We start from the raw sequence: 72,089 nt of genomic DNA, 5'->3' as shown, positions 1-72,089 counted from the left end.
GACTCGGTCCAGTTCTCCGCAGCCTATTGGGGTCGTTATATGAATTGATTTGTGTGAAAGTCACATAAATCTTCTTAAGGCAAAAATGCGATTCCTCCAAAGCAATTGTGTGGGTTTTTTTTTTTTTTTTTTTTTTTTTTTTTTTTTTTTTTTTTAAGGAAGCAGCACACAAGCCTAAGTAGGAAAATGAGGATCTTGGGTCTGATGCTTTGTACTTTAAGGGATTAGGCTTGGTTCACTGCAGCTAAATGAGGTTGATTTCGAACCAAGTGGTGCATAGGGCATGAATCCTACAACACATACATACTAACATACAAAGAATATACACGTTGGATAATAGGGAACAGCAAATAAAAAAATAACAAGAAAAGGAAACAAAATAGGATGTTAGGGAACCTTAAAATAATGTAAAATGCTTTATTATTTTCTTAATTATGTAATACATTAAAGTCACTAGGATGTGTTACAAGGTCCAAATAAGTTCAAAAATCGTAGACTTAGATGGCTCTTCAGGCCTCCAATATTTGCAAAATTTGAATCCCTTTGAATCCAAATGTGTGTTCTTTAGTGGCTGTTATGAGGATCTCGGAAGGTGTTTTCCTTTCATTTTCTCTCTCTTTTTTGAATTCTCACAGAGTTTTCCCCCAAGTATTTTCACTCCAATGCCTGTGGCTAAATGCCCCTCACTGTTTGCTGCCTCCTCTTTTTATAGTGCCATCTTAGAGTTTTTGGAATACCATTGATTCCCTCTATTTGTTCCTCTGGGTACCAGAACCAATGTTTTGTCAGCAACATTGGTAGTTGGTTCCTTACTCATTCTTCATTATTTCCCTCTTTTGAGGTTCTCTCTTCAAAAGACCCCAGCTGACTTTCTTGTTCTGGGGGGTCCTAAAGGGTTGACCTTTGGTCTTTTCCTTTCCAAGGCTTCTAGACTTCACTTTTCAGAACCATCTTTTGGCTGCTTTTCCCCTTTGTCATTTTTCCCAAGTTGGCTGATTCCTTCTTGCCAGGTTGAAAGATCCTTAGTCACCCTCCTTCATGATTCTTCTTCCTGGGTTCCCTGAGGTACCAGACCTTTACTTATGAGTTGTTACTTCCCAAGCCTTCTAATCCCTTTCCTGCATCATTGGGTGGCTGGTAGGGACATATCTGTTCTTGTCCTTTGTGTTTCTTGGCATGCTCCCCTTGACCTGTCTTAATCCTATCCTGGTTTTGCTACATGTCCCGAGGATCCCAGGCGTCTAGGAATCCCCAGGTATCCTGGCTCAGTTCTTTTCCTGGGTTCCCAGCGATTTTTCTGACCTTTGAGAGCTAGGTTGGGCTTCTTTCTTCCCTTTGTTTCATGAGGTCTGAAGCTTGCCCATTCATGGATTTGGGCTCCTCCTTATGACCCTTAATGGGTTTAGACCTCTCCTCCCTTTTATTGAAAGCCCAAATATTTTATTTTCCTAGATTTCAATCCTTTGTGTTGTTTTGGACCTTGGTACAGCATTGTGATTTTTTAGACCTCAACAGCAATAAAATACCATTATAAGTGTTTTAGTGTCATAAAATGACCCTTTACTCTTACGAAATAAGTAAAATAATTATTCATAATATTCATAATGAGAAGGAGATTGAAATAGAATATTTGAGGCTTATCTTTTATTATGTGAACATTTAATAGAGTTCCATCACCTGAGCATGATGTCATGGTTCCCAGGGGTACTAGGCCTGTAATCCATGGAACCCAAAATGTTGATTCCTTGAACTATAAGATCTTTCTCCATACTTATTATGCAATGAAGTTTTGCCCTTTCCCTTTACCTCTATAGGTCCTGCATAAGAACACACTATACAATACACATATCTTTAAATAATTGTTAGTTTCTTAAATTAGGATATACATTTTAATACATATACATGATATACATATATGTAAATGAATTTCATAAGAATGAGTCAGCCACGAGGATCTTGGCCCCAATTCTCACAGACTTGTGTTTTTGTACAAGACTTGTGGGATTTGGAACTCAAGTCCAAGTAGCTTTGCTTGGGCATTGCCTTCTAAGATAGTTAGGTGAGGATTTTGTGGGAGAGAGTGATATCTGATATGTGCATGTTTTGGCATATGTTTATTTGGAGGCTAAGTGATATTTTGAATGATCTTAAGGATATAGGACGAATTCCTCCACCTTGGCTCTCTTACTTTGTTCATTTTTCTCTCTTTTGCTAGGCTATTAAAGCTTTAAGAGTTATCCTTTTGAACCTTTGAACTCTCTCTTTTTCCCTCCATCTGAATCCCTCTTTTTCTCCTCCCCTTCTGCTATGCCTTAGTGTTCCTTTTATAGTGGACATGGTCTAGTACCCCAGGCAAGGACGTCCCTAGTCTACTGGGTAAAACCATGTCTTCTGAAACTTGAAAATGTACATTGGGTAGAGATTTAGCTTAATTAGGCAATTATAACTCAAAAGAGGCATTTGGCTTTAGTTACAAATGGAAGATTCTTTCTTGGAAAGTCAAAAGAGTGGGTGGGCTGCTCAATGCAATGGATGACAACTTTAATTGAAAGTGACAATTGAGAGGAAATTGTGGAGAGGTGTCATGCATATGGGGGAATTGAGTTTTCCATTGGTTAATGCATTCCAAGCAAATATATGAATCAAGGGAAACTTTCGGGATCCTTCTTTCACCAGAAATCACTCCTCCACCGACCAAACCACTTCTCCCTTACTATCCACTCGAGATCCCACGGGCTTGGACTATGGGTTACAAAGATAATACTTGGTTTTGCTGGATTTTTAATGGCTTTTTGTTGGAAATCTGAACATACACCTTGGTTTTCCCATGTGTTAGCCAAGCTCCTCTTCTCAAGGCTTCAAAAGGACCGATCAAGGTCCTAGGGCCTTGATTTTGATTCTTCTTGCTGCATATCCTCTGGCCTGACCGAGATCCTTCTTCTTGCTGCATGTCCTCTAGCCTGACCAAGTCTGGGTCCTCTTCTTTTTTTTTTCTTTATTATTATTAATATTTCTTTCTTTTTCCTTCTTTTTGGGACTTTGGGCCTTCATGGTCCTTCTTAACTTCATGAGTTGGACCTTCTTTTGTTAAAGCCCATGGTCTTTCCTTTCTTTTCATGGAATGGGCTTTCTTATCAAATTTTGGTCCTCAACAATAGTTATATGTTTCTCTCCACTATGACTTATGCCCAACTTGTCTCATTTCAAGATTGGCAGTTTTGATCAAAGAATGAATGGATTTTCTTCTTCCATATCAGATCAAAGTAAGGTGGCTGAACAATAGATGCAATCGCCTAAGGCCCTAAATAAAAGTTGCAATTAATGCAATCGTCTAAGGTTCCAAATAAAAGAAGGCCCCACTTGAAAATATATATATATATATATATATATCTAGGTTGCTTCTGACATCAAACGACTCAAGGAGGTGAGTTCTCTCTTTTGTGTACATTGAATCAAAATAAAAATTATTTTTTGGGTAAGAGGAGAGTTGGGTTAGGGGTCAAGATAGTTGGGGTTTGATTTTAGTTCTACTAGTGATATATATATATATATATATATATATATATATATATATATATCTATATATTTAACCATTGAATTATTATTTAGTTTAGTTTTGAGAAATATTTTTGGGTATTTGTTTTTGCTACAACTTTAATTTTGCACATTTTCAAATGGATGTATGAAATATGGTCTAGCAAAATTAAAGAAATGGATGGTCAGTGATACAGGGGATATAGATAAAATCCCTATTTTACTTAATTAGATGTTACATTGGTTGAATTCTATGCTTTTAGGTCCTGATTGTGTTTGAATTGTAGTATTTTGTCTTTTGATAATTTTTTTTTGAGAAATAAAATTTTGATAATTGAATGTTTGTCTTTGTATAGGTATAATACACTTTAATAGTTTCTTAAAAATTTTAGCTTGAAACTGTCCTTTATCAGTTGGGTCATCACCTCTCATGATCATATATTGGTTTGTTGTAATTCTTATATATGATAAGCACAATATTGGTACACAAATTTTCAGCTTTTATTTTCAATAAAAAACATTCTTCTATATTTATAATAGTAATATTTTGTACATTTTTTTGTTAATTATAGGAGTATTCTTTAATTCATTGCATAGTGTGGCAATAGAATTCTCTCAAAACATAGATGTCAATGCAGATTTGAATCCTAGAGTTGGTATGGAATACGATACATCAGAAGATGCATGGGAATTTTGGCTAAAATACGGAAGGCAGAATTTGTTAGTACCACCTTCACTCTATCGTCGTCTCAAGTATCAAATCTTGTGAATACTGGTCAAGTAAAAAATAAATGTTTTCATACATGTTTATCAAATAAACTTATTTGTTTATATATATACACAGGGAAATGAAGTTAGGTTTAATTATGCACTAACTCCATGTGTTGAAAATACAAATGCTTGACGCAACACTTTTTTGGTATGTAAAAAAGTAATAAATGGTAAGTTCAATTATAGTGAAATTTTCTCATTTTTGTTTAAGTTTAAAATGTAACTTGATTTTTTTGATATTTTTTCAGGCTAATATTGATTTTGTAGTATGATGGACAACATTTTTTGATAGTTTGTTTGATAGTATATAGCACAGTGGATAGTATTTTTGGACAACTTTGCCTTGGACAGTTTCTTGGACAGCATATCTGACTATTTAAATGACCAATTGCACATGTAACAAATTTTTTGGATAATTTTATGTAACTAAAAAAGCTACTCAAACATGTTAAACATGTTAGACTGTACAAGTGCATGTTTGAGTAACCTCTAGTTAAACATTAATTATATATGCAAGTAATTAATATATTTGAATGCAATGGCATGTACCAAATCTTGTTCATTTTTAAAATGCATTGTCATGTACCAAATCTTGTTCATTTTTTGAATGCAAGTGATTAATATCTTTAGAGCAAGGATTTCCTGCAAACATAGTTGCAGGAAATGCTCCATACAAGGCAAGGTGTCAGTTAATGAGAGTGACAAGTGTCCTAAGTCACGTTGAAAACATTTCTTTACCTTTCTTCATTGTGGTGATCTTATTGTTTGAAGGTTATAAAGAGAGCTATTGTTCAATTTTAGTGAAGTTTCAAATTTAACATATGCTACCTCCTTTCTAGTTTGAATTAGGTAATAAGGAGAAAGACTTTGCAGAGTGTGTATTGTATTGTTGTATTGTCCAATTTTGTCGCTTGAGTGTTCTCATTCATTTATTAAAAAACCTTTATATGCCGTACTAACCAAGAGAATGGAATAAAATGTAATTATACTTTTCTAAATATTTTAATATCTATAACGATGCTTGTGGTTTATCTTTTGAAATGTTAGCAAGCCAACTATGGTAGTTTTGATTTCAAAAAAAAAATGATGGTAAGAGACTTTACCATCTTTAATTTGTATTTTTTTCCCTCATCAAATTTGGTAGACAACAAACCAATTTTAGTGACAAATGCAATCTTGCAATCTTTAAACTGAACCCATAAAAAAAAAAAAAAAAAAATCTAAAAGTGTACAAATTCTATTGAAATATAGCAAACCAAAAGAGTGATCACTAGGTACCAAAACCACAACAACAAGGGTTCTATTGAAATACACCGCGCACTTTTGGTGCAGTGGTCATTTTACAAGTATAAATACTTGTGGGATGAAGGGAGCAAGGGCTGGAATTTAAGTTTTCAAGAGGGAGCTTCACATATATATACACTTAGATTAGATTAGAATAGAAATTCTATTTTGTATTAAAAAAAAAGGTAGGGAAAAAGTGTATGTTTCAAGATCAAATGCTGTGATGATCTCAAGCGGCGCAACTGTTGGCAGCCCTTCCATTGCCATCACTACCAATTCAGAAAAAGAGCGTTGACTGCTCAATTGGATCCCAAAAAAACCTTGTTCCAAAATACTCATGAAGGCAGTCTTTACTCTTTAGCCTCTCTAATATTTCATTGTAAAGTGGAGTGCCACAAAATCAGTACTACTTATTTGGTATTGGCTTGACACATCTGCAAAAAATTGTGAAAGAAAACAAGATTAAACAAAATGAAGTTATTAAGCAAGGAATAAAGAATTTCTGTGGTACCTGTCAACAAAGACACCAAGGGGGGAAACTGTTTTTTAAACAAAAAGGCAGACTTATACAGACAACAATTTAAAATTTTAGAAGCAAGATATCTTTAACAAAAATAAATTCAACCAGATAAAGAACTAGAGTAAGAAGGACCGGAAACAAAAAAAGAAAAAAAAAAAATTACTTAACACTGGGTATAGACATTATAACCAACTAGAGAAATCCATCACAAAGATTCTGCAAGGTTCCTTAAAATAAAGTTGCAAGTTATTGTGAGTTCTCACAATGCATTATTTTCTATTGAATATCACTAGCAAATTTATTCAATGTTTTGCTCCGGTTCAAGATGCCAATGTTTCCCCTAGAAAAACTTATAAAACTCAAAATTTAACGTGAATGTACAAAAGCTTCAAAAGCTAAATTGCTTTTGTCAAAATTTGTAAATCATTTTCTCAGTATGCCCAAGTTCTTTGAGTAAGCCAATCAACTATAACAAAGATAATAAGTTGGATACCAAACTATTAGCTTAAGTTGGACACCAATAAAACAGCAGAACTTACAGTTATGTACCCATAACAAGAAATATGGGAGAGCTACAGAATTTATAGCTAGGTACAAAAATAATATCATTGTTTAGTCTATTTTTCTTTTGTAAATCATTTGCTCTGTATGACCAAGTTCTTTGAGTAAGCCAATCAACTATAACAAAGATAATAAGAAGAGAACCCAAGTTAACAAACTATTAGCTTATGTTGGACACCAATAAAACAGCAGAACTTATAGTTATGCACCCATAACAAGAAATATGGGAGAGCTACAAAATTTATAGCTAGGTACAAAAATAATATCATTGTTTAGTCTATTTTTCTTTTATCCCACAAAATACAGAACAAATTTAGCAACAAAAGATCTCACAAGAAAAAGAATCAATGTAACCAATGTTGAGAAAGTGGCATTAAAATTAGTCCCATGCATTTTTACCCAGACTTCAGAAAAAATATAATCGCTGTCATACATAGATATATGATATTTATGCACAACTAAATTTCAGAGAAGAATAATGGTTTTTGATAGCCATTGACAACCAAGGTAACTAGAATAAAGGGTTTGTGTGCTCCATGATCCATCACACCCTTTCAACCCCAACCTTCTTCACCTCAAATCTTTCAAAGCCAATAAGCCCCAAAATCAACACCCAAAGCACAGTAAGAGCATTCCCATCAAAGCTTTCAAAAGTAGCATCTTAAAAAGCCACTTTATCAATTTTAACACCTTATTTTACAATACACCCTACATCAAAAGTTCTATTTTTTTACCACTTCATTTAAAATAATATAAACAACTTATTAAAAAAAAAAAACTACCTCTACAAACATTAAAAGCAACGCCACTTATCTAAGGAATATAATAATATTTCTTGTTATAAGATTTGAGCTACAATAGACTGCTATCTATGGCAGTCTACTGTAGCTCATATGCCAAAATTTATAGAAATAGCATCTTTGTTGTAGGGTGTTTTTTGTGGAATGGAATGCTAATATTTGACTTTTTAACCTTTAAAAGTCTTATTGTGAATGCTCTAATGAGCTGTTATGCTTTTCAGTTGAGTTGTGGAAGTAATGCAAATTATTAAAAAAACATGTAACCGAAGTGACTACAAATTAAATCCAAAAAGACCTAAGATTAAAGAACCAATTTTATTAAATAAATTATAAATAACAAACTTCATGGCTAATGATTTGCATTTGTAGCAGTTTTTGGGGATGCCAGGACAATTGAAAATCTGAAAAGGTAAATTTTGTATAATTCAAAATTTGCTCATTTGTGCTACCCATTTAGTTTCTTCTATATCTAAGGAGTGACACTCGATATGAATCATTCAACACAATAAAAGCATTCCTTTTTAACAACACATCTGCAAAAAGTCTTTAAAGTCAATATTATATAATTACCTCCTCATGGAAATATATGCTGTCAAAATTTTTCTGTGAAAGCTTTTTAGTGTATTGAGCATTCATGTTTTGATCAAATAGCTCATGAAGGTTCAAACTTTCATCATTACGAACCTAATAATCCCATTGAATAGAAATTACAACGATTTAAGCATTTTTAAACAATTGACAAAAATGCAGGCAATATAAGACTTGATTTCAATTCTTAAGCTAAAAACCAAAAGCATAAAAAATAAGAGAAAATAGAATTAAATTCAGCACCAATAAATCAATCAACAAAATTATGACCATTATTTACGTTGCTTCCTTTCCTAGCAACCAAACAGAGTCTATTAAAAAAATTAATAAAAAAACAGAGATAAAAGAAAACCTATCGAGTGGTGATCTCCCTCTGAAACAAGCCCAAATCTCTGAACCAAATCGGCAAGGCTGGCTCATCACAACCACCACCTCTGATAGTGGTTTCTTCTCTCCTTTGACCAAAATCTCTTTCTCTGTCTCTCAATCTCATTTCCCTCCATAGATCAAACCTGAAAAGGCATCAACTTCTCTCTTTCCCAATTTTCTCCAAACCCTAACCCTTAATTTCTCTAATCTGGGTCTGAAAAGCATCAACGTCTCTCTACTCCCGATTCTTTCCAAACCCTAACCCTTACTCTCTCTCTAATCTGGGTCTAAAAAGGGTGCGAATGTTTGGGGATCGAGATCTCACATGGTGAGTTACTATTTTTTCTTTGTTTTTGTCGATAAGTCTGAGTTGGGTATGCTAGAAATGGAGACGATGGGTTGACATAGAGGCAGAGAGCGTGGAGGTTGAAAGAGTGGAGCATTAGGGAGAGTGAGGGACAGAACCTGGTTGAAGTAAGAGAGAGAGAGCGAAGAAAGAGTTTTAGTGAAATTCAAATTTTGGGAAGTTGAAGAAATGAAAACAGAAGTGAGACACGGATTGCCAACATGGACGGGTGAGGTGTTAAAATAATTAGCCACTGGATTAAATGGAAGGCTTGGATTTGTTCTATTGCACCCCATGCAATACCCTAGGTATTGCACGAGATCTCAATCCCTCATTGAGTAGTGAGCAAGTCACTAGGCCTGGATATTGCATGGGATCTCAATCCCTCACTGAGTAGTGAGCACGTCACTAGGCCTGCAGGCCTAGTCTAACACTTGGCTTCTTAAGTTTGAAAATAATTTAAACAAATAAAAAGAAAGCCAACTCATTCCCATTATCTCGTTTCCCAAGCAATCTAAGAATCTGTTAGCTTCTTCTGGTCTTTAAATAGCCTTCCTTCCCAACATATCTTCTTAATCTTTCATCTCCTACTCTTCTCATTTTTCGATCTCCACAGCACTCGTTGTCTTCCCCAGTTTCTCAAACCCACAACAAAACAACAAATTATCTCTCTTTCCCAGCTTCAGTCTTCTCAAACTCTACCTCTTTCTCTCCCTTCCTCACCCTTTCATATCTGAAGAATAGATCTAGCGAATAGGTTGTTGCTCTCCACGAAGACCTAAACTACATTTTGCCAGTTTTATTGTGAAATTTTCTGGGAAGAAGAAACCAGAAAACCCACAAGTTCACAGCAAAAATATAATTTCCGATTTTATAAGTTTAAAAACCTAATTTCAAAACCATGCATTACACCTTTTTAGGTTTTGATTCTCCCACAAGCCGCTTTGTAGCTTTTATTTATTTTTTATTTGAACCTTTTAAACCTTGTATTATCAGAGATGCTGCCTGTTAGAATTCATGCATGTAACAAGCTTCATCAATGGAGTGATCAGATCAGAGATGAAGAAGAGAGAGAGTTATCTGAATATGCATTGAATTCTCATTGATCAAATAAACAGACTCTGTTTCTTATATAGGAAACAGATTGGAGGGAAAGACTAAACACATAACCAACTAACAAACTAAGCTTATCAAAAAAAAAAAAAAAACCTAACAAACTAATAACCAATGAAATAAAGCCATCTGTCAACCACTCCTACCTAACTTTTCTATACAGTAAAACTCTACGTAGCCTAACTAACTAATACATAAACTATTTGTAGTTCATCTTCATGTACAAACTTTACACTACAGACTACAGTAATGAATTACAATCTAACATCTATTGTAACATCTAACAGTGCCCTATAAAAGGAGACATGTTCCTCCTTTTACCCATGCCACATCCTTGCTATACTTTTTTTATTTGAAACTTTTAAACCCCGTATTATCAGAGATGATGCCCTATAAAAGGAGACATGTTCCTCCTTTCACCCATGCTATACTCTTTCTTCATCGCATTATTTTCTTGGACTGGCAGGGAGCAGTATAGATGTAAGAAGAGACTGTCTTCTCGACGTTGCAACAACAATAAACTCTCACTTTAATACTGATTTGAATTGTTTTGATGTTAAAATGATATGGGCAAAACTTCGAGCACTTTGAGAAACTCGGAGACAGGCATTGACATATGTGGATTTTTGTTTGGTTGAAACTGGTAAAAATCATTTTAGATGAATACGGCTGGAAGAAATTAGTTAAGGTTAGTCTTATTTTCTTCTGTGTTAATGTTACTTCCAGAAATATTATTGCATTAGTAAGGAAAATGTATGTTTTCATTACAATAGCTCTTCTTTGGCAAATAGCTGTGGCAACAGTACCGTTATTTACAGACTGCTAAAATCCACTTGGAAAAAGGTCGTCTTTTTTTTTTTTTTTGTTTCCCTGTCTTCCTCTATTTTCCATTTATTTTATTCTTTTCTATTATGTGTTTTGGATTCTCACGTGGGTTTTGTATTTGTTTTCAGCTAGGCCAGAACATGATTGCAAAATAGAGGAAGACATGGAAACAAAATAAGAGAAGCAACGAACATATGACGGAAAGAAGACGATGAAAAAGTAGCATTAACAGAAGAAAATAAGACCAACTTTAACTAATTTTTCTCAGACATTTAGATTTTTCCTTTTTTCCAATCAACCAAGTAGAAATTCATATATAGAGGCGCGTGGACTTAGGTTTCCCAAAAGGGCTCGAAGTTTTGCCAATATCATTTTAACATCAAAACAATTTAGATCAGTATTAAAGTGAGAGTTTATACTTGTAACGTTAGAATTACTGTCTCTTTTTACATCTATACTGCTGTCCTACCAATTCCTGTAGAAAGATGCAGTCATTAAAAAATAGTCATAGGCGCCAATTTTTACTTGGGAGCATTCTATTGGTGTCTTTTTTCTCTTAGCAAGAGACTTCAACTATGAGAAAGATAACTACGTGGCAGGAACTTAGGGGCTGTTTGGTTTTCGTGTTTCCATCACTCATCACTTTATTTCCATCACTCATAACTCAAAAATGGTGGGATCCATGGAGAGAAAGCTTGTTTGGATTTGTTTTCAAGTTTTGTTTCTATCATTCAATTCTCTGATTTTTGAGTGATGAGATATGAAAACTGAAAACACTTAGGTATTTTCAAGTTATGGAAACAAAGTTATGATGATATTTTTGTAAATACACATACATTAAGGGACCCATGGCCAGACCTTTTACTCTTTCCAACACACGTTATCTTCTTTTCTTTTTTCTTTTTTTGTTTTTCATGCTGGGTCTGGGACACACATTTCTCTATTCTTTTCTTCTTCTTCTTCTTCTTTCCTTTCCTTTTCACGTTGGTTTCTGGGTTTGGTTGCAAAGGTTTTTTTTTTTTGGTTCTTAACCTAGGATCAGAGTCCATCTCCAACAACGAGTTGTTTTGGCGAGAGAATCATCGATCCGTGTAGTTAAGGATCATCTAGAGAGTCTTGCAACGACGGAGATGGATGACTAGACTTGCTAACGAGCTTCGAGTGGGACTTCTGGCGACTACTGTGCACTGAGTTGCAAGGAGCTTGAAGAGTGTGAGTGTGATTGTGTGAGAGATCAAAGATGGGTCTTGCTATTTCTAGATAGGTTTTTTTTTTTTTTTTTTTTTTTTTGATTTGGTGGTGTATCATAAATAAGTATGGATGGAGTTTTGAATTTGGGGTGATGAGCTGCTTTAGGTGGTGTTAAATGGTTGAGAGTTTTTGTTGTTTGTACTTCTTTGGTTGCACTTTGGCACTGTGACTATGGTGGTGGCAAAATGAAATAAGCAGTGAAGAAAATGGTGGGGAATGAGGGTGAGGCGGGTAGGCTAACAGAAGTCTTTGACCAATTGCTCAGGTATGGGTCCCACATAAAGTAAAAAATTTTGAGTGATGAGAAGCTAAAAATATGTGCCAAACGGGTGGGGTATAAGAAATTGAGGTATTTTAAGTGATGAGTGATGAGTGCTGAGTGACGAAAATTGAGTGAGGAGCGATGAGTGATAAAAAAAAAAAACCAAACAACCCTTTAGTTTTTGGGGGCATTCGGTTGTAAAATAATAGCCTACAGTTGTTACTTTAAAAAAAATATATATTTATCCTTTTCTTAGATGTTGTTTCTGAACTAAATCTGTGAATGCTCTAATTACTTGGTTCAAGAGAAAAAAGGGTAAAAAGACAAGCACCATGCAATTACTAGGTTGAACAAGTCCTCTCTTTTTTTTCTTTTTTCTTTTTTAATTTTTGGATTTGGGGATGACTTTATCCTCTATGTCGTATTTGACAGTGCTTGTCTTTTTACCCTTTTTTCTCTTGAACCAAGTAATTAAAGCATTCACAACCACAAATTCTATCCTATTCTATTTTACCATCTCAAAATCTACTTATTAATTATATAATACCATTTTACAATACACCCAGCATCCCAGCTTTTATTTTACCATATTACACATTAAAATAATATAAAAATATTTCTCACTTCTATCTCTGATCTCTATTTCTCTTACTCTCTCAACCACCCACCACCACCACCGTCTAGCTTCTCAATCACACCACTCACCTCCACTAAGCAACATAGTTACACCACCCACCCACCCACCTAGAATCCTAGTCTCGTCACCTAGCCAAAATCCATGGCAAAATCATAAATAAAAATTCATAGCAAAATCAAACTCGACCACCGATCTCGCCACCCAGCCAAAATCCATAGCAAAATTACCACCACCATGCCAACAAACCAAACTCCAAAATCCATAGCTGAACCCCAACAAACCACCAGATGAGAGAGAGAGAGAAAAAGGGTCATGCTTCATCGGTGGCCCCAGCTTATACTTCATCGGCGGTGGCCAAGCCACCAGGCCCACGCCACCACAATCCCCTGCCCTTGTTGCCACTGCACCACCTGACCCATGCCCACATCAGTCACAAATCCACCACTACTAGGGAAAAAAAAAACCGATGAGAGAGAGATAGAGAAACCCACAACAATCACTAGATGAGAGAGAGAGAGAGAGAGAGAGAGCAGATGGGGTTTTGGGTCTGAAGAGAGGAGAGAGCATATGAGAAAGAGAGAAGGAAGAGAGAGAAGAGAAGATAAATAATGAGAGAGAGGAGAGAGAAATTTCGGGGAATTAAAAAGTATGAGAGAGTGTATTAAAAAATTATATTTGTTTATACCATTCAACTACAGTACCATCATATATTTACGATGGGTACTGTAGAACTATGGCAAATTTTTTTACAGTTTTACATGTTTAGCATTCCGGCTGCTGAGCTACTTTGGCCTCAGATGCTAAATTTTTCTTACATTTGGCATATACCATACCAATTGTGAATGCTCTAAGATGATATTATGTGACATTTTGACACTTCAATTCTTTCAATCAGACTTGTTGATTCGGTAGAACGTATTAAATATTTATTGTTGTACAGTTACGATAAAAGAATCACATTTTTCAACTTTTTAACGGAGTAATTTTAGAATCGTATTTTTTGTCACCATATTTTTATGTGGTAAGTTATGAATGGGGAAATAAAAATGGTGGTTTCGTATGGGTCTATAACTCTACTATGTACTTTTTTTTGCTGAATAACTCTACTATGTACTTGTTGACAGAGAATGACAAAAATTATATTATGATAAGAGTTGTGATATCAATACTTCCCTTTAATGGTATTTGTGTGGAAATCTCTTATCTCTCTTTGATTTTTGGGGAAGAGGCCTGCTAATCGTGTTTCAGTCCATAATTAAATATTGTTTCTGAAATATCTTGCTAAGTACAGTATATTTTTTGTCGTTAATATATGTCCATTTTCTGAAATGACATTATATGGTGTTTGACAGTGCTTTTTATTTTTTGTCTTGTAATTTCCCTTAGAACAAGTAAAGATGATATTATGTTACATTTTGATACTCCAATTCGAAAGTTAATTTTGCAGATTGTGTTAAGTGGCATTTAAAAAAATTACATTTTTCATCTTTTTAAAATTATCTGTGTGTAGTGGTGGAAATTTTTCACTGTCCTTCATGCTTGTCACACCGTCCAAGAGATTTTACTTTGCAAGATTTGGGATTATAGTGCACTCTAAGTCCTGGTGGGCTAGATGTTGGGCTCGTATGGTACATGTATTTAAACAACAGTTTTCGATTTTGTTAGAAATACGTATGAGTGAAAAAGTGTGTAAAAATACGTGTAATGTTATTTAAAAACTGAAAACATGTGTTTAAACTCGCACACCAAACAAGGCCAAGTTGACCTTAAAAGCAAAAGCAAAAGCAAAGTGAAGCAACTCTTGCTTGCTAGTTTCCCCCGAGTCATATACGTGCTATCCTGTTTGAGTTTTCTTTTTGTTAGTCATTAAATAATTTAAATTAAAGACTATTTTTACAACAATCTCACCAGTCACCAAACAGTCGACATCATTTTTTGACGTATATTCTCCCAAAAAAAAAAAATTGATCACTTTTTGCCACAAATAATACGCTGTTACCATTTTTTTTTATTATAAAATTATTGTAAAATATGGACATAAAAAATTGATAAAATTATTGTAATAATAATTTTTTATATAATATTGTAAAAATTGCTAAACATATAACATCTAATAAATATAATAAACTATTATTAAAACTGATACAAATATATAATATATCATATAAATAACCAAATATAAGCAGGATTGGCTGAACAATAGATGAAATTGATGCAATTGTCTAAGGCCATCAAATAAAAGAAGGTTCCCATTTGAAAAAAAAAATTATATATATGTATAATATATTTATCTATATATTTTAATTACAAAAAAAAATATTTTAGTCCTTTTATTGGTCAATAAAGTGCATTAAAAAGGCCCACAGTATCTTAAAATGCAAAAGATAAATTGAAAAGGCCCCATAGTCAAATTTCAACTAACAAAATTAAATTTTAGGAGACAAATTCATTAACTCATTCTTGAAATTTGCTAAAATCAAAATTAATACTAGACAAATTCATTAATAATCCAACATAAATCTCTCATCTTTCAGATTCTTAAAAAAAAAAAAAACTTTATCATCTTTCTCTCTCTGCCTATCCATCAATATTCTTACATTTCTTTTCCTTGCCTTATTTTTGATCTTTTTATATAAGCTCAATCATTCATTTTAAGTTATATTTTTTAATCTAGTTGATTGATAAGACAACGACAACACTCTGGTTGTGCTCTTAAATTTAATATCAAGCCGCCCACACAAGAAAAATCTAGAGAAAATTTGCATTCAACATGTAAACCTAGCTACACTTTTACTACTGTTAATTTCTTGATCCTCATTTTTTCTGGAAAAAAAACAATGTCTTTAAAAATCAGTGCTTGGTTCTTTCTGCTCCAACAACATCTATAATGATAATGAAGTTAGGGGATGACAAAGGCGTCAAGGTAATTTTTTGACAATGCAATGTTTCAATGATGTTTCATTGCACACACACACACACAAAGAAGAAGAAGAAGAAGAAGAAGAAGAAAAAGAAGGAAGAGCCATAAGATAATTAGAATAACAGTAAAATGGTCATGGTAACATATTAAGCATGCAAGAATAGAACCAAAGGATAGAAACTTATATAGGACAAGGAAACAATGAAAAACACATTGACAATTCACAAGTGATACTTCAAATTAGAATGTAAAAGACATCAGGAAAGTTATTGAGGATGATTTGTATTCATTGATCTTTGAGAGAGAATAAAGTGATAAATGAGAAGATTTTGATTTAGTTATTATTGAAAATATGCAAAACTTATTAACGCTGAAACAACTATCCATTTTTCAATTACCTGAATTATATGACGAGAAATGATATGTCTACAATATTTTTACAACATTTTTACAACAAATTCTAAGTGGCAAGTTGTTACTAGTTGTTATTGTTGGGGCAAAAAATTAATCTTAGCATTTTTTTGAAATTTGAACCAATAACAACTAACCACCTGTGATTTGTTGTAAAAATATTGTAAACGTAGCATCTCTCTTATATGACAAAATAAGGTTTCAATCATGAGTAGACCTCTACTGGTGGGACAAACAGAATTACTAAAATTGTCTAAAAATCTTATAAGACTTAAAGGGGGTCATTTCAGGGCTAATTGGAAGCTAAGAAATTCTGGTATTAAGGGTTCAATGTAGCTATTGAGTATTGACACTAACCTACAAGGTCATTGACTCATTTACAATTTCCACCCTAACCCACAATTATTTTTGCAATATCAACACCTTAATTCAAGATTGTTGATGGCTATTTCGGAAGCCCAAGTGGAAGGGAGAGGTCCAGCAACACGGACAGAAAAGAGTTGGCAAACGGGTAGAAAACCCATTAAGCCCAAGCGATAGGAATAATGGATCACAGGCCCATGAGATGAACAAATGGGCCTTGAGGAGGTAAATGCTCTTAAAGGAGCCCGGAAAGAGAGAAAAAGCAAACCATGGGTAGTATATGATGTGGAAAAGTGAGAATTGGCCACGACAGGCCCGAAGTAATGAAAGCAAAGAAAGTAAGGGGTTGATGGCAAACCCATGAACCTCAAGGATGAGAGATAATGTAATTGGGTCAGGGAAGCCCAAAGAATTCAGTGAAAACCCATAGGAATGCAAAGTTAAGAAAATAGCCGAGGAAGCCCAAGGAAAGCAAACGGGCCCGGGACGCCCAAGCGAAAACAAATGGAACACAAGAGCCCACTAGTGATATAACAAAAGAACCAATGGCCGTGCTAGGCCATTAGGAGAAGAATAAATGGCAAGCCCAAAGAGGTCCAGTCAGATTGAGGCAAAACAACTTCGCAGTAGGAATGATAGAGTGGTATGGCAGGAGATGGTAGCAGGAAAAGGGGTAGGCTGAAGAAAAGCAAAGCCCACCATCAAGCAAGGCCCAGCCCTGAATAGGGCAAGCCATAAAGGAAAGGGAAACTAGAAAATAGTCAAAAATGGACGGCAGAATATGCAGGCCATCCACGGTAGACGCATGAGCAGCAGGCAGATTTTGGACATACATGGAAGAGAGGCACACGCAAGGCCCAGATCTCACCAGCCTGTACCCAACTAATACAGGACATGGTGAGGCCATGGGTCAGAGGTAAGAGGGCATGGTTTGGCAGTGGGGAGAGGGGAAAAACCTATTTTGAGGTTCTTGCTAGGGCTCTTTTGGGAGAAGTGTCTTGTTGGGATGACATACCACCCAAAGGAGCAAAACTGAGCTGGAACCACTAGGTGCATGCCATGAGGGATAGGGAGAGAGAAGGCACCCACACCATAGCAGGAAAGGGTGCCACGGCAGACAAACAAACAAAATAGTTTTCTTTTGTTTGGCGATGGGGAGTGGCACACAAACGGACTAGTGGTGGTCAGCAGGTACACCCATACTAGACAAAGGTGGTTAAAGGCTAAAATAGTAAAATCCGGTTATGGCAGGCACTATAAAGAGGCATTTGCCGTGTATAGGAAGGGGGGGGGGGACGGCAAGCACCACGGTATTAGAAATTTGAAAACTAGAAAATAGAAAACAAGTATTAAGAAAAAGAAGTAGAAAGAAAAAAGATAAGAAAGGGGAATATTAGAAGAAAAGAAAAGAAAAGATAGAGAGTTAGAACGGAAGGCATGCACCAATAGGTTGATTCCCTCTCTCCCTCTCAAAATCTTGTTATTTGCCAGAAACAAAGGGTGCTCTTGTGAACCAACCATTCAGGTCCACTTCCCTCAAAGTGATTAATTTCCACGGCAGGATCTCTCTGAGAGATTATTCACTTTGAGAAGAGGCGTTCTTCCCTCTCTAGTTTTGGTCCTACGGATCAGATTTAATTTGATTTATTTCCTCTCTCAATCAACTCATATACTACCCACTTCTTTCCCTTACTTTTCTTATAAAATAGTTGTTATTAAACTGTGATTATCTTTTCTTAAGTAGGGATTATCTGTTTACCTTAATAAAGATCTCAAAGTACTTTATTTTATCTTATTATTATCATATCTGCCTGCCGCAACCCATCTGAAACAGTTTTGCCCGTCATAAGTGTGCTCTTGGCAGATAAGGCATAGTTTGTGCACAAGCCGGACCAAATTAAGTTGCAGTTGGACTAGTCTAAACTCCCATACTCAAAATACTTGGGCCCAATACCGCAGGAGGCAGCCCAGCCCACTTTAACCAAAAAAGGCCCACTACAAAGATTAACTTGCAATGCCCACCCCGATATCTAATATCAGTATTAAAATGCAAAATTTAGTAATGGCCCACTTGGGTGAACATTACAAATTAATTTTGATACATTAGAGCACACTACCACATAAACCAGCCCACTAATTTGGTAAATTCAACACTAATTTTGACTGGTAAACTGATATCCAATCTGGGTATTGAATATATATTAATCACAAAAATTTATAGTTTAGGATGGACATTACAAATAATCCTATAGTTTATGGTGAATAGTTACAATAAACCCTAGTATCAAAAAGTAACTTTTTTCAACTCAAATTATGTTTTGCCTAAATATTCCAATCGATAGGGAAATTTAGCCACCAAAAAAAAAAAAAAAAAATGGTGATCTTCTTTTGGGTATAAGAAATAACTAATACATATCTTGGGCAAGATTAGAAAGTCAGCTCATTAAAGAAAAGAATAAAGTGTATGCCATTCAAAGAAAAAGAAAACAAAAACTAGTATTTGAGTTGATGAACTCACCGAGTGGAAAGGGCAAGTCCTGGATCGAGATTGAAGCGTGCATGGTGATAAGAAGTAGAGGAGTTTGAGGTTGTTTTTCATGACTTCTGTCTTTCTGTTTTCTGTTCTTGTCTTGTTCGATCTTCTTCTATGTTAGGGATGGACCCGCAGTGACTATCACAAAGGGGATTTTGGGGATTTTTCGATGATACAATGGCCAAGTACCGATGGAACCATCGATCCGACTAGTGGCTTCATTGCTTCAAAGAGACCTTCACTCCATGAGAGTTGGAACTTGGGACAACTTCACACACGAGAAAGAGGGAGTGTGTGTGTGTGTGTGTGTTAAGGGCTTTGGTTTCAAATGCTAAGTTTTAGTGTTCTGGTATGAGTTGGGGGTGCTATGACAATGGATTGAAGGAGAGGTAGAGAGCGGCAGTTGTGCAGGGGAGAGAGAGAGAAAAAAAAAAATTTATTTTATGAATGTTTACTCAGACTTAGGGTTGAAACAGTGGGCGAGCTGTGAAATTTTTTAAGGGTATAATAGTCTTTTTGTTATTTGGTGAGGTGTCAAAGATTTAAGCCATTAGATTAAATCTATGGTTGAGAATTAAGGTATTGCACAGGATATGAATCCTTCCACAACACTGCTGCGACTGTACAGTGACATTGCACAAAGTTTTAATGCAAACTGCACAAAGCTTGATACTTGATTGAATGATAGGACTTAGAGCATCCACCAAAATCGTGTATAATAGAAAAAGACACCACTTTTACACATTTTGCCTAAAAAATGCTCCACATCAGTGCTTCTAAAAATGTGTAAAGATGTGTATATTTATACACTTGCTACAGTAACCGTGTATATTTACACGGTTACTGTAGCTCGTCCATATATTATTTTATTAATTTCACGTTAGCACTGCAAAGATGCAATTGTTGATTATATAGTATTTTATAATCTAAAAAAGTGGAAAAATTGGCCCCCACCCACACAGGCCACACCCACTGTATACCCACTCAAATTAATATATATACCGGTATTATGCTTGTGTGATGCACGGTTTAATAAAAAAATTATATATAAATTTTAAAATATTTTTTTTTGATAATATAACCAAATATAATAACAAATAAAATAGTAAAAATATTTTTAAAAATTAAGTTACATGAAAAATGTATATTACATAAGTTTTTTTTTTTGAAAAAAAAGATATAAAATATTTTTAAAAATTATGGCAAGTTTTAAATTTCTAAAAGCTCTTAGTAGTAAAGTTATAATTTAATATTATATATACATATATGTACGTGTGTGTGGGCACTGAATACCCCTTACGTGATAGTATTTGAGCCTCCAATTAATTTTTATGTGGGCTATATCTTGATCCTAATAATGGGGCTCTCAGCTTAGCATGGTGTGTCCTCTCTGAGCCCTAATCTAAGACCCTTTTCTTGACTTCCCTCAGTTCCTAAGTGTTTCCCTCTATCTTTGCACTCTATCTCTCATTCCCTTAGTTTTTTCCTTCTTTTTCCAACCAAACCCCAACTCTCTACCTCTTCCACCTTTTATAGAGCCTTATTAGTGGGTTGATCATCATTATTTTCCTGTTACACACGTCCTCCCACATCCATGTAAATCCCCTGGAATCCTCACGATTTTAGAGGATTTCCTCATAACTTGTTCCATACGCCATCTAGTGTTCGGTGGCAAATTCCCTAAGGGCATTATCTAGCGTTCGGTTATCGACCTGAACCAACCTTGTTTTCTTGTCAGGTCACTCAGTTAGTGCCTACGCCAGGCCAAACACAGTCCCAGTTGAAGAGGCATTGCCGACCATTGTGTCCCAATCCTAGCGTGCCTCCCAGTGGGATGGTTCTAGCCCAATGATCCTGGGCTTCGATCATTCAAGCTACTCTGGGTCATTCAGGCCCAAACCCTTACAGATGGGCCGTTCAGGTCCCTTTAGGCCAATAACCCCACAATATGTGTGTGTGGCACTAAAAAATCTTTCCATTATACTTGCTAACATGTATAGTAGCAGAAGTGCTAATCATATATAAATTTCTTGTATATATGACCAAAAAAAAATTTCATAAATTACAAAAATGTAAGTATTTAGACTACAATGTAATATTTACTTATAAATTACTAGTCATAGCCATTTTAATGTTGCTATAAGTGAGGAAATAATCTGCTTAATTAATTAAGAACGCCAAATCAGAAAATGATATCAACAATCAAGATGAATTGTATCATCTAATTTTTTTTTTTTTAAAAATTCATATAATTTAAACAATAATTGAACTACATTAAGGGTCCGTTTGGTTGGGAGGATGGAAAAGTGAGAGGATAGAAAATAGAGGTGTTGGAGACATATTTTTATGTAATTGGCATATCTTTTGACAAAACGTACTTTACTTGTATTTGGGTAAATCTAAGTAGTTTCAAGATGATCATTACAAGTGGTTAAATTGAAGACATGAAGACTACTCAAGAACTGTTCAAGAAAAGTGCAATCTGCAGGTCTCGATTCCTGCTTGATCTGTCGAGATTCATTAAAGCTCGACAGATGGCTCGATCGATTGAGCTTACGGGTTTTCAGATTATAGCCAGCAATGTTTTTATTCTAAAAGGCTATTTTTTTATGGGTTTGTATAATCCTTATTGGACTAGGAAAACCCAAGGTTTGTGTAAACCTATTTGGAATAGGAGAGCCCATTAAGCTCCTATTTAAAGGAGGTGGGAAAAAGAAAAACCTAACCCCAGAGAGCTTTATAAGGTTTTCTTTTTGAAACCCTAGCCTCCTCCTACTGAAAAAAGAGTTCTTGCTGCGTTTCTTGTACGCCTTTAGGTTCTGTAACCAAGCAAAGTCTCTTGCACCAACATTGAAGATCTTATTGGTGTTTCTATGTGAAGCTGCTGCAAATCAACTACAACAATCAAAGGGTTGCTGTGGAGTTAGTCACGTACTGGGATTCGTGCAAAGGAGTAAGTCGCGTACTGGGATCCGCGCAATTGGTTAGTCACATATTTGGGAGCCGAGCATCGAAAGGAGAACTGTCACTACAGAATAAGTCCAATTGGGTATTGGGGTAAGGGTTCAACTATAGGTTGGTAAGGTACTTGGGATTCTTTTACTTGTAACCGCTTGTTGTGATAATAGTGGAGTTTTGGGAGTGGTGACCTAAAAATCACCTGGTAGGGTTTTTGCTGTTAAGTTTTCTCCATTTGTAAACAAATTACCGTGTTATTTATTTTCCGCTGCGTTATTAGTTTATTGATGATTTGTTTGTGCTATCACACGTTTGCATGATAAATTGATTAATTAATAACTTGGCTAATTAATTAATTAATTTCTATCACAAGGGGTCATTCAGTTTGTGGCCTATAAAGAGGGAGGATTAAAACGTGGGAGGATAGAAAAGTTTTTAGTTTTCCTCATTTGTGTTTGGTTAAGAGGGTGGAAAAGTAGAGGGATGGAAAATTTTTTGGTTTGATTGAAAATAAGATTTGTATAAATTTACCATCATGTCCCTCTTAAATAAAACAAAAAGTGATACATTATACTTTAAAAAAAAAAAAAAAAAAAATTTGTTTATAGATGAAAGTGGACATTTCAAAAAATAGCATAAGAAATCATTCAAAAGTGTTTTCTTAAAAAAATAATAAAAAAATTAAGAAAAAAAGAAGAAGGAAAAGAAGAAGAACCCACCACTTGACAAAACCAAAAAAAAAAAAAAAAAAAAAAAAAAAAAAACCAAAAAAAAAAGCCAACGTTACAAAGGAAAAGTCAAAAAAAAAAAAAAAAAAAAGAGAAGCCAAAAACGTTAATTAGAGGTGGGGGCAGTTTTGTCCAAATATTTTTCCCACTTTTCACTCCAATTTTCTCTCCAATTTGGAGAGATTTCATTTTGAAGGGGGAGGAGAGAAAACTTGTGGGCCCCACCACTTTTCTCTCCCCCTCCCCCTCTCAACCAAACAGTGGAATATGCCATTTTCTACACTATTTTCCCATCCTCCCTGTTTTCACTCCAACCAAACATACCCTAATAGAAACTCATAAAAAAAAAAAAAAAAAATGAAGATAGTTCTTCTCACATAAATCTCCTAATTTCATATGGTAGATGAGTTCCATCCTAAATAGATTAGTGATAAAATTTTGATTGAAATAAAAATTTCATAAATTATATATATATATATATATATATATATATATCTAAACCTTCTAGGGTACCACAATCAAAATAATTTCAAAAATAGATAAATAAAAGTGCATAAAGAGAAACAAAAATTGTATTGCAATGTAAATGTAAAAGTTTACATATAAATTACTTGTCTAGCCATTTTGATATTGCCATAAGTAAGGAAATAATCTATACAATCAATTAAGAATACCAAATCAAAAAATACATCAATAATTGAGATGAATTGCATTATGTAAAATATTTAAAAAATCATAGAATTTAAGTAATAATTGAACTATGTTAATAGAAAAATAGAACAAAAAAATAAAAAAAGATAGCTTTTCTCACCAAAAAAGCCAAATCCTTCCTTCTGAAGTTCTTCACTTAATTTTGGTTTTTTATTGATTGATTTTAGCATTTCTAAGTAGTAGAGTAGAGTAAACTAGAGAGTTTTAGTTCAACTCACATTGTTGTTGTTGTTGTTTTTTTTTTTTTTTTTTTTAATTTTTAATTTTTAATTTTTAATTTTTATCCAAAATAAAGCTAATAGGTGTAGTTATATAACCTGAAAAAAAAAATGATTAGATGAAGATGAAGATGAAGATTTTGGATTGTGATCAAATTATGAAGTAATAGATGAAGAAAAGAATTTAAATTGTAATTAAATTAAGATTTTTATCAACTTAGAAATTATAAGAGAAGAAGATAAGAAACAAAAAATTATATCTATTTTTTTTACACGTAGTAATTTGGTTTTGTTTTTTTTTTTTATTGATTGATTTTAGCATTCTTAAATAATTTTAGTTCAACTCAATTTCTCTTGGATTCAAACTTAATTTGTGGAAGTGTGAAAAATAATCACCTTAAATCAATCATATAAGAACTTAGAAATAATAGGAAAATAAAAATTATATATACTTTTAAAATCTAAAAATTTCAAAAATTTCTGCAATATAATGAAACCATTTGGCGCAACCACGGCATCTAAGCCCAATTTTTATTATATAGTATATGATATGCAAGCTTTTACTTTATCAATTATTATTAGTTATCACATTGTGGTGGGCCTTTTTGTAATGTTGGGCTAGGCTGCCTCCTGTCATACTGGGCCCAAGTGTTCTGGATTAGGGAGTTTGGACTGGTCCAATTGTAACACACCTTGGTCCGGCTTGTGCACAAACTATGCCTAGTTTGCCAGAGCTTTTGATCATATGCCTATGATAGGCGAAGCTGCTATGGGAAAATTATGGCAGGCAGATGTAATAAAGACAACAAAAGAAATGTGTTCATTATTTAGACAGAATAAACAAAGGGGAGTGACAAAAGACACCCCGTACACAAATAGCAGAAAATGAGTGGAGAAGAAATAGTAATGAGTTTGTTAAATCAAAGAGGGAAATATCAGTCTGCCATGCCAAATCATATTACAGGGCCGAAATCAAGAAGGGAACCATTTCCTCAATGCAAATACTCTCCCTCGAAAGAAATTAATTGCTTTGAGGGAACAGGGTTAAATGGCCTATGCCCCAAAGAGTCTTTTGCCTTTAGCAGAGAGTAGGGCTTTAAAGGGAGAGAGGGGATCAACCTATTAGTGTATGCCTGTCATTCTATACTCTCTGTTTTTTCATTCATTCTTTCTAATTCTTCCTTTCTTTTCTTTCCATTTTCTTTCTCAGTTTTTGCTTGTTTGTTGCGATTCTCTCCTAGAGGTTACTATTATTGTCTTCCCTCCTGCTGTGCATGGCAATGGTCCTTTATATAATGTCTGTCGTGATCAGATTTTACCATTTTAGCCTTTAACTACCTTTGTCTAGTCTGGGTGTACCTGCTGAACACCACTGGTTTGTTAGTTGCCCAGCCACCACCACTTACCTGTGCTAGCTGTGCCACCAGACAAAGAAGACTATTTTGTTTGTTTGTTTGCCGTGGCACTCTTACCTACTACGGTGTGAGTGCTCTCTCTCTTCCTATCCCTCATGGCATGCACCTAGTAGTTCCAACTCATTTTTGTTTCTTTTGGGCAGTATGTCATTCCAGTAGGACATTTCCCCCAAAAGATTTTGAGCAGGAACCCTAGAATAGGTTTTCCCCTCTCCCTACCGCCAGACCATGCCCTCTTACCTCTAACCTATGACTTACCACTTCCTGTATTGGCTGGGTACAGGCTGGTGGTGTCTAAGCCTTACATGTGCTCCACTTCTGTGTATGTCCAAAACTTGCTTGTTGCTCATGCGTTCGCCGTGGTTAGGAGGCTCGTCTGCACATTCTGCCATCCATCCTTGACTTCTTATGGTATGAGCTGTTTTCTGATTTCCCATCCTTTTATGGCTTGCTCCCTTTGGGGCTGGGCTTTGTTTGATTATAGGCTTTTCTTCATTTAGCCCATTCTTTTGCTCTTTTTCACATTCTTGCATTTCTATCGTACCATTCGGCTATTCCTGCTGTGATGTTATTTGCCCTAAGCCTGCTGGGCCTCTTTGAATCTACTGTTTATTCTTCTCTCAATGACTCAGTATGATTATTGGGCTTTTTACTACATTGCTCGCGGGCTCCTATGTCCCATTTATTTCCTCTTGAGTATCCTTGACCCATTTACTTTCCTTGGGCATTCTCGGGCCTTTCTAATTCTGCGTTCCCTTGGGCTTTTTCTAACTTCTTTGGGCTTCCCCATCCTAATTACTTTATCCTTCATCCTTGGGGCTCATGGACTTTCCATCAGCCCCTTACTTTCTTTACTTGCATTACTTCGGGCTTGTTGTAGCCCATTTTCACTTTTCTACATCGCATACTACCCATGGGTTTGCTATTTCTCTCTCTCCAGGCCCCTTTAGGCCCGTTTGTTTCCTCAAGGCCCATTTATTTATTTTATGGACCTATGATCCATTATTCCTACCGCTTGGGCTTAATGGCTTTTCTATCCAGTTACTAACTCTTTTCTGCGCATGTTGCTAGGCTTCTTCCTTCTACTGGGCTTCCTAAAATGAGCATAAACATTTAGCCCCCTAAGCATATGAAACGTTCCTACGGTTCATATGCGAATAAAAGATTTCCCTTTCCTTTTTGTCTTTTTTTCTTCGCTAGACACAAACACTTTCTTCATTTCCCTTTCTTCATCGTGTCCTCCCTTTCAAACACTTTCATCTGTTTATTCCGATCAACAGCTGCATCATGACACTAGCGAAAGGTCAAAGTTCTTCCTGCCGTAAGGGAAAAGAGATTGTCTTCGATCCTCCCGCCGCACACGATGTAGGCGAAGAGGCCGTGTATTTCGAATCGAACCATTCCGACGTGGAGGAAGTGCAGCGTGCTCGTGATAGTGAGTGCGCTCCTCTTATAGATCCTTGGTACGATATCCATGCCCATTTCCCAAAAGTTCCCGGTGATTACACGTCATTGCCGCCGGGCCGTGTGTGGCTTGCTTTTTGCCGTCGCAATACAGACATTTCTTGGGCCCCGTTGGCTTCCTCGATCCCTGACCTCGTCATCCGCCAAGGCACTGCACTTCCTATGCCTATTCACTTCGAATTTGGGTCGGGCATCGCTTTAGGTTAGAAGGAATGGGTAGATAGAGAGTTTTCCGACATGGGTTTTATGGGTTTGCTACAGCGGGCCGGTGTATTGAAGGCTATTGTTTCATCTCGCTGTTTTTCTAACCATAGGGACCTCTTCAACCTTTGCCATTTGGTCCGCCGGTGGTGTACCACCACTCACACTTTCTTTTTCTCTTGCGGTGAGATCACCGTGACTTTGGAAAATGTAGCAAATCAATTGCTTTTGTCCATCCTTGGTGATGTTGATCTTGACGCTTTATAGCTTTCCCTGGAAGAAGAGGTCGTGGAAGCCGAGTTGAAGAAGAGGATGAACGGCAATGCAAAGTTGTCATATTGGGTTAGTTCCTCCTCTAAGTTCTCCGTTGCTGCTCACTATGTGGCTTTCATTGCGCTCTGACTTTGTAAGTTTATCTCATCCCCACTATGCTGTGAAGCTTTTATATTTTCGATTAGCTATCAAGATATTTGTTAGGGTAAGCCTGCCATTGGCTCTCATGTCTTTGGGATACTTGTATGTTCAATTAGACATTCTGAAGAGCGATGAAAGTCAGGCAGGCTCTTGCCACATAGTCACTTCTTCTGTTCACAGTACTATTCTGCAGCACTTGTTGTATGAGCGTTGTGCCAGGCACTTGGCGAAGTGTAGGCCTATCTGTTTTGCCAAGGAGAATATCAGTCATGCCCCAGAATCATTACCGATTTCTATGGTAGATTTGAGTTTGAATTTCCGTTGGCTTTCCGTTGGGTTGGTTTAAAGCCAATTGATCATTCTGCTGTTGAGTTTTTTGATAAAGGAGTTGGGTTTTCTTGGAGAGCATACAGTAACTTCGGTACAGGTTACACATGTGCAGATTTTGTTATGGGTCCATTTGTTGACATTGTTGGGACCACCACCCCACTAACCAGTTTCGAGGAGAGAGGGATTACTTACTTGGTAGCCACTAATGCTGGGTGGTTGCCTTGTTTGGCTGACGAGGGCACTAGGTCTGTGCACTATCCTACCAACAGGGTGAGAAGACTACTCGGGCTAGATCAAGACATTCCTGATGATCTTTCTTCCCTCATGGAATCTCCCACTTCCATTCGACCATTCCTCTGGAGCAAGCGTTTCACTGCGGTTACCATTCCAAGCTTGTAGAGTGTGGGCATTTGTACTCCTGCTGCTATGCATGGATACTAGCAGGCTGTGATGACTTCATTTGAGCAGGAATTGGTGGGTAGGCATGGTTTTTCTCTTATTCCTCTTGACGGGCTTAGTGCGGTCATTTCAGCCAACCCTCGGCTGCTTCTTCCTTCTAAATATGTGTTGGCATATGCTAGGAAGCAGAGTCGATCTACCATTTTTGAGTGGGTTGAGGAGGATAGAAGGTGGCTATGGCACGCCGGTGACTATCTCGCGGGTTAGGAGAAGAAAGTAACGGTGATAAACATTCCTGTGCCAAGTAAGAAAGGTTCTACCAAGCCTAAGTCCGCCAAAAAGGGTGGTGATTCTTCTGAGGCTTGCTCGGACATTGTACCTTTTGAGAGTAGCCTCCCTCCCATAGGCAATATAGTTTTAAAGGGGTCTTCTCCTCCTTCTGCCCTCACTTGTTCTAGCATGCGCCCCACTACCAGCAAGTCTAAGTTCACCGCTTTGCGGCTATCTACGGACACTCCTCCTTCTAGTAGGACACGAGGCAGTAAGAGAAAAACCTCTCCTCCTCCTGTGTCCACCACAACTGAGCAGAGAGTATGTTATCTCAAACTTTACTTCTTTTTTCTTCTTTTTTTTAGAGCTTTCCTGTGGTTAACCCTCATACACTTGTTAACTCGTTTCTTCATCTTTGTCTTCTGCTTTCTTTTATTTTGCAATCTAAGCATAAGGAGGATGTATCTGCCACCCGTCCCATATTACTTGATGAGCCCGAGTTTGAGGTATATCTCCTTCCTTTCTTTTTACTTTTTCCTCTCTTTTGCACATATTTCCTTTGCCATATGCCATTAGTTGTCTCATCTCCCTTTCAGCATCATTACCAGTCATGGATTTCTTTGTTCCTCACCCCCCCCCCTTTTTCTCTCCTTTTTTATTTTATTTTTTTTTATTTTTTTTTTATTTTTTTTGTCTTCCAGGATGAGCCCAAGCCTATTTCCGTATATCACCCCATGGCTGAGGAGCTTTCTGCCCTTATGGGCATACCCATGGAAGGTTTCTTTGATGGGGCTAACGTGGTGTTTGAGGCTGTAACTCCTGCCCCTCCTGCTGTTGCACAGGGAGTTCTTGCTGAGGCTCCTATCCCTTCCACTAAGCCAGTACCCATAGGTGAGGGCACTTATATGGAAGGGATTAGTGGGATTGCTCCTATTCTTGCTGAGACACTTACTCCCCAAGAGGGAGTCATTCCTTCTGCTGTTGTTCAGACCGAGGTTGCTTCTCCTACCACACCTTTCGTTATCTCTACCAGTGATCCCTTCGTAGCTCTATCTCAGGTCGTGAAGAATGGTTCTTCTTTGGTGGTTTCCCCTTCTTCCATCCCAAGCTCTGCCACACGCGGACCTAACACAAACTTGTCTTCTGAGGGATCTAAGGATATTCTTGAGGATCCTGATGACGAGCCCACCATGAAGAAGAGGGTTTCTAATTCTGAGGAACAGGAAAGTGTTAAGCATGAGGCCGAATTCCTAGGTATGTGTCTCTTTATCTTGTTAAGTTTCCTCCTCCCTCCTTTTTTTTTTTTTTAAATCTCATTTTTATACATATCTATATATGTGTGTGTGTGTGTGTGTCACCCCTTTGCTGCGGTCTCCCTTCATTTTGCATGTCCATTCCTTTAATTGCAGAGACCTTTGAAGAGCCAAGAGTGGTAGCAGACACAAATATGCCTACAGCCACTCCTCCTGCCGCACCCGTAACACCTGTTTCTGCCACATTTTCAGCACCAGTTTCTATCATACCTACGGCGTCAATTTATGTCACTCCCATGGCGCTAGTTCCTGCCATCTCCACAGCCTCTATTCGTACGAGTTCTGGTGTGTTTCTTTCCCTCATCTCTTTCTTCACTTCTTCATTATGAGTTCATTCTTTTTAGCTCTTGGTTTCTCACATCATGCTTCATGACTTCTTAATAGGTCCACTCCCTACTGCCTTTTCTCAGTTTGAGGTGGGCAGCAGTTCTGCCATAGTTCCAGACCCTGTGAGTGAGGCTGCAACCTTCTTTGCTCGTTTTGATTAGCTTAAGGTTAATGACCTTGATCCTGCAGACTTATGGGGTTCTAGGCCTCCCTATGTAGACTTCCATGGCTTCCGAGTTCTCGAGGATTGTGCTTCTCATTTGGAAGCGGTCTACAGTAGCCGTGGTGACTTTATGCAAGGATTCCACCTTGGCTGTTCTGCCAAAGAGCACTTTTTAAAGCTTCTAGGGAGTGTGATGAATGATATTGAGCATAACTTTGTTGACAGTTTCCACCGAGAGGATCCTGTAATGAAGGGCTGCGATTCAGGAGCTTGTTAGCATAGGCTTCATTGTAGAGTTCATATTGGACCATCTTCGTGAGATTTCCCGAGCCTTCTTCGTGAGGAGGGTTCAGCCTGCTACTGATGCCATTGACACGCACATTGAGGTTTTGAGGAAGGAGATGGCTGACTTGGACGGTCGTCGTGAGCGTCTTCTTTCCAGCATTGGTGGATCCATCTATTTTGGAAATCAGCCCCTTATTTCTGGGCTTCGTTGATAATGATGTAGTTCCCCCCCCCCCCTTTTTTTGTCTTCCTTCTTATATTACCCCATCTAGTACACTTTATGTTTCCTATAGCACTTATTTGGCAAGTTCTGCTACAGTTTGGGTTTATAACATGCTACACTTTGTTATTGCTTTTGCTATTGCTATTGCTATGACATATAATCCTTTTATAGTACTTCGTACTTTTTCATTACATACTCATGAAAGCATGTTACAATCTTGTCATATGAAATAGTCACTTGAAGGGGAAAAAAAAATGGAAACATAAAACTTATTAAACAAAAAGGGATGACTACATAACCTCTTTATTTTTTTTATTTTTTATTTTTTAAGCATAATAACATTTCAGCCACTTCCCATTGATGGGATCCAGCAGGTCCTTGCCATCCATCTGGGCCAGACGATAATACCCACTTGGATGCGCCTCCCTTATCACAAGGGGTCCCTCTCATTTTGGTGCAAACTTAGATGGTCCTGCCATGCCTCACCTAACGTAGTCTGCTACCTTTAACAAAAGTTGCCCTTCTACAAACACTCTTTCTTTAGTTATTTGCCATAGGCTTTAGTCATCCTTTGTCTATATTTGCGGCTGCGCTCTTGGGCCTTTTCCCTTCTTTCATCAAGCCCTTCTAGGTCTTCATATCCTTTTGCCACAAAGACCTCCTTTTCTTTTTTCTTCTCCTGCATTTGCATAACTCTCAGGGACAGAGTCATTACTTCTATCGGGCTCATTACCTCTATCCCATAAATTAAGGAAAAAGGTGAAAACCCTGTGGCCGACTTTGGTGAGTTTCTATAGGCCCAAAAAGCGTTTGGCAGATGCATTGCCCATCCTTCTGTATACTCTTGGCTCATTTTGCTGATGATCTTTTTGAGGGTCTTGTTTGTCAACTCTACTTGCCCATTTCCTTGAGGGTAATAGGGCGATGAACGATGGTGCTTGACTTGGTAGAATTCCAGCATCTTCCTTACTTCACTGTTGACAAAGAGTGTGCCATTGTCACTAATAATCCTGTGGGATACTCCAAACCTCACAATTATGTTTTCTTTGATGAAGTTTGCTACTGCTCCTCCTGTGGCTTTACAAAGTGGCACTGCCTCTGTCCATTTGGTGAAATATTCTGTAGCCACTAGGATCCATATGTACCCACGCGATGGGGGGTTAACTGGTCTCACCAAATAAAGCCCCCAAGTGTGGAAGGGCCATGGGGTGACCATGCTGTATAAGTTCTGCGGATGAGTGTGAATTAAGTTGGCCTGTATTTAGCAGCTGTGGCATTTTTTTACAAATTCTGCCGTTTCTTTCTTCATGGTGGGCTAGTAGTAACCCATTTGTAGCAGGCATCTATACAGCTTTTTCTTCCCTTGGTGATCCCCACACTCTCTTGAGTGTACTTCTTTTATCATCCTTTTTGCTTCCTTGAGACCTAAACATCTTAATGGATCTCCATCATATCCTTTCTTGAAAAGGACTGCATTATGCAAAAAGTAACGTGTTGCCAACCTCTTAAACTTGTATCTTTCACTGTGTTTTTGTGGCAAGATACCTTCTGTTAAATATTGCGTGAATGGACTTCTCCAGTCTTCGCTGACGAACACAGCGTAACTTTCCTCTTTGTCTACTACAAGTTGGCAGGTCTCACATTGGGTTTGGACTTGGTCTGCGTCTTTACCCATACTTGGCCAATAGAAGCCTGCCCTTTGAAGTCTGCGGTAAAGGTTGACCTCTCCGCAGGATTTGCAAGTCTTGTCATGTACTTCCTTTAACTTTCTCTAGGCCTCCTCATGCCCTACGCATCTGGACAAGACCCCATTTGGCATCCTGCGGTACAATTCTCCTCTTACCAGGGCGTAGTCTTTTAGCACCTTTAGTTCTGCAGCGTCTTCTTCCTTCATTAAGGCCTCCCTTATGGGAATCCGCCAATCTCCTTCACATTGTTCTTCCTGGAACCTTTACTTCAACATTTCAATAATAGACTCTTTCCTCTTGTTGACTTCTATCTTGGTGCTATCCCTTTCGAAAATTATTTGTGAGCCTAATACAGCTAGTGCATCCGCAAACTGGTTTTTGTTCCTTGGATTATGCTCTATTTCAAAGGTTGAAAACTTTTCCTCTATCTTCTGGGCTATTACTTTGTACGAGACTAGGCTGGGTTCCTTCAAGGAGAAGCTCCCTTTAGTCTGGCAAACCACTAAGTTCGAATCACCCATTACTCTTAAATGCTTGATTCCCATTTCGAGGGCCATGGCTAGCCTGGTTAGATAGGCTTCATATTCTGCCGTGTTGTTCAAGCAAAGGAATTCTAATTTGAATGATAATGCCACAACCTTGTCTTCTTCATGATACAAAACTACTCACACTCCTCCTGATTGGGTGGTAGAAGACCCATCAAATTTCATTACCCATTGCTCTCTGGTTTCTTTTGCCATAGCTACTTCTCCTGGGACCTCATCATCTAGCGGGAATTCTTCTTCTCCTAAAAATTGTGCCAACAAATCTGCTATAGTTTGGCTCTTTACTGCCTTAGGCGTTCCCGCTTTTAGGTCATACAGTGACAATTGTAGTAACCACTAGGATATTCTGCCAAAGAGAATTGGTTGCCGCAACAAAGCCTTGATTGCGTGAGACTTAGTCATCAGCCACACCTCGTAAGCCAAGAAATAATGGCATAGCCTTTACGAAGCATACACAATACCTAGGCATGCCCTTTTTGCCCTTGGGTAACGAGTTTCTATATCTTTTAAAGCACGGCTGATGTAGTAATTTGGCTATTCAATGCTATCTCCATCCTCATGAGCAATCAATGCACTTATGGCACACTATTTGGTGGCTAGGTAGAGCAATAATGGCCTCTTGCGGATTGGGACTTGCACAGTAGGGAGGTTCATCATAATCTGTTGTAGCCTTTTGAAGGCCATCTGCTGTGATTCTCCCCACTCAAAACTTTTCCCCTTCTTGAGTAATTTTCTGAAAGCAGAAGTAATTGATGTCAATCCAAGGATGAATCTTTGGATATATGAGACCTTCCCCAAAAAAATCTTCAACTCCTTTATTGTGGCTAGAGGTTTCATAGTTGCTATGGTCGTAACTTTGGCTGGGTCCAGGTTTATTCCTTTGCTGTGAACTAGGAAACCTAAGAATTTCCAAGAGGATACTCCTAACGTGCACTTGAGGGGGTTCATCCTTAGTTTGAAAGTTCTACACCTCTCAAATACCTTCTTTAACACTTGGATGTGTTCTTCTCGCTTCTTTGATTTTACTATTATGTCATCCACATAGTCCTCTAGTTCCTGGTGCATCATGCCGTGAAATATAGCCGTCATTGCCCGTTGATAAGTTGTGCCTGCATTTTTCAACCCAAACGGCATCACTGTGTAGTAGAAGTTACCTATGGTTGTTCTGAAGGCAGTTTTCTCCGCATCCTTTGGCACCATTCAAATTTGATTGTAGCCATTAAATTCGTCCATGAATGAAAACATGGAGCTACCTGCCGCAGAATCTATCAGTAAATCCATGTTTGGTAGTGGGAATTCGTCTTTCAGGCAAGCCCTGTTGAGATTCCTGAAATCTACACAACACCTTATCTGCCAATTCTTCTTCTTTACTGGCACTATGTTGGACAACCAATGTGGGTGTTGAATGGGCTTAATGAATCCTGCGGCTAGCAATTTCTGTACCTCCTCGACTATTTGTCCTTCTATCTCTATGTGGAATATTCTGACAGGCTGGGCTACTGGCTTGGCCTCGGGATCCACATTCAATGTATGCACTACCAGCCCTAGATCTAACCCTGGCATTTCACTATAGCCCCATGCGAAGACATCTTTGTATTCCTTCAGCAACAGTATCAATTTTGACTTTTCCTTTTCTGACAACCTTGAACTGATTGAGATAGGCCTTGGTTCCTACAAGTCGAACCCAAGGTTAATTTCTTCCAACTTTTCTTCTGCCATAACCTGTACATCATTTTCTGCTACGACTTCTTCATTTTTCTCTTCATTACTTCCTTCCTTTGAGCTTTCTTGAGCCACGTAACATACCAGGCTCTTGTGTTGCCGCTCTTGTCTAGGGCCCGCTTGTACTTCACTCTTGGGCCCCACACACCTTCATAATTTGTATACAATCCTTCCATCAAGGTCCCGGACTCTAATACATTGTGGTGTGTCATCTGATTCTGCGGTGAGTGCTTCCTTCCTTTTCTTTTTTCGTGCTAGCAACTCCCTCAAATCAGGTTCCGAATCACGTTGGATGTCTTCCCATTTAGGTACGAAGGTGCCTCGTGGCTTTAATACCGAGCTTTCCCTAGATGGTGCCCATTGGTTGTAGAACATAGTTTCTACTAAATGAGCCTCCACCTGCTTAATGGCGAGGGATTTGTTTCTGTGCGTATCATTTTTCCATTCAACCTTCCTTTCACACACTAGTGATAGATGGATGGGCTTAATCGGTGTTTGTGCAACCATGGCCTCCCCAACAGCATATGATATAGACCTCTGTCTTTACCATGCGGAACCAAGCTAAGAAGCTATGGGGCCCACCTTCAACCACAATTGGATGTCGCCTGTGGTGTATTCGCCCTTTCCTCCGAACCCTGTGACTTCCATTGAGCAACCTTAAATCTTTCTTTCTGAAATTCCTGCCACTTGCAGAGTGTTTAATATAATGAGATTTATAAAAGCACCTGTATCCACTAAGGCTCTCTTGATGGAGATTTGATTTATGGATGCTGCTAAGTAGAGGGGCCTCTTGTGGTCTAGGTACCCCACCTCCATATCCTCATTACTAAAAGTGATTTTGCTCAACTCTTGTAAGAGGGCTCTGTCATCTACAACTTCTATTGATAAACATTCTATTCCTGCCCCGGAGTCAATGCTCACCAGGGCCTCTGTGGTTATCTTTCGCTCTTTCGCCGTAAGCCCCAATTGGTTAAACAAATTTTTGAATTTGGAGCTCTACTGTAAAGTGGTAATTGCTGCGGTAGGCAGGGATGGATTCTCCTCTTCGTCCTCCCCTGGATCTGCATAAATTACTACCTACACCCTTCCCTTTGTGGTTTGGGAGTGAGTTTCTTTGAACTTCCTACTGAGATAGTTCTAGAGTCCCTTCTTTGATCTTGCGGTGCACCAATCTACGGAGCGCCCAACATTCTACGATAGGATGTTGCACGTAATTGTGCAAACGACAGAAGTGTAGGTCCTTCCGCTCTTCTTCTATGGGCTCTCTAGAAACTTGATTAGGCTTAAAGACTCCGTCTGCTATCCATTTGTCCAGGAGTATGTCTAGCTCCTTTGGGGTACACGGTATTGGTAGGGGAGTATCTCATTCCCTTCCGTCAGTTTTCCTTCTCCATTCACCAATGGATACTGCCATAGCCTGTGAAGAGTTTCTTTTGTCGGAACTTGGCTTCATCGACTGGGCAGTCTTCTTGGCTTTTTACAACAACTGCGCAAACTGGGAGATTTTTAAGTTTTCCAAGACTGCCTTATACTCCCTGATCATATTTGTCATACACATTTCCACCAATGTTTTTTCTTCACAATGATTATAACAATCGAGTACTACGTTCCTGAACCTTTTAATATATTCCATCAAATCCTCACCATTTCTTTGCTTGGTTTCTTGTAGGGTTGCAAGCGTTACTGTTTCTTCTTCATGAAAGTATTTAGCGCAAAAAACATCCACCATGTCATCCCAAGTTGGGATTGATCCTGGCTTTAGGCCGATGTACCAGATGTACGCTCGGTCACATAATGATTTGGAAAACTCCTAAAGACATAAGTCCTCGTCTGCTGCATAAGGGCCAAAAGTGTCAATGACCTTGCTCACGTGCTCAACGGCACTTCCTTTCTTGTCATCGTACTGTTCAAAGTCCCGTGGTTCATATCTCTCGGGATACGGTTTGTTGAGTACCTTTAGTAGGTAAGGAGGTCTTCGTGCATAGAATCTTTTCTTAGGTGCTCTGGCCTTCTCTTGTTCTAGGAAGGCCGTTACTTCGGCCATAGTGATGAAACGTTGTTCGGTATGTTATGGAACACCTCCTGCTGGTGTCTCCTCTTTATCTGCTGCATGCTCTGGGTCATGCTGGCTCTTTTTCTCCTTTGTTTTGTCTATTTTCAACTGGCGGATTTCTTCCATCATTTGCTGCTGTGAGTGTTGCAGGAACTGCAACACCTCAATGAAGACGTTGGCATTGTCAATGGGTATTCTTGGCTGTGGTTGGGGTTCAACCCCTACTCTGTTAATGCCTTCTGTCTAGTTAGGCTGCTGTTGGTGAGGGGTTATTGGCCTAAACTCTACCTGTGAGGGCACAGCGCTCATGTTTCGCATTGTCCTGGATTTTGGGGGCATTTGTTTGCGAGGGTTTCTGTCCCTATTTGCTTCCAAACTCCCCAGTGAAGTCGGAAATTTAAATGTGGTGGGCCTTTTTGTAATGTTAGGCTAGGCTGCTTCCTGTCATACTGGACCCAAGTGTTCTGGATTAGGAAGTTGGGACTGGTCCAATTGTAACCCCATCTTGGTCCGGCTTGTGCACAAACTATGCCTAGTTTGCTAGAGCTTTTGATCATATGCCTAAGATAGGCGAAGCTGCTATGGGAAAATTATGGCAGGTAGATGTAATAAAGATAACAAAAAAAATGTGTTCACTATTTAGACAAAATAAACAAAGGGGAGCAACAAAAGGCGCCCCGTACACAAATAGCAGAAAATAAATGGAGAAGAAATAGTAATGAGTTGGTTAAATCAAAGAAGGAAATATTAGTCTACCGTGCCAAATCATATTACAAGGCTGAAACCAAGAAGGGAACTATTTCCTCAATGCAAATAATCTCCCTTGAAAGAAATTAATTGCTTTGAAGGAATGGGGCTAAATGGCCTATGCCCCGAAGAGTCTTTTGCCTTTAGCAGAGAGTAGGACTTCAGAGGGAAAGAGAGGATCAACCTATTAGTACATGCCTGTCATTCTATACTCTCTGTTTTTTTCATTTTTTCTTTGTAATTCTTCCTTTCTTTTCTTTTCGTTTTCTTTCTCAGTGTTTGATTATTTGTTGCGATTCTCTCCTAGAGGTTACTATTATTGTCTTCCTCCCTGTTGTGCACGGCAATGGTCCTTTATATAATGTCTACCGTGACCGAATTTTACCATTTTAGCCTTTAACTGCCTTTGTCTGGTCTGTGTGTACTTGCCGACCACCACTAGTTTATCAGTCACCCAGCTACCATCACTTACTTATGCTGGCTGAGCCACCAAACAAAGAAAACTATTTTGTCTGTTTGTTCGCTGTGGCACTCTTACCTGTTACGGTGTGAGTGCCCTTTCTCTTCCTATCCCTCATTGCATGCACCTAGTGGTTCCAACTCATCCTTCTTTTGAGCGGTATGTCATCCCAGCAAGACATTTCCCCTAAAAGAGCCTGAGCAAAAACCCCAAAATAGGTTTTCCCCTCTCCCCATCGCCAGAACATGCCCTCTTACCTCTGACCCATGATCCACCACTTCTTGTATTGGCTGGGTACAGACTGGTGATGTCTGAGCTTTACGCGTGCTCTACTTCTATGTATGTCCAAAACTTGCTTATTGCTCATGCGTTCACCGTAGTCAAGAGGCTCGTTTGCACATTCTGCCGTCCATCCTTGACTTCTTATGGCTTGAGCTGTTTTCTGATTTCCCATCCTTTTATGGCTTGCTCCCTTTGGGGCTGGGCTTTGTTTGATTTTGGGCTTTTCTTCATTTAGCCCATTCTTTTGCTCTTTTCTACAGTCTTGCATTTCCTGTTGTACGATTCTGTTATTCCTGCTATGATGTTATTTGACCCAAGCTTGTTGGGCCTCTTTGGGTTTGCTACTTATTCTTCTCTCAATGACTCAGTATGATCATTGGGCTTTTTACTACATTGCTCGCGAACTCCTATGTCCCATTTATTTTCTCCTGAGCATCCTTGGCTCATTTACTTTTTTTGGGCATCCTCAACCCTTTCTAATTCTGCATTTCCATTGGTTTTTACTAACTTCTTTAAGCTTCTCTGGTCCAATCACTTTATCCTTCATCTTTGGGGCTCATGGACTTTTCTTCAGCCTCTTACTTTCTTTACTTTCATTACTTCAAGCTTGCTATAACTCATTCTCACTTTTCTACATCGCATACTGCCCATGGATTTGCTACTTCTCTCTCTCCAAACTCCTTTAGACCCGTTTGCTTCCTCAAGACCCATTTGTTTATTTTATGGACCTATAATCCATTATTCCTCCCGCTTGGACTTAATGGCCTTTCTATCCAATTACTAACTTTTTTTTGCTCATGCTGCTGGGCTTCTTCCTTCTACTGGGCTTCCCAAAATGAACATCAACACACATCAATTAATAATTTGATGTATATTATATCAACTCATTTGTATTATAATGATACTGATTTATTGAATCATGTATAAAAAATAAAAAATAAATTTTAAATAAAAAATTTAATAAATATTATTAAATAAATATTTAAATATATAAAAAAAAAAAAAATACCCCACTTAAAATTTTTGCCTAATTCCCCAAAGTTGTTGAGTCGGCCTATATGCAGCTTTGACATTTGTCAAACACCATGATATAATCAACACAAATATATGTTGGTAGTTCCATGCCTTCTTTCTGATATCACCACTAATCTTTTGCCACAAACTTTATAAGATATCCTTATATTCCGCAAGAAAATAGTACTAATTAACCGATAGACCAGCAGGCAGACCATAATTATATAGCAACATAAAAGATGCAAACTAAAAACAAAAATGAAACATCATGATTGAATTAACATTTCTAGTTTTGCTGAAAATACTATTGCCCCTCAAATTTAAAAGAGAAATTGTGGAGCATCAAACAGTTCACTATTTCTTCTTTCAACGACTGACTTGGCCTATTTGTCTTCATCCAGAATCAAGATCATGAGGCGCTCAAGACCAGGCCTTTCAGTGCTGGCATTTGATTTTCCAAAAGCTCCCTCTTGGTCAAAATTCTATCAGATGAACAGTCTTCTTCCTAATCAACACAGACACAACAAAATAAACAAATGATTGATTTGAGATCAAAACCTAAAATAAATGTGAGGATTTCTAAGTTTAGCAAAAGAGAATCGTTACAAGTGCATATATTCTCATAAAATAAACATAGTTATCATGTCAGCCAACTTATTTTGCAAAAAATTTACTTATCATGACCCCTTTAGGCCCTAACAGAGGAGATAAATTTTAAAACATGACCAAGAGAATATTTAAGAGTTTTGCTCAAGCTTGAACTTTTATGGGCTAGTTGTAAAAATGACATATATGCCAAATAAAGAATCTGATAAGTGAAATGCACATTTACTTACACCACCAGTTGCAGCAGATATTAGTGCTAAAAGTGTCACTGTTGCAGTTTGGTAATCAGTTAAGATCTTGTATGCTGAATCATCTAGTTTATCCTGAAAAATAGATACACAATTATGGAAAATAAAATGTAGGGGGAAAGACATTTATAGAATAAATAGCACCAAACACTTCAAGTAAGGCAATCGTATTATAACCATCAGTTAGACATCAGTTAGGTTCAGTTCATTTAACCAACTTGGGCTGTCAGTGGGCAAAGTTCGATGCAGGTCTTACAGGATTCAAATTCTAACCTGATTTTCATTTTTGACATGTAATAAGTTATTCAAATTCTGCCAATGAGCTCTACCTCAACTAGCACCTCTGCCCTTTATAAGTTCTAGTAGAGTGTAGGTCAAGGATTCAAGACCCATTGGTTGCACTCGTAACTTACCAATCAGGAAAAAAATAATTCTAATTCTAATTACATGAATACAAGTCTGACTCCGAATCCAACAGATTCCAAATAAGTAGTCCAAATCCAAATATTAAAATGATTAAATCCAGATCACCTACATGATGGCCACTCCTCACAGTTGTTAATTGAACCAAGTTCCAACATCACATACATGTTCAGCTCAAACAAAAATGTAGACTACTAAATCATTGGTCCACCCTCCAACCCCCTTCCCTTCTCTTCCTTCTTCATTTGGTAGGTAAATACAATTCATGTGGGACGATTGAACCATTTGGTCCAAACCATTGGGATTATTGGCAATAACTATATGACCATGAGATGAAACAAAACATTTCCCTAATAACATGTCTCAAGAGGTAATAACAAATAATAAGCTGACTGACCCAACAAGTTCTGTTTTGAATGTATCTGAATTCCATATCCAAAGTAAATGTTACAAAGTTTGATCCAGGAAGCTGGAGTACTGAGACCCAAAGACCAGAAGTAAGCATGCCAACTGAATCCACACAACCTTTAAGAATCAAAGACCTATCATTTTCTGTATTTTAATCACCACCTTTTACAACCATAGATTAGCTCCCAAAAATAAAACACTCAACAAAGAAAAAAGAGAGAAGATTTTATGAATTTATCTACAGTTTTGGTGTATGACATGTCAAGATTGGAGATTATGTATAACTGAAAGTGCTAATCACATTCACTGTTGACTTCTTTTTTTCTTTTTCATTTTTGATGGGACATTTTATTGTTATCTTAATATAAGTATTTTGCATCTGTCTTTGCCAACAATCTATATGCAGTCCCTCCTTACTCCAGCTATTTCAGGATGTAGGAATTAGTTCATTTCAACCATCATAAGCAAAACCAAGCACTAAAATTTTTTACTGCTGCCTTACAATAGACATCCCACACTCCAGAAATACCATGTGTAAGCCAGCTGCCATCCCTTGAGGTCATTCATGTCTGAATTAACAGATAAGGTGCCCACTAATGGTGACTCTATCAGTGCATCTTTTTCTTCCTTTAACTTTAAAAGAAAGGATAAAAGTCATGTCATAATACATGAAGTAAACCTGAATTAAGAGAAAGTCTCCCCTCCCTTTCACTAAATCCTAGGGGGCCCTGACAAGAAGTAAGTACTTGTTATCCTATCATTAATGATTAAGCTTCTCAAAACATATTTGCACTGCCTTGATGTTATTTCTCTTCAAGGCTCCACAAAGTTAGTCATTATACGCTCAAAATCTTGCAGCACATTGTTTGAAAAACATATTCTCTTGGATAAATACAGATATACCTTCAATCGAGAAACAGCAACTGAAATGGCCCTTCCTGGGGCTTGAAGAGCTTTATGGTGAACCTATTCACAAAAAAAATCACCTTATAACAAAGAACAATGAACACTTTTCAAGCATGTATAATAAAACATATCAATATAAATTAACTGACCTGTATATACAGTAAGGAGACAACTTTTGCCAGAAGAGAAACTGGATCAGTTTCAGCAGAAACTTGAGACGTCAAATCCTGAACATGACATAATGATAAATAAATAAAAAGCACATGAGAAATAAGATCTTGAGACCATCGATCCATTCTAACTTCGTACCAACCAATTTATTAATGCCCAACTGGACAACACAATTTGCTGCTGTCTCAAATATTATTTGTCAGATTTCAAGGGAAAAAAATAAACAAAAGGAAAAGTCACACACGCGAGAACTTTTTTTTTTTTGGGTGGGGGGGAGGGGATGTGCAGGGCATGCTTTAGCTGATTCTTCCCTAATATTCTCAATGTTATGAACATAGTTTTAGTCTTTTATATTCATAACATGAGCAAGCTGAAATTGTCGTGAATTTACCATTGGGTCAATTGTCATCAACTTTCAAATCAGGAAAAGAACACCATGATTGAAGCGGCAGAGAGAATACAAGATGATATTGATTAGATTGCAAACCAACCCATTTATTAACAAAATGATTTTGACACTTACTTATAAAACTGAAAGAAGGATCACCTTGCGATATGAATGCAGAAGTGTTCTCTCCAATTTCTTGTCAAGCTTCTTCAAGAGTAACCCACTGGAACAATGAAGCTCAAAATGAAAATGGTAAATTTCATGTCAACATACATACTTCATATAGCTCAAATGGAAACCATAATCACACTAATATAAGAGACAAATAATTACCTCTCTTCCACTATCTCTCTAAACGCATCCATGAATGTTTCTACCCGCTGTCACATCAAATATTCAAATCTTAAAGTCATTGCTGTATATTCATAACAAATAAACAAAGTAATACACAAATGAAGAACATTTCAAAATTATCAACTGCTGAGGAATTGCAATCAAACAAACCAGAGTTCCTCTAAAAACAAAACCTCTCTAAATTTTCAAGTATTTCGTTCTTTGAAGTACATAGAAGAATATGATAGTTACAATGGGGAGGGGGGGATTTGAACCCTAAACATCTCCGCTGAAACACCTAGAGGTCCCAATTGAGTTATAAGGTTCTTGGCAAAAAATACAAAGAAAAGTTCAGGGGTAAAAACACAAACAAAGGAGTATAAAGTCAAGTAGTCTACTTCACAATATACATACTATGACAAGGCAGTGCAAGTAATTACTTTACTCCGGTAGAAAAGGAAAAAATAATATTAAAAAGCAACATGCTGTTTCATAACTTTTAATTATACATAATATATATATATATATATATTTGATAAGTAAGAAAGATGTATATTCAAAGAAATACTTTATGCAAAGAAGCACAAAGCATATTGAAGATTACCAAAAAAAAAAAAAAAAAAAACTAAATACAAAGAAAAAGAGAGCTAAGGAACAAAGGGAGAAGTTCACTAGATGCGAGTCCCCAAGCCCTAGACCAATCAAAAAGGGAACTAGAAAAAAGAGCAAGCAACTGGTCATCAGATCTATCTAAGTCCTCAAAAGTCCGCCGGTTGCGTTCCCTCCAAATGCACCACATCAAACACCACGGAGCTAAATTCCAAATGTTAGATGAATGCTTCTCCAACCAATTCCATCAACCAAAAAGGAAATCTGTAAACGATCTTGAGAGAACCCACGAAACCCCAAAAGTGTTAAAGACAAAACTCCACAAACGATAAGTCTTCCTACAATGTAGCAACAAATGATCCACTATCTTCCCACGACGACACATGACGCACCAATCAACAAAATAAAAACCCCTACCCTGCAAATTATCACCCGTGAGAATCCTATCCCATGCAACTGTCCAAACAAAGAAAGAGACACTGGGGTGCCTTCACCTTCCAAATACCTTTCTAGGGAAAAATAATGGAAAAAGAATCACACAACTTATGATAAAATGAGCAGATATTCAAATCCCCATTCTTCGTCAACTTCCATCTCATACTGTCACCATCATCTGTTGAAGGTAAATTGGCTGCCAAGAACCAAAAAGAATCATCCACCAATTCTACCTCCCAATCATTAGGACCCCGATTAAAGCGAACATTCCAATCTCTCCTATCCCCCACTCCTTGCCTTATCAGAGAAGAGTCAATAGAAGCCTCTCTGTTAGTAGCAATATTGTATAAGACTAGAAAAGCCAAACGAAGAGGAAGATCCCCACACCACCGATCTATCCAAAATTTCACTCTACTCTCCACCCCTAATCTTAAATTGGATGTTTTTGCTAAAAGCTTCCCAACCCATCTGGATACTTCTCCACAAGCCACACCCGTGAACACCTCTTCCCAGCTTTGAAGTCCCCCCCCCCCCCCCCCCCCCCCAAAAAAAAATCTTCCCCAAATTTAGAAGCTACAACCCTCCTCCAAAGCCGAGTCTCCTCAACCCCGAAACGCCAAAGCCATTTCCTAGTAAGGCTTTATTGAAGGTGGTCAATTTCCTAATTCCTAAACCACCATTGGCAATAGGCATACAGACCTTGTCCCATCCCAACAAATGTATCTTGGAATCACTCCACAAGATATCCCTTTGCAACTTCTCAATTTTGTTAGCCACATGAGTAGGAATGGTGAAAAGAGATCAAAAATAAGTAGGGAGGCTAGATAATGTACTCTTAAGCAAAGTCAGTTTATCACCTTTCGACAAATACAACTTCTTCCACCCGGTTAACTTCCTTTCAATATTTTCCAAAATAGGATTCCATATAGAGGGGGACTTATGAGATGCCCCTAATGACATACCAAGATAAGTCATTGGCAAAGACCTAACCCTACAGCCCAAAATCTCTGCCAAAGCATGCATATTATGTACCTCCCCTATAGGAACCATTTCACTCTTATAGACACATTAAACTTCAAGCCTATCACAGTCTGAAAACAAAGTAGTAACAAAAAAACATGAAGGAGTTGCTCCACATCTGCGTCACAAAAAAGAATAGTATCATCCGCAAACAGTAGGTGTGAAACACATTCCCCTCCACCCCTCCTACCATTAGCCCTAAAATCACAAAGTAAACTTGCCCTCTCCATTCTCTTCAGCATCCTACTAAACACTTCCATCATAACCAAAAATAACATGGGAGACAACAGATCCCCTTGTCTCAAACCCTTTGAACTACCAAAAAAATCAGAAGGAGATCCATTAACCAACACAGAAAATTGAACTGTGGAGAAATAGGTACGAATTCATCTACACCATTTCTCTCCAAATCCCATTCTCTTCAACAAATATAACAGAGCCTCCCAATTCATATGGTCATATGCTTTCTCAATATCAAGTTTACAAATCACCTCCAAAATCTTACTCTTCACCTGACTGTCAACACACTTATTGGCTATAAGAACAGAATCAAGGATTTGTCTGTCTCCCACAAAACTATTCTGTGATTCAGATATCAACTGATCTAACACCACTTTCAACTGATTTGCCAAAACCTTAGCCAAAATCTTATAAATGCTCCCCACCAAGCTAATAGATCTGAAATCTTGAATATTAGAAGCATCATTCTTCTTAGGGATTAAGGCGATAAAAGTAGCATTGAGAGATTTTTCAAATTTACAGTGTTGAAAGAACTCTTCAAAGACCGCTAGGACATCTCTTTTCATAACTCTCCAGCAATGGTGGAAAAAGGCCATAGAGAAGCCATCCGGACCTAAAGCCTTATCCCCTTCCAGTTCCTAGACAACTGATAGAATCTCCTCCTTCTCAAACCTCCTTTCCAACCAACCCATCTCCAACCCCCCAATTTGATCAAATTCCAAACCTTTCACAAAAGGCCTCCACTCTTGTCTCTTGATACAAAATTTTGTAAAATTGAACAACTTGAGTAGCCACTTCTACACCCTCCTCATAGATCACCCCATCCACTTCCAAAAGACTCAGATGGTTATACCTTCTACGGGAGTTAGCCACCTTGTGAAAGAACTTGGTATTATTATCGCCCTCCTTTATACACAACATCCTCGATTTCTATCTCCATGAGATCTCCTCCAAAGAAATGAGATACTCCGCTTGAGACCTCACAGTATTTCTCTCATGGGTCTCTGCCTCAAAGAGTCCAAGATCCCCTTCCTTGGCATCTAATGAATCTAAAACCCCCAATAATTCTTTCCTCTGACGACCAACATTGCCGAACTCTACGGTTTAGCTAAATAATGTCTTCTCTCAAAGCCTTTAACTTTTTAGCAAACACATAACTAGGTGTACCCGAGAAAGAATGGCGATTCCACCACGAGGAAACTCTATCAACAAAACCATCCGTCTTCAACCACATGTTCTCAAACCGAAAAGGACTCTTCCCCCTTGCCATACCCCCTGCGTCTAAAAGAATTGGGAAATGGTCTAAAACAGGTCATGGTAAAATCCGCTCTATCACATCCGAAAAATGTTCCTTCCAATCATGCGAAACTAGGGCTCTATCTATCCTAGACATGGAAGGTCGATCAGTGTCACTAGACCAAGTATATCTCACTCCCTCTAAAGGCAAACCAACCAAGTGAAGATCCTTAATGAACTCTGAAAATTTTTCCATAGCCAGAGTAAGACGAGAACCACCCCTCCGTTCACTTGGGAAACAAACAATGTTGAAATCCCCAATGCAACACTGAGGAATATTCCAATATTGCTAAATACCAACCAATTCATCCCACATATGTCCCCTTACACTCTTATCATTTGGGCCATAACCCCTAAACATGCCCAAATAAAACCATCCTCCACACCTTGCCACTTAACTGACACCAAAGAATGTACCCACCAAAACTTCCAACTTTTCTAAAACTCTCCCATCCCACAAAATCAATACTCCACCAGTTGTTTGATCAGCATTCAAAGCCACCCAATCCACATACGGATAGCTCCATAAACTGCTAACCATCTGTCTATCCATACCAGCAAGCTTTGTTTCCTGAAGGCAAACTACATCACACTTCCACTCACGTAACAAACTTCTCACTACCAGATGTTTCTGAGAGTCGTTCAATCCTCTAACATTCCAAGAAATGATTTTCAACTTCATAAAGACTATTGCAACCCCAATACTATTTCTTCTACACCACCAAATTACCTCCCATCATAATAAACCGAGGAAAGTAAATTCCTCAACTCTCTTTGCCCTTTACCTATAGAAGTGGCTACTTTTTGGGTAATAGATGATTTCTTCTGCAACAAGTTGTCTTTCTCCGTCTCCCTTTCCAACCTTTGAAGATAAGCAATACATTACTTCTCATGGCGACTTAAGGGAGCACAACCAATTTACTAAACCCTGGGATTCTATGCTTCAACCACTTTGAAATATCTAGTGTGCTACCAAGACCCACTACCTCAGTATCATTGTGCACTTCTGCTGACAAAGCCAACCTTGGAGTATCATTGTGCACTTCCGCTAACAAAGCCAATCCCGGAGGAACGATCGTAAGTAGGGGATCACAATCTCAAAAACTCTCCTCCTCACCCAAACCCAGCTCTGAGACAGCCGCTTCCTCCTCCATTGAAACACACATCCCAGATAGGCCACAATCTGTCATCGATGGAATCAACACCAGATTGGGCTGATCGAACCCAAAACCATCTATCGGCTTTGTAATTCCGTCATTTACCCCCTGTATCAAACTCATGCAGCTTTTATTTCCAGCTACAACCCCACCATTGACTCCCAAGTCCACAAACCCAGCATGCAAAAGTTTTCGAAGGAGATTGGCCAAGAAAAGACCCTTAGAGATATGCAAAATTTCCTTTCAGGCGATCCCAGAGCCACTGCAGACCCATCAGACCTGAGCCCATCAGATAATCTACAGTTCACTTCTGTCGGATCCTCCCTCTATCGAACCAGCACCTCTGCTGTGGCCATCGAGTGAACTGGTGAAGCTGGGGAGATCGCCGTTGTTGCCGAAGAGAAGGCCAGTGGGATCGGGCTGCCCTTAGAAGAGTTCTCACCCACTTCATAAGTACTTGGGGCTGAGAAGCATGGATTGGATGGCTGGGTCGGGCCTGGGATCAAAGGGTTAGGCATCTGAATAAAGCCCAAGGGCTGGGTCACTGTGGATTTTGGGCCTAAGCCCACATTGGGCTTAATATTATTTATTTTCTAACTCACCCGTGAAACCCATTTGAAACACTTAGGTCCCACCTTTATTAAAATCCCATGAAATCCTCCTCTTTCCATTCTCACCCACCTCCATAGTCAAACCCTTACCTATCCAACATGCATTCCTAAAATGACTCCCAATGCCATAATCAGATTCTTTAGAATTTGAATTGAACCTTAATGGAGATCTTTCTTTATTTCCCACCGGCAATGTCTCTCCTAAATTAATATCAACATTAATGCTTCGAGATTTCACTGATCCTCCACCTGCTGCTATCGAGCATGGCTTGTCCATCAGAACACCACTCACCGCCACCTTTGCCTGTTCTAAATCTGTCACCACCATTCTCTCCTCCCCTAACCATGTCTTCCCCTTGTCTGAAATACTCAATTGCTCCAGATGCTTTCTATCCTTAACTTGTATGTGACGGCCTTGCACCGTTTCAGCAAAAGATCTAGAGATTTGAATCTCTGAATTGCACCTGTGTGGCTGAGCAACAAATTTCGAGGAACCTGAATTACCAACAGCATATTGGTTCAGATCCAGCATCTTTCTTAATTCAAGTCTTAAAGTCCTCCAACCATTTTTTGCTCTGCCTTCAGGGATAAGGATTGACCTTTCAAAACCACCAACTTTAAGTTCAGTTAGTAATAAAAAATGGCCAAAAGAGTTGGCACTTTGTTGGAGAGTGTAAGCAACATCACCATCCCTGAATGTGAAGAACTGCTTGGAATCAATCCCAATGACGTATTCAATATTCTTCATCAGCCATTGTGCAGCGCTCTTACCCATAAAAACTGATTTCATAAAAAATTTTCCCCGCTCAAAAATCCGCAACGAAAAATAACATCCCCCTTCTTCTATTACCAATTGAAAAAATTTGGCTTCAATGAAAAAACTACGGGAACCACCCATAGCTGATCGAAACAGAAGAAAAGAACAAAATATCTAGCTAATTTGAGGTAGCTGGGCCTCCTAGGGAGAGGGGAGCTCTTAGTGGCACCGTCAACAAGAACTTGGTTCTTTTTACAAACTTATGAGGAGCTTTTGCTCATAAAGTACACGAGAAGAATAAGGAACAGCCACAAAAGATGTAAAACAAAAAAAAATTGAAATAGTCTGATGCTTACCTAGTGACATAAATGAACATAGAAGGGGCAAAAAATTTATAACACCAGAAAATTTTGTAGAAATGAAAACATAACTTGATACACTCGTTTTGATACACACACACATATATGGGACCAATATAGATTTATGGTTGAAAACAAAATACATGTTGAGAAAGGGAATGTAACTGTCTATAGTAAAATTAAATTCAAAATAAATACCAAACCTTTATTTGTATGATAATAAATTCCAAGAATGAAAACAATATATTCTGAAAAACAAGAACAGACCTTTCCTTCCAAAGCATCAACTACCGCAAGAGCCTTATTCAACAGAGATCCTGGAAAACTCTTCGCCTACAAAAGCAAAAAGGAGTATATTAAATATTTGGCAACCATATAGATATTCTTCCTGAATGAAGAACTTGAACAAAGATCCATGTTATAAAATAACTTAAAGGGTAAATTACAACTTACCCACTTGTAGTTTGGCCGAAATTTAAGTTGCCTACCTGTGGTTTGAAATTTGACATTTTACTCACTTGAGGTTTAGCTCAGTTAGAATTTCATAACCCACTTCTGTTAAAAACAGGGTTAAATATGTAATTTTACTTCATTTTTATGCCTCTCTTCTCCAAAAACATAAAAATACAAAATAAAATAAAATAAAAAACAATCTAGCGAAACACTTATATCATAAAATTTTAAACTACAAGTAGGCAACTTAAATTTTTTAAACCATAGGTGGGTAAAGTGTCAAATTTCAAACCATAGGTAGACAACTTAAATTTCAGCCAAACCACAGGTGGGTAAGTTGTAATTTGCCCTAACTTAAAATACTGATTATTCATTATAGGCACTATTCATCCGATAGTGGATTACTCATACAATTGCAGTTCTTTCTCCAGGACTGAGTGAAACAGATTCGGAATTCTGGGCTTCCTCAACTTCGATTCCATTCTTCAATTTGTTGTGGATGTCCTATGTTGTAAAAAATCATCATATTAAATCAACTGTCAAATTCATTTATTGTGGCCTACTAGACCATAACAAAGGAAAACTATAAACCAACAGTAAAACAATCAACAAGTGCTACCAAGTTATGTAAGAGCGTATCCAAAATGGAAGCAGCAGCTGTTCTTAATAAATGCCGGTGCAAAATAACCTGCAAATTATAGTTTAGTCCTCTCATACCAATTTCATCACCAAAGGTAACATCTTAAAAATTTTCATCATTAAGGAAACTTACTGTAGTTGATTGATCATCTTCAAACAAATCTAAAGCCCTTTCATACAGCTGCATGCTTAAGAAAGACTGCCAGAAAAAATAAATATAATAAGACAGTTGGCATTAAGAAGTATTCAAAATTCCCAAGTTTATTTAACATGTTAAACACATCTTACATATCCAAGAGGTTATGTAAAAAATAAAAAATAAAACTTAAAAAGTAGCTCTATTTTTTAATAAGCAACCCGTACCCCCCCCCCCCCAAAAAAAAAAATGAAAAAAACTAGACAGCAGACACAGAATGTACTTATACATAAATTATAATTGCACTAACCTCATCAAGTTTCCTTTGTAAATTATCAAGCAAGCGTTTTATTCTATCTGCATTTTCTGTAAATACTGCCTTCCTTCTGGCCTTCAATGAATTGATTAGCATAGGTCTCAAATGGTTTGCTAAAGGTCTAAGGATTGTTTCGGGATCATCTACACCTACCAAGTTAGAAAGTTGCATCTGTCAAAATTAGAATGAAATGGATGCCAAATTATCTCAATAATTTGAATTAACAGAACTAAAGTCAGAATCAACAGACCCTGTTCTTCAAAATCAGGAACTAGCATCAGAATCTTCTGCATTACCCATTCTTCAGAAGGAATGCTGAGATTGTCATCTTTTGCTCTAACTGATTCTTTCTTAGCACCTGTTCTTGAGTCTGACACTTGTAAGGAAGACGTATCCTTGCCTTTCCTCTGGTTTTTCTTGGATTTTGTTGGGACATACTCCTGGTTATCAGAAACACTTTCAGGTGCACCCGCATTCCCAGCAGATTTTCCCTTTCTCTTTTTTGGTCCTTTCTCAACAGCCTGTTTACTATTACCAGTCTCACTACCAGTGTCAAATGACTCAATTGACCTGTTTGAATCATGTCCAACTTTAGCTGCGTTGACAAATTGTGAATCATCAGACAGTATAATACCAGAAGACCCTGAAACACTAACGTGTTCCAACTCTTTCTCCATTCGATCATACACAACCTAAACAACAAAGAGACAAAATTGCAAACATCAGAATTTCATGAGAGAAAAACTAATATCAATAAATGTAAACATTCTTCAACAATTACTAAATATCCTAGGTTCTTGTCTTTCAAAATTTAAAAGCACAAAAAGAGAAGAAATCTGTTTGAAGTTATTTATCAATCAAATGGATTGAGCTACAGGGTTTTATTTAAGAATACAGCTGATGAGGCAAGAAATTGGATCATCTTTTTCATGCCAAAATCTCAGCTAACATATAAATTTACATCAAAACAAGTGTAGGGTGTCCGAGAACTGAGAAGAGAAAGAGACGGGGCACCATGCACTAACTCATTTATAAAAATGCGTATGACCCGAGGAGCTGGTCAACCCAAGAAGAGAATGGAGAAAAGACATAGCATCTTATGAGCACCCGACTGGGACGAATGAAGCTGTAAGAGAGGATCCGTGTGGTGGGAGGAAGCTTCTTGAAAGGTTATACCCTCCACCCCTACATTGAATGCTCTATAACAACCTTATCAGCTGCATTAATGAGGAAATGACCCCTAAATAGTGTTTTCACAGCTAGCAACCCCTTCTGCCACCTTCATCAGGGCCCTGACGGGACACGTATCCAGGGAAGAGCTATGGGGCATACAAGTGGAGGGCTAGGATATCAAGGAGGATATATAAGAGGAATGAAGTTCTAGAATGGAAGGGGGAGGAATTTTTAGAAAGAGAAAGTAAGAAGCAGAAAAGTGAACAGTGTATTGCTTAATAAAAACCAGAGTCTATCTTATTTAAGAACCCTTCCTCAGAAGTGACCGAGGAGAACTTTTTTTCATCAACTACTTGATTCATTCTTCCTTATTTGGGCACCACTTTCATAACCTTAAACTTAGCACACAGCTATACTGTAAATGTCTTCCCACCTCTACAAACAAACACTCTATTGTTTGGGCTTGGGTTGAAGTACAGGGCACTACTATTCTAAGTGGGCTTGGGCTGCCTAATCTGTAGCTCCTACAACAGGGATGCAAAATACTGAAAAAATTTCTTGGCTTCTTATTTCTTGTTTTATTACAAATGATAGCAGCTGAGATAACAATATCATTTATCTAGAATGCCATGTTAACTGAAGCTACTGAACCAACTAGCCATCTTTGCTGTATACACACTGCTAAACTTTTTCAAAAGCATAAATACACATATATAATTGAAATGAGGTTCATAACATAACAACTCAGTGACTATATTTCAAGGGCCATACCTTGACAAAGCCATTGCTAAATACATAAGACTCCCCAAAAACGAGTGCTTTATTAGACTGCCAGGAAACAAGAAACAGATGGTTGTATGAGTCAATAAAGCAAATGTGAAATCAATAAGCTTTCATGCTGCTATCAGAAAGTCACCTTGAGAGCCAGTTGAACAGATGGGCAGAGGGACATAATTTTAAAAGCGTCCTGGGGTCCAAATGATGCAGGTAATACAGAAAGAGAATCAATCCTGTATTGGTTCATCAATCATACCAGTCAAGAAAGAAGCAAATTTTGTCTTAACATAATAAACTCAATTGGAAAGTGTCTCAAAATATATTTACAAGGAAGTGTCTCACTGAGTTTATCTAACAAGTTCATGTAGCTTATTTAATTCCAAACATAAATAAACAAACTAAGAAAAATCTCATCTTTGTATGATGAATAAATAAGTGATAGCTTGGAATACCATGCTGCCCAATGCAGTGATATACGCACATCCTTGGCCAATAAGAGTGGTGTACGTGTCAGTGTTTGAATAAATTTACTAATTGCTCAAAATTAGAGCCGTAAACAAGCCAAGTCAATCCAAGCAATAAAAGTTAAAGATTTTTATTTAATTTTATTTTGAATAAGAGTCGAGCTCAAGCTCATCACAATACTAGATTACAATTACCTGGGAAGCACGAACATGGAAAAATTGCAAACGTACTAGTGTCAGACACGTATCTGACACAGACACAAGCGTGTCAAGTACACAAACTGTTCTATTTTGATGTTAAATGTTGTTTATTTGAACTCTTTTTATGAGTGTTTAGATTATTTGAACTCTTTTGTTTGTACTTTAGACAATATTTTATTGTCTTTAAATTAATTTTAGATATATTTCCAAACTTTTTATTGTTGTTACATACTTTTTAAATCCAAAATAAACATAACTTATTTGAAATATAAAATAAATATATCTAAAAATAAATATTGATTAATTAATTAATTGTTGTATCCTCGATGTATTGTATCCTAGTTTTTCAAGAAGCTTGGTTCATTTTCTTGTTGAACACAATCAAGCTTGTTCACAAGGAGCTACTTGGTTACTTTTTTTTTTTTTTATATGTAATAAACACATTGACTAAAAATTTTTAACCCTTCACAAATCTATGCAAATAATTAATCACTAAATCATAAATGAAATTACATTATTTGAGATAATTAGATAATATGATTTTGATTATGAACTTATGAAAATTATATTTTCCAACCATCTTGTTAAAAAATTTATATATATATATATATATATATATATATATCTTTTTACAATAAATGGACTATTTAAGTTGTCAATAAATTAAATGTTAAAAAAATATTGTCATAAATTACAAAAAGGAATAGTGTGTATTTTTTGTTGATAATTTGATATCTTTTGAACTTATTAACAAAGTTACACAATCCAATCTTACGTCTATATAAGCATATTTTTACACATGTATACATAAAAACATCTAATATTGCATCTACTTAAATCAAGCATCATACTCACGAGCTTGTTCACGAACACATTATTATGTTTGAGTTTGGCTTGTTTAATAATTGAGCCTAAACTTAGGCTTGAGCTTGGCTCATTTGCTAAATTAATGAACATAAACTAGTTTTTTTTTTTAGCGGAGTGCAAGCTATTCATAAATAGCTTGATTTATTTATAGCCCTAATTAAAAAGCTAACAATGGAAACAGGGAGGAAAAGAATAAGGATTGAAAGATAACATCTAAGTCATGCCCTTACCAACTACCACCCTCAAGAGCATCCTCAGTAGCAGCATCCAGCATCTCAATCATTGAGGGGTGAACAAACACAGAGACTAAAGGCACACCTTCAGGATATCTGGACTAAATTGGAGTGCATAGCCATGGTTTGATTAGATAAAATCCAGAGAAGAATAAAAAACAAGAATAAAAAAAAAATATTTACTTCACAGAAATCCTATGACCTCCACAAACATAGAATTGGAATGAAATCCACAAATTACCTGCAAGAACTGAACGGGCTGGGAAATTCCAAGTTTATGCAGATTTTCATAGCTGATAAAAGAATTCTGCAGTGATACGGGAGAAACAAAGAATAGAAAATTGAAAAACTTTCAGAAATTCTCTGAAAAATGAAACAAAGCTTAAATGAATATAAAATGTTCCAAACCCAGATGGAATTCAGTCACTTAAAAAAGTGGAACCTAGCTTTGAAGTAATTAGTAATCTATATGAACATAGAATTTCACAAAATCACATAATATTGTGACATTGAATTTGTGCTCAGCTTAGGTTAGCGATCACTCTAATACAACATAGATTACACATGCAAGGGGAAAATCGACCTAGTCACAATTTAGGTTGCAACAAGGGAAAAGGTTTATGGAAAATTATGAGACTTGAAATAAGGAAAAAAAAAAGGATTTGAACATGCATTTTGATATACAAATCGCATTAGGTACACATGATACATTAAATATCCAAAGTAGTAAATTATGGATAGGTGAAAGAAGAGGACTCCATACCTGTGAAAAGAAAGAATCTACACACTCCTTTTGAGCAATGGCAAAGACCTGTTGCACAAGTCTCCATAATGTGAAACCACAACTGTTTAAATTTTACAACAGCTAAAAGGGCTTTGATTATTGAAAGAGAAAGGGGGGAGCTTTAAGGATACCACATACATGTCACCCCCACTTCTCTTTGAAAAGTCTCTATCTCTATCCCTCAAGGGGAAGAGGGGGAGAGAGAGAGAGAGAGAGAGCAATCAAAATAATAAGCACAAATTTTCTTGCATATACATAAGGGGGTAAACCTTTTTTTTTTTGGGATAAGTAATAAGAAGTATATTAATCATGAAGAAAAAACGAAAATAGCAAAGAACAAGGTGTTCATGATGGTGAACACATAAAGCAGCAAACAAAAACAACTTAAGGGGCACTTCTAAGGGAAGTAAGAAACTCCAGAGTAGAAGAACAGTTTGTGGAGCCCCAGCACCTAGCCCAATCGAAAAGAGTACTTTGGCTGGGAGCATGTAATTGATCAAGTGATTTCTCTATAGCCTCAAAAGAGCGCTGGTTTCTTTCCATCCAAACAACCCACATCAAACAGCCAGGAACCATATTCCAATGGCAGATTTCATATTTCTATAATGGTTTTGAGCATAACCAGAATTAGATAGTACTTAGTTCTTAGATCCTTGTATTATTGGACAAATGTTGTAAGCAGTGTCCATTTAATTCTTTCTCAGATTGTAACATCTAGGAGAAGTCATTGTATACCCTATTCTCCTAGTTTATTTTAAGAAATATTTATTGCTAATCCACAGAAAAATATTAAATAAATATATATATATATATATATATTTATTTATTTACGTGACTTTGTAAGAAAACAGTTGATAACTGCTTCTCCTCCCCCCCCCCCCTTCTCTCCTCCTCTAATTTAGGTAACATGGGAGGATTTTGGAGGCCCAAATTGAATAAGAAACCTCAAATAGTCTACCAGAAATAGTTTTAACAGCTATCAAAACTCAGCATTCCCAAAAGATAAATCTAAACAAATTTTTCCAGATAAAATGTCTAGATTATCTTACGTACATTAGGTGTCCAATGAACTCCTGCACGTAGTGATCCCAAAACCTTGCCTTCCTTCACAATCCCATTAAATAGGGATTGGAAAAATGAACCGTCAATGGCCACACCACTGGCTCCATCCATTTCATGCAGTTGTTGTTGCAGTGAGCTCCACAACGCAGACAAATTAGTTGGGACTGTAATACCCCTTGCAGAGCCACGAACCATGGCGCTAACACGAGCAACATATGCAGGCGTATACAACTGCCCACCTTCAAGCCTACCTTTCACCTAAAATCCAAATACATGTTCAATCCAACATAGTTAATTTTTTCTTTCTTTCTTTACACATTCTAAAATCACATGAAATTTAGCAAAAACAAGTTTACCAAAGTCCCAAGGCGTGGCTCCAACACAGAGGTGACCATTTCTGAACCAACATTTAACTGTGTGGCAATCTCTGCCAAAGCAATTTGGCTACATTCTTGAAGCCTATCGTTGATTTCTTCAGCCATAGAGTCCCAATAAGATTGTGATATTATCTCTCCTTGAAATAACATAAGCCCCGGATCATCAGAAACAACATATTGAGCTTGACTCTCAACATAATACAAATCAACACCCGTAGTGTCCGCAAGATCAATCAGAGAAACACGCCCTAATTTCTTGATCTCCACCACCATTTCATGCCTCAGTTGCTCCTATTTGTACCATACCATACTATCATCAAATTTCAACAAAAGAAATCACATGCACATAAATATTAACAACCCTCATCCTCATACATTATCAGAGAGGAATTCAAAGTTTCAAACCCTAATGCTCTGTTTGGTAACTGAGAATATGTAAGAAACAAAATAATAACAATCAAATATCGAATCAGTTCGTATCCCTTATCAGACTACAGCTATTAAATGAACCGGTTTCACAGCCTAAAATTAATTGATTATAGGTTTTCCTCTGTTGCATAGAGCCATATGTATATATGTATATCATAAAACAAAAAAATGAGTTGTTTTATTTTCATTTCTGTAATTTTCTCGGGAAACAAACAGAAGGTAAGAGAAAATTGAGAGGGAGAGAGAGAGGTACAGGAGTGATGTATTCTTTGCCAGAGACGGTGTGGAGAAGATCGAAATCGATGATGTGGAGCTCGTGAAGTTTTTGGACCAATTCGACGACGTTTCGCTCCGATAATCGGATGCTCGATTTCGCTAGCTGTGCGCTCTCGAACTGTCTCTGCAATTCCAGCAATTCGTCATCCATTTTTTTTTTTTTTTTTGGCTATGATCACTCTCACCCCGCGATCACACAGAGACTCGAGAGAGAGATTTATTTAATTATAATTATTGTTTTTCCTTATATAACGGTGTGGACGTTTCGGCCCAGATAAGAGAGTGAGAGGAATCTAATGGGCTTCGTTGTTATGTTTTGGGTTTCGTTTCAAAAATTAGCCTAGCCCAATAACTTTTACCAGAATTTTTTTTCCTTGAACTCTGTAGGTACTTTTTATGTTGATGGGCCAAGGTCCAATCTGCTGGGCTGAGGCCTGTTCTGCTGTGGTTCAGAGAGTTGGGCTTGGCCCACTACTCTAGCAGGACCTTGCTAAAGGGTCAGTTTTTGCACAAGCTCAGCATCCAAAATAAAGACAACAAGCATTAACAAATATATGCATATTAGCCCGCAAATGTTAGTACATGCTTATAGATTCAAGGGCAAATATCTTATAGCAGGAAGATAAGTTGCAGCAGGAAGGTTAGTCAAGGAAGCAATTTTTTTTTTTTTTTTTAATATAACCAATATAGCAGAATGTAAAATAACAAGTTCTTTCGCAATGAGTGAACCAAAGAGAGCCCGAACCTCAACTTGGATAACCTTGCTATTAGGCTAAGGCGTCAAAGTTATGCATTTTGGGGAATAGGCCTAGATGGCTACTTGTTGCTTCGTTAGGATGTCTATTGATGGTCTATTAATGCATGTCTTTTCTACCGTGTTCACTCTCTTTTCTTTCACTTCTCTCTTTCTCTTTTCTCTGTTATTTCTCTTTCATCTCTCTTTGTTTCCTGCCCTAATCGCTATCCCCTTTCCATTTATGGCTACTATTCCTATTTATATTGGATTAAGCCTATGCGATTTCTCTATTTTACCCCTATTGCTTACCAACCATTTTTGTCTGTTGTGAGCACCCTTTCAGAGTTGCCTACTAGCCACTCGACCTCCACTACACCTAGGCATGCCCAATACTTTCTCTCTCTTCCACTACTTATTTCACAACAAATCCTTGTTTGTTTGGTTCTGCCATGGGTCCATCTCTCTTATTTCAACAGGCAAAGCTTTGGGTTTCTCTCTATCTATTTTTATGGCATGCATCAAGTGGTCCAAGCCATTTACTACTTATTTTGGACAAAAATGCCTTCCTAGCAAAGCACCTCCCAAATGAGGCATTGGCTAGATACCAGAAATAGACCCTCCCCCCCCCCCCCCCCCCCCCCACCCAAACCACCAAACCATACCCTCTGCAAATCCCTTAACCATGGGTTCACTTCCCTTGCATTGGTTGGGTATAGGTTGGTGGTGCTCCAACCAAAATGTGATTATTCCATTACTTCCTATTTTGTCTTCTTTCTTTCTCATGGCATTCTTGCCGCTGATGTATGGCCTTGTCTTATTCTACGCCATGCATTCTTTTTACCCGTATTTATCTTTTATGGGAGATGGCATGGGCTTATTGGGCTTGCCCCACATTTGCCTCTTCTTGGGCTCATGAGTCTGTTTGCTACTACTTTCTGTTGGGTTGGCCCATTGAGCCTTATTTCTTTTACTTCTTTTCTTTAGGCCTTTTGAGCCCTTTGTTTCTGCTATTACTTACTAATCTCTTATTATATTCCTTTTTCACTTGTTATTAGGCTTTTTTGTTGTTGGGCATTTTTTATATATATCAAAAATGGGCATCAACAAACTCTAAAATATGGTTTATGTACAAGAGTCTATAATATTTTCACAACAAATTCTAAGTATAAAGTTGTTATTAGTTCTAATTTGAATTCATCATTGAAATTACTTTTTCGCTTACCATTAACAGTTAATAACAAATTTTTTTTTTTAAGAAAAAACATCCCGTAACAATCTGTTACTTAAAATTTGTTGTAAAAATACTGTAGGTATAACATTTCTCATTTTATCTAAATGACTTATTGGCAATACACTTTCTTGTGCATAGTTATAGCTTTCAAGGTTAGACAATCAAATCTAATTGGAAAATTTAAGATGCAACCTAATGAATTGTACCTTAATTTTTTTTTTTAAATCCCTTTTATCTTTTTTCACCAACGGTGTCAATATCTTTTTTTTCCACTTCAAATCACCAATGCGTGTTTTTGTATGTTTTTCTTCTTGGGTTCGCTTAAAAGTAGGTAATAATGGAAGAAAATAAGGAAGTAAAACTGAATTTAAGCTTGCCATAAGCTAAAATAAGAATAAATCAGGCTTCGGGGTTGAATTGAATAATATTTTTATGTAGTTTTAATATCCATATAATTTGGATATTGGATAATTTGTCTTCTTGAGAGAAGTTACCTTTGAATAAATAAAAAAGCAATAATCCAAGAAGATTGAGTAAAACTATGAATAGAAACAATAATGGGAATTGTGTTTTGCCTTTATCTTATTGTCTATCTTAGGTCACTTGGCATATAGAATATTTCTATGAGATATTTTTCTCACAATATATGACATCCACATTTGTGGGATCCACTCATGTTATAAGAGAGATGTCTCATAAGAGTATGTATGTCAAATGCACTATATTCATGACAGGATTTTTTTTTTTTTTGGAATGATTCATGACAGGATTTTAGTGTAATTTCGAAACTATGGCAAATCACAAATGCATTTATCGTAGTTAGACCTTTACTATCTACATTGAATCTGTTCACATTTCCTTCCCATTCCAAAAGAAAAGTCAAAAAGCAGTAAAGCATAAATCTTAGTTGTCAGTTGTCTTCTTATCAAAAAAGAAAAAAGAAGAAGTTGTCAATGGTCAAATTTTAGATCATCCTTAGCAACATCTATCGTGTAGTACATTTAACGTAATATTGCTGCACTAGCTTGAATTTATTTACCAGTTAGGTGCAACAATTTATTGTTGCCTTGCCTATAAGCTACGTATGAGATTGGATTTAACTGTGAGATTTGTTCATGGCAATTAAAGCCCACATTTTAGAGTTTACTCAACAACTACTATTTAATTGAACACATTATAGAAGCATAGAGAGATCTCACTAAACTGACATAGTAATGAGTAAACTTTTTTGAAGAGAAAAAAGTATGATCAACTCTTCAAGAAATATACATTTTAGATGTCAACTTATATATAAGCATAGAGATCTCTCACGCCGAATGCTTAAAACTTATCTGGCTTAGGGAGTGTCTCAAATTGCATACATATTCTTGTACTCACCATTGAGGATCTCAGAGTCTGACATCACTGACAGTGACAAGGATCTTGATCCACTGCCAAGTGATGATTTTCTCCGAATGTTCCTCATATTGGAGGCCTCAATCCGATGCCTAATGACCCAATAACACATAGTACCCAAAGTAGCGGCCATTATGGTTGTTCCTATAATTGTTACTCCAATTGCCAGCCACCTTTCACTCTCACCGACCACAACAAATGACAGAGCCAAGAATGCCACTGAAACAAGTGCACAAGCCAACCACATTAGCTTGTTGATAACTGCCATCATTTGCTTCTTTGCCTTGCTTTCTATGACTACCACTGAGGTCTGCACCACCACAACTGCCAGAGAAATAAAGAGTGCAATGGAATCAAAGATGATAAAGATTATAAATGGCACTTGGGGAGCAATATTTGCTTCCCCTAGGGAGACTCCAGGAGGAATGTTTTTTGGGTCGTCAACATATTGCCCAGGGACTGTGAATATGGCTGCAAATGCGACTGTGGCAATGAGGACAGCTACAACAGTTGTGGAGTTGATTGCATTGTTGAGACCTTCTGTGTGCATTTTGTTGATACGGTGGGCAATGCCTCGAACACGTTTTCTGGTCTGCCGGGTCTGATCTAGCTGGTCATGGACTTCATGCTTTATGTCACTAACCGTTTGTTTCAACTCACGGGCAGTGCTTGGTGCTTGAGGCCTGAGGTTTTTGGCGCTCTGAACCCCGTAATCCTGAAGAAGGGCTGCAACATCAGCTTGGCCAGTTTTCTCTGCAGTGTCAGTGGCAGTTTCACCAGTCCTGTTAACGGCTTTTGTGTCTGTCTCATTGTGTTCGAGAAGCATCTTCACAATCTGCACAAATAGTTACTTAAATTATGTCAACTTCTTCCTTTCAGCTGATTCTATTAAGAAAAGTATGATGGCGTAATTTCTGCAATATTAAAAATACATTTGATCAATCATAAAAGAAGTTACAGAAGGTGTGGTTAAACTAAAATAGTTCAGATGAATCATAGCCCTGAAAAAGGGTGCATTTGTGGGATAGCAAAATTGTTTGAAGTATTGCACGTGGCAAGTTAGTATACCTATCTTGTGCTTGGTGACAGAACCAGGGGGTATTCTGAAAATGTAACTTCTCCACTCAAAAAATTTGGTTATTATTGTTTGACCAAGCTATTTGGAAAACTAGAGTTGAAAAATTAATCCAGAAAGAAAGTTATAACGCCATTCATGTTCTGAAAATATCATTCTCCATGGTGGCACTGGCATCAAAGGAGAACAATTATGATCAATAAAAGATGAAAACAGAACTGCCTTTAACATATGAAAAAATAATGTTCAAAAGCATAAGCATTTATACAAACTACAACACTAAAGAGCTAGAGGGCGGTGAGTGACAAAAACAAAGGTTTCTCATCCCAGACTAAAACAGATAAATACTACAATCTATGACATTTCAGAAAAGCCAGCTGAAGGCTTCGAAATCTTTTAATTAAAAAATATAGATGCCCAATTGAAGAAACTTACTCCATTAGAGAAAACCTATGAGAGAACAACTGTAAGAACTTGATCTGAACAGTTATTAGTGGAAGTAAATCATATATGAACGGTATCCTTACTTTATTTCTCAGATGATGATTGATGAGGATGTTAAAGTAATGCAATTCAAGCAGAAGTTTATCTATGTTGTTTTTATTTTTAACATTTCCTTCTTTCAATCTAATTGGTTTTGTAAAATGAAAAGGGATGGATCCAAATGAAGCGCTTTCCAGCACCAACTTCTTAAAACATTAAAATCTATAACTATTAATGTAATTAAACAGGTAGTACATCAACCTTATCAAATAAATAACTTTCCCATGGACTATTCTCAAATTTGTATTCAGTTTCTAATTTTCTCTAGGCAGCATATACCCAGAAAAGTGACCTCTCACGTTTCACAGGAAGCAGCAACATCTATCAAACAAATAATAGTTGAATTCCAAACTATATTTTCCCTTGGTTGCTTGTCTCAATAACCATGCACAACAATAACAAGAAGGCGCCCTGATGAAATGTCTGTACCATGATTCATGAATTAATTTAATTAAAAGAAAAAGAGGTCATATTTAATGCTATGATGCATTTAACTCCATCAGCATAAGCTCAAATCTGAAATTTATCATCAAAACAGCAAGAAGTTTTCATCATTATAGATAAATAACAACTAACAAGGCAGGGAAAGGCAAATTTACCTGAGCTCTACCTTTCCTGGTCGCTATATGCAACGCAGTGTTGCCCTTATTATCAACCATGTTTACCGTCAAAGGATCTGCCTTAATCAACTCCCCCACCACATCGCTACTCTGTCCCTTCACTGCCATGTGTAGTGCAGTCTGCCCCTTCTTATCAATCCGTTTGGTAATCCCAGGCTCCTTTTCCAGAAGTGCTTTCACAACCTCCAAATGCCCATTTCGCGCTGCAGAGTGCAAGGTAGTCTTCTGATTGCTTCTAGCAATGGTTGCCAGGCTACTTTCTGCCTCTAACAAAAAATTCACTATCTCAATGTGCCCTTGTGTTGCAGCAGTGTGCAAAGCCGTGGTGTTTGATCCATCCACGGTCATAGACAATTCTGGATGGACTTCCATTAAGACCTTCAATATCTCTGCAACAAGGCAAAATAGAACTCAAATTCCCTCCTGTAAAACAAAAATCCACAAATAGCAAACAGACAAAGAATTATTTTAAGTGACTACATACCCAAGTCCCCTTGTTTTGCAGCAATGTGGAATGCATCAAAGCCATTTCTTGCTTTAATGCCAGCATCAGCAAGATCATAGTACTTGATCATCTCCCTAACCAAATCAACATAACCATATTCTGCTGCAACATAAAGGGCTGTCTCACCAGCTTGATTTTGCTTTTCCAACAATTCCTTCAATTCAGCCTCTCCGGTGCCACTAAAGATTTCTGTTACAGCAGTAAGATTCCCTTCTCTTGCCGCAGTATGCAAAGGCGTATCGTCACGTTTTCCAGTCAACTGCTTTGTCATCTTCTTCTGAGGCAGGCTTGTCTGCCCTGCTTGTGGCTGCTCTGCTGGTTTCTCCATTGGATTCAATGATTGAAAATCCCTCTCCTCAGCTAGCTCCAATCAATACTTCATAACTTATTCATCTGCCCAGCAAAAACCCAGATAAAAAATCACACTCTTAATCCAAAATAACCAATATATGTCAAAACAACTCAAAGAAAAAAGAAAACCATTAGAATTTTTCTGGAATTCTTTCTTTTTTTGGGGTAACCATCCCAAATCAGTGGCTTGATTACAACAATAATCCAGATTTTAATCTTTCTGACATGAATGCAAGTTGCTCTGCTCATGAACCCACCCCATTATCCATTTATGTCAAACAATTAATGAATCTCCAGCAAGCCAATCACATTTTTGAAAAATGAAAAGAAAAAAAAAAAAAAAATCTACCCCACTTAAGTACAATGAACAAAGTTTTGGTTTTCGGTTTTCCTTTTCTCTATCAACAACAAGATCAAACAAAGAAAGAGAGGTGAAACCATAAAAGAATGAACACGAGCATTTTATTATCTGGGGTTTGAAGAAAGGAGCTCTCTAATTGGTTTCCTCCATCTAACACCGATGAACCCCATATAATTGAGAGGAGCAGACTCTGGACAATCATCATGGGATCAACATAACACCCTGTAATGGATATTTAGGATTTCCATTAATGATAGAACATTTAGAGTGGTCCTCTTATATTGGAGGATGGAAGAAAGAACAAGAAAGGAATAACAACAACAATATTAGTGGTATAGGGCTATTATAGGCTTAAGATACATGAAATGCACATGTATGCAACCGGGCATTGCACCCACTTTTTTTTTTAATGTGAGCCTTAATCAAAACCCAAAGGCCAGAGCTTATTCACGAAGTCACGAACCACTCAAGAGGGAGAGCCTTTTGTAAAGGTGGTGATGATGACAACGTTGGCTGGAGAAAATGAAAATGTGCGAAATCAAAAATTTATGAAGGAAAAAAAATAGGCAAAAGAGAGCCAAAACCAGAGGTGGTGGCCCTTGAGAAACAACGGTAATAACAGCACCACGCGCGCTTGTATCTCCAAAGTCGCAAGTGTCATGCCTCCGCTGGACCAAAACAATTTATTAGTTGACTCTCTCTCTCTCTCTTCATTCTGATATTTTTTTTTTTTTCTTATTTTATGAGTAATTTTGTCTGGAGCCCAAGTTAAATGTGTTAATCAATTTAAATTAAAAAAAAAAAAAAAATCTTTTCAGTGATACATATAAGTACTACAATTACAACCTTTGAGCCACGATCTTCTAAAAAAACAAAAAACCATTGTGCCACAATTTTTTCATAGAAAATCGTTTTTATATGAATCTTCTATTTTTTTTCTTCACTATTCATGCTCCGCTACATCATAATGGCACAAAAATGAAGTCCACAAACATTCTCATATGAAATATTGAAATGGGTCTATAATATGATTTACTATATATCATCTTCTCATATATAATAAATAAACAAACAATTGCATCAACTTATTCTTTACATAACTCAAAACATATATTAAAATAAATAAATACTCCATCAACTTATTCTTTGCATCAACTATCTTTTAATTCAACTTAATTACAATAAATACTCTTCAAAGATATTAGATAAATATCTTTTATTAAATAAATTAGAGATTACACCGTTAAATAATAATATAGTTTTGAAAATTATGAAACATGAAAATTTTAATTAATTTTAAATAATTTAATTAATAAACATCACTTTATATGCCTAAATATATACAAGCCAATTGTAAGGACACAATTTGGCTCCCAAGCCCAAATGATGGATAAATTTAGGCCCAAAGAGCCTAATACAATGAATTTGTAGAAAGTGGGTTGAAAAGCTAGGTTTTAATAATCAGACAACAAGCAAAGTGGATCTAGATGACAAGAAAATGAAAAAAGATTGGTTTAATCTAAAGAAAATCGTCCTCGGCACAATTTGAGGAGATTAGTTCTTATATATTTCTTCTCAAGTTTGATTACAAGTTCAACTCTTGATTGCTACAGTATTTTTCTCTCAATTTCTCGATCCCCCTCTCTCATTCACTTCTTCCTATTTTATATTATCCCTTTCCCTTCATCTCTGCTCTCCGTGTGTAGGTTAGATTGTTAGTGTTAATCCTTGTCACATTAGCACTTTCCTGAAATTTATGGAGAGTAGCTGTAAGGCTAAAAACTACTGTTTAGGTATCACTTCCTTATTAATGCGGCCAAAGGATTAGTTATAGAGTATTCAATGCTGTAGTAGCAACTTTCCCTTAGATATTTCCTACCTCCCAGTTGTCCTGTACGTTCATAATATATGTCTTTATCAATGGAATTTCCCGGAATGTCATCCAGGAGGACAAGACACTCTTTCTGACCTTTGCTTCGCTTAACCGAGGAGATACTCCTCCTCGGCTTACCTTCCCTAGCATTCTCACCCCGTAGCTCGCTCATGGAGTCTTGAGTCTTACATACTCATTACTATTTATCTGTCCTCGAACCGCAAAGTGTCCTCAGACAAGGCCCAAGACCCATCATATGTTCTTGGGCCCCTTATCCCAACATCAATAATAATAATAATAATAACTATAACTAAAAGAATTTTTTTTTTAATAAATGAAAACTACAATAAAAATCTCTAACTTTTAATCACAAAAACCGCAATTTTATTTTTTTCTTCAAAAAATAAAAAATAAAAATACAGTGTCTCTATTTTTTAATTTTCTAAATGCAAATTAAAAATAAATTTGTTTTTAGAAAATAAAAAAAATCTTTATGAATAATATTTATTTATATTCTTTTTAGGAATACACACATTGAATGCACTTTTGTTTAATGAGTTATATATGATATAAGAGTAATAAGGAGAGGAAAAAAAACTATGGATTAGTGATTACAAAAATATGGTACATTTAAAATAAATAAATAAAAATCAGAGGGGGCCATGTCATGGCCTCTCTCACTCTGCCCTAGTCTTGAACCGCATTTCACCCTTTTAAATGGATTGATTTCACGACGTATTATTAATATCTTAAAGTGAATATAGTGTTTTTAAAAAATAAAATAAAATAAAATTGATTTGACATCATGTACATTGTTACATATATGAAATGAATTCACATTATTCAAGTGAAATAGAGAGGATCTTATTTTATACTAGTTGTGTTATAGTTTATTGCCAATTTTATAGCTTTTAAAAAAATAATAAACACAATAGGATTTGAAAATAGGTTATTTGTTTTATGATGATTCGTCTGTAAAAATGTCAATTAATTTCCTTTTGGTGTAAGTAGAATTTTATGTTCCTCATTCGATAATAAGAGAGAGCTAACTAGAACCCAAGTTATTATTACTTGTTTAGTTGTTTTATAGGATAAACCCTTTATTCTTTTTATTTTTCTTGTTAAGTGAAAGTTAGGTTTAGACTCCTAACTAAGAGTTTTGTAGTTCAATTGACATTTTTTTGTATTTATATTAAATACATTTGTTGTATATATAGGTATATACATGGATAGGTTGTAATAACGATGTTTGAGTTTGGAGAATATTATTTTATAGAGTTGTTGATGATACACAGAAAATCAGTAGGCTAAATGCTCCGGGCTTCAATGGGCTTGAGATTTCTTGGAAGGCCTAAAAAGAAAGAAGCACAAGATCAAAGGTGACTAGGGTGAACCGGCCAAGAACCCTTCGATGCTTAAGTTAGTTTTCTCTTTCAAACTCAAGAATTCCAACTCAATAAATGGTGAAAACTTACCTTAATTTGATATGGCTAAGTCCTTTTATAGTGAGTTTTGGAGTGATTACTTGTTTAGTAACTTCCCCAATGTGGGTGGAAGTTAGAAGGTTCAAACTTAACTTCTATAACTGCTATTGGAAGTTAAGAACTTAGTAGGAAGTTAGAGCGATGAATATGGATTTCGCTTCCACTTCAGAATAGTAGAACGTGGTCTGAATTATAAACTTTTGGATAGAGATTTACTCTGAAAATTTCAAGTGTTGGGCGATCATCTAGGTGATTCCATGCTGGACGACCTTTTTGCACTTGGACGACCTTCTTCGATTAAATCTCTATTGCGATTCTGAACATTTAATATATTGGATGGATGAAGCTTGGCATAGGTAGTGATGCGGACCAACCAAAAATTGACATGTGGCATGTCCCCTTGAGAAACGAATCGACATGAAGGGTTGGTCAATAAGATTGTGACATGTGGCATAATCTGAGACGACAAAATTCAACCAAAACAAGGACACAAGAAACTCTGTGGTCATTCTCCAAAATTGCTGTTTATAAAACTCAACATCTTGGTTGTATTCTGAGGACAAATTGATGATAACCCTTTAGCAACAAAGTGTGGGCGGCAAATATTATCTAAGGAAAACGATATTGTGCCTTCAAGTTATCTATTTTTTGTTTGTCTTTTGTGTTAACCTTATTCTTCCAATATTATTTTGTATGATATCCCCAACAACATTTAGGGGTCACCCTCTTGCCATTGTAATTGTCAATTATCATCTAGGAAAAAAAAAAGAGTTTGGACCCCTAATCGAAAAGGTCATTCTTGGGTTTACATATTATGAAAATAAAAATACATCAATGATGTCTCATATTAGGTATTTGACTCCTCCTTATTTAAAACTTTTCAAAATTGAGTCTATTATATATTTATAATTAATTGACTGATTTCATAAACATGTCCTAGCTAGACATGAGTTTTATGGTATATATATTTTTCTATCTTTTCTTGATATTAACAACAATTGACTTAAAAAAGAAAAAGAAAAAGACAATGGGTGTTCAGGTGTAAAAATAATGACTGACTTCTTTGAACGAAAAAAGAAATAATATGAGTGGTACTTATGCGTCTCTCTCTAATAAATTTTTAGATTCACTCATGAAAAGGTAATTAGTTTATTATATAACCCTTAGAGCATCCACATCAGTGGATGCAAACTTTCCATCTATTTTGCACACAAAAAAAAACTACTTTTTCTATTTTACACACCCATTTTTACAAAACACTCATATCAGTTTATCTATTCTATACATATATTCAACAAAATATTCATTCTTTTACAATTTTTTATCATTCTCTCCCTCATCGCCTCTCTCTCTCACAGACCCAATCTGAAACCCATTCAATCATCTATCTCTCCTTCATTGCTTCTCTCTCTCACAGACCCAATTCTCACCTCTCTCTCACTTTCTCATCAACCAAACAATAATTACAATCCTCCATTTCATAATAAAATAACCACAAAACATTCAAACAACATTCCATTTTCACTTTCTCAGATTTTCTCATGAACCAAACACTTTCCCATATTTTCTCACAAACCACACAACTCGGATTTAAGACAAATTTATAAAAAAAAAAAAAAAAAAAAAAAATCTCAAATCCTCCCACCTCCACCACCACCACCACACAAACCATCATGAACGACTGTGACAAATTTCCCAACCAACTCATTTATCACCTCCTCCACAGGCCCACACCTGCACCACCACAAATCTTAAGATTTTAGCTCAATTCGATGATCTCTTCGTCTTGATTCCAGTGGCGCCAGTGACGAGGACGGTGAGGGTTGGAGCCAAAAGGAGAAGAGAGAAGGAAAGAGAAGCAGAGACAAGAGAGAGAGAGAGAAAAAAATTATAAAAAATGATAAAAACGGAGAGCAACCAGAGACAAGAGAGAGAAAAAAATTAATATGTACGGTTACTGTTGCAATTGTGCATTTATGCACATTTTTACATCCACTGATATGAGTTTTTTTGGTCAAAATGTGTAAAATGAAGGATTTTTTGCATTTTGAAAGACTTTAAATCCGCTAATGTGGATGCTCTTATAAAAGAAATATAGAATCAAAAAGTTTACAAATTTGCATGTTGAAAGTTGTAAGTAAAGACTTACCAAAAAAGAGAGTAATAAGGTCAATAATCGAAGGACCGTTTGAAAATGAAAATAAAATCCAGATAAAAATTTTCAGTATTAAAAAGATTTAAAAAAAAAAAAATGAAAACAATAGTAGCAAAGCAAATTACTATGGCATAATGATTATATGAATGTGAACGTTGGAATATTTACGTAATAGTGTTACTTTTTGCGGTGAGACTTGGCACTTGGCAGTTGTCCCCCATATACACGATGAGCTACTCCTACCCTTCTACTGTCTTACATATCAGGACAGGAGGACCCATGGCTTAATAAAGGAACCCCATGAATTGCGAAACGGGATCCCCTACTAGCTTTTCAATTATTAATGAAATAACTGGGAAGCCCCGTTGGTCAATAGCTTCTGTGAAGATTGTTTATATTTTGCTTTTGTTAAATTCCTTGTCTTTTTAGAGGATTACTACTCATGTTTTCATTAAAAAAGAAAAAAGAAAGATGATTACTCATATTTTCATTTATAAAAAAAAAAGAAGAAGATGATTGCTCCTGCTTTCATTATAAAAAAGAAGAAGATGATTACTCATGTTTTCACTAAAAAAAGAAGAAAATGATTACTACTGTTTTTATTATAAAAAGAAAAGATATTTACTGATCATGTTGGGAGGTCGGGTAATTCTCTTGCTAATGATGTAGCATGTTGGATTTCTTTTTATAATGTAAGTGGAAGGATTTCCATTTCCACCGGGGGTCCAGGTTATATGTTATTACCATTACTGATGGAGAAAGTACCTCTTCCACTTCCTATGTATCCTCAGTTTTATTCAATAAAGTTAATTATATATATATATATATATATATATATATATATATCTATATATATATATATCTATATATATATATATATATAAAGCATCACATGCACAATGTCGAGTGTTAATTAGCCTTATAGTTGGGTTGATATATATATATATATATATAATTTTTTTTTTTCTAAAAAAATACCGTTTGGGATTTAACACTCCGTCTATTTTGATTTTTTTTCCTATTTTTAGGTATTTATTTCCTTGTAAAATGTGGTTAAACTTATAAAATATTTTTCATTGACCGTACAATTCTTTATTAAAAGTTTTTACATTTAAAAATTTAGTAAAACATTTTACAAAAATACACAGTGACTTTTCTTCCTCCCATCTTGTGGCTAGGTCACCAATCCAATAGGTTGGGCAGTTGGCGATCTGATGGCCTAAGCTGCTGTGGTGGCTAGAGACATTGTTCTAATGATTGGTGATGACGGTCCAATAATTGGAGACGTTGTTCCAATAACTAGAGATGTCGTATGGGTGATTGGTGTTGGTGGTTTGGTGGCTAAAGCAATTGGTGCTAGTGTTTCGGTAACTGGAGATACTATTTCAGAGGAAGTTTTTGGCGGTTTGATGGCTGAAAATGCAATTTAGACAACCAATGTCAATGTTCTAGTCACCGAAGACTGCTTTAACAGTGGTCACTAGAGGTTCAGTCACCAAACCTCCAGCACCAATGACTCTGGTGGTTGAGCCATAAATTTTGGTAGTTTGCTTGAAAATTTTTACATGTCATACCAAATACTTAAAAATATTTTATTCCAAAATAAATGGAATATAAATCTTTCGCCTATATATATATATATATATATACATATATAAAGATGGGTTCAAGTTACACTTGATGTAACTTTATAAGAGTTACACATTTTTTAAGCCTTAGATTTCCAAAAGATCTAACGGTCAAAAAGAAAACATCACCATTCTTTATATCATTAAATACTTAACTAATTAATAGCATCCTTATTATCTCTTTCCTTATTAAATATTTTTATGTGTCTCCTTTTTCTCTCTCCACTTTCTAGTGCTTACCTAATTGATATGCACCGTGATCTGTAGAGGCATCATTTATCTTATAAAGTAGAGTTCTTAACCCATTCTTCTCACCCAAAAAAAATTGTGCCTGTAACAACCATCTTTTGTGCCTGCCAAGATTAGCTCTCTTTAGGCTTCCTCCAACTCAAAAGGATCTGTTTAATAATCTCTGCTCCTTAAGGCCAAAAAATTTTCCTCAACTATTGCACTCTTCGATCATGCGTAGTCTCCTGATCATTGATCAATTCATTAACCTTGGCATCCCGATTTAGCATCACAGTAGGTGGTTGAATTTTAAAGCTTAATTATCAAAAAACGTTGTATTACTTCTGGTGATAAAAGTAAAAAAATAATGGCAGAAGTTGAGAACTTGACATAATCACATAGAACAAATTTAAATAATATAAAAAATTCAATTTAAATGGACAGAAGAAATAATGAACCCGCAATCTGTATGGACCAAAAAGAAAAAAGAAAAAAGAAAATACATATAGAGTAAAAAATGAACGATTTGCAGCGCCTAGTAAATATCTTCCTAAGTGAGGGGAGAAAAAGAAGGACAAAGCATACAAAGTGGAGAGAGAAAAAGGAGAAAAAGTGAATAAGGCACGGTTATTTTATTTTATTTTTTATTTTTGATACAAGATAGAATTCTACTCTAGTCAAATCTAAGTGTATATGTATGTGAAACTCCTTCCTGGAGACTTGAATCCCGAC

General features: G+C 36.8%; 2 protein-coding genes across 6 annotated transcripts; both read right to left on the bottom strand.

The window, feature by feature from the left end:
- Positions 1 to 39,112: 39,112 nt before the first annotated feature.
- Positions 39,113 to 57,386, bottom strand: LOC115988157 (E3 UFM1-protein ligase 1 homolog). 2 transcript variants are annotated; one of them, XM_031111804.1, is made up of 20 exons: positions 57,150 to 57,386; positions 56,447 to 56,758; positions 56,082 to 56,348; positions 55,008 to 55,055; positions 54,486 to 54,551; positions 54,242 to 54,345; positions 52,619 to 52,712; positions 52,474 to 52,530; positions 50,780 to 51,221; positions 50,524 to 50,678; positions 50,211 to 50,276; positions 50,058 to 50,126; positions 49,850 to 49,942; positions 49,253 to 49,318; positions 42,502 to 42,548; positions 42,328 to 42,391; positions 41,759 to 41,836; positions 41,607 to 41,669; positions 39,855 to 39,947; positions 39,113 to 39,523 (listed from the first exon to the last, which is right to left on the bottom strand). In XM_031111804.1, the coding sequence occupies exons 1-20, from the start codon at positions 57,321 to 57,323 to the stop codon at positions 39,428 to 39,430; spliced, it is 2,454 nt and encodes an 817-aa protein (XP_030967664.1). In that variant the 5' UTR covers positions 57,324 to 57,386; the 3' UTR covers positions 39,113 to 39,427. The 2 variants fall into 2 exon arrangements, with proteins under 2 accessions (XP_030967664.1, XP_030967670.1); XM_031111810.1 differs by having other exon boundaries at positions 50,524 to 50,672.
- Positions 57,387 to 60,334: 2,948 nt separating this feature from the next.
- On the bottom strand, positions 60,335 to 64,561 carry LOC115988130 (ankyrin repeat-containing protein At5g02620-like). 4 transcript variants are annotated; one of them, XM_031111785.1, is made up of 5 exons: positions 64,388 to 64,561; positions 64,098 to 64,211; positions 63,257 to 63,670; positions 62,752 to 63,161; positions 60,335 to 61,369 (listed from the first exon to the last, which is right to left on the bottom strand). In XM_031111785.1, the coding sequence occupies exons 3-5, from the start codon at positions 63,603 to 63,605 to the stop codon at positions 60,488 to 60,490; spliced, it is 1,641 nt and encodes a 546-aa protein (XP_030967645.1). In that variant the 5' UTR covers positions 63,606 to 63,670; positions 64,098 to 64,211; positions 64,388 to 64,561; the 3' UTR covers positions 60,335 to 60,487. The 4 variants fall into 4 exon arrangements, with proteins under 4 accessions (XP_030967645.1, XP_030967651.1, XP_030967637.1 ...); XM_031111791.1 differs by having other exon boundaries at positions 64,453 to 64,561; XM_031111777.1 differs by having other exon boundaries at positions 64,067 to 64,561.
- Between the last annotated feature and the right edge of the window lie 7,528 nt (positions 64,562 to 72,089).

This window comes from Quercus lobata, chromosome 1 (assembly GCF_001633185.2).
Source record: "Quercus lobata isolate SW786 chromosome 1, ValleyOak3.0 Primary Assembly, whole genome shotgun sequence".
Classification (NCBI taxonomy): Eukaryota; Viridiplantae; Streptophyta; class Magnoliopsida; order Fagales; family Fagaceae; genus Quercus; species Quercus lobata.
This window is presented reverse-complemented; position numbering and strand designations above follow the sequence as displayed.

Excerpts from the sequence above, each read along its gene's own strand:
- LOC115988157 (XM_031111804.1), bottom strand. The coding sequence starts at position 57,323 with ATGGATGACGAATTGCTGGAATTGCAGAGACAGTTCGAGAGCGCACAG. Across the intron at positions 54,552-55,007 it reads TAGATTCTTTCTTTTCACAG|AATTCTTTTATCAGCTATGA; the intron begins GTATGGAGTCCT and ends GTATCACTGCAG. Across the intron at positions 51,222-52,473 it reads TTAGCAATGGCTTTGTCAAG|GTTGTGTATGATCGAATGGA; the intron begins GTATGGCCCTTG and ends TTTGTTGTTTAG.
- LOC115988130 (XM_031111777.1), bottom strand. The coding sequence starts at position 63,605 with ATGGAGAAACCAGCAGAGCAGCCACAAGCAGGGCAGACAAGCCTGCCT. Across the intron at positions 63,162-63,256 it reads TGCAAAACAAGGGGACTTGG|AGATATTGAAGGTCTTAATG; the intron begins GTATGTAGTCAC and ends GCCTTGTTGCAG. Across the intron at positions 61,370-62,751 it reads CCAGGAAAGGTAGAGCTCAG|ATTGTGAAGATGCTTCTCGA; the intron begins GTAAATTTGCCT and ends CTATTTGTGCAG.